Here is a 72089-nt window from a genome sequence, read left to right as displayed (position 1 = left end):
TTTAGTATACTGCCTTCATGTGAACAGAAAAACAATAAAGCTGTGTTTCATCCAGCTACCACAAACGAGACATGAAGTATTGTATAGTTCCAAACAGGAGCTGTGGTTGCAGAATGTAATGAGAACACGGCAGATGTAGGATTCATACTGAGTGAGTGGTAGGTGGTGGGGTCAAGAGCAGTCCATAGCAATTTTTTTTATTGTTATTATTATTATTACCCAGGGGCCCCTTGAGAGATTACTCCACCATGAGTCAAGTTTCTCACCCTCCCTGGCTGCAAAACCACAAAAAAGAAAAAAAAAATACTGAAAACATTAATGAAATCCAGAGTGTCACTAAATTAAATCGCTAAAACAAATGCTTAATGCTTTTAGCTCTTTTGCATCCGTGTCATCAAGAACAGTGGTGGCAGCAGCAGTGTTTCAACAAAGTTATTCAACAAAGACCTCTGACCTTTGACACGATCGCTCAGTGTGCACACACACACCAAGAAAGCAGGACTCCACGGGTCTGTAATGATTTCATCATGTAGCAGGATATCCTACCACTGCTACATAAACACTCCAAGAGGGTCCAGAGGTCTCCCCTTACTTCCCTGCGCTCACTCTTGTCCTTTTCTCCTCCATACAGCTTCTCCACATACCCTTTACCCAAGACCTGTTGGAGGCATTTAGACATGACAGCAGCAGAAGCTATGATTTCTGTCTGGCACCTCTGTTCCGTTCCCTCCGGCAACGCAAAGCTCATCAAACACGAGATGATATTTCATCTCAACCTCAGAGAAAGAGTAAAATTGGTGTGAGAGTAGCCTCACACAGCTTGACACCACTTGACTGCTATGCTTCTGTCATGTGTTTAGGATCTTTTAGGAACTGGATGACTCGATGAGCTGTGTTTTAGAAGTCACATTAAACCGTAGTCATGCATTACAATGTTGAACCATTCTAACAAGTGATTTCCAGAAAGTTTCCTGACAACTACCAGTAAATTAGCTGTTAAAGTTTTATTCCAAATGATTATTTCAGTCTATCTGGACCCAATTTGGTGCTAATTATATGGGGATGAAAATAGAATTAGTTACTTCAGTTGTAGTTATTGCTGGAAATTAGGTAAGTGGAATATTATAAACAATATTACAAACAAACTCTAACTATCTTACATTAGAGATTAACTTTGTAAATGTTAAGTGTAGTAGTTGTGCTACATGGGAGGAGCCAACCTGGACTTCCAGATGGATCACTACGTCTACGAACGGAAAAGCATGTTTGTAGCTGATTTCCATGGACCTGTGAAAGACGTCATGCTGAGTAGATAATGATGTGTTCCATTGGTGGAAACTAGTGATTAGCAGCTAAATTCCAGTTATATTCCACAATTTTGGCATCAGCCTTGGTTGGCCATGGCCCACCATGTGTCTCATACTGAAAATAAAAAATAATTCTATTCCACCATAACATTTTCTCTGCTTTCTGAACAGATACCACGTTATGAGTGTAAAGATGAAATGCAATGATGGGAGGCTTGTTTGAAAAGGGAAGTATTTTTTTTGTCAAATGACAATATGCATTGGAATTTTAAAATTCAAGGAGGAGGGATCTTACTACTTGCTGTTATGAAAAAGGCAAATGGTTAATTTGAGACAGAGTGACAGCAACACAGAATATTTTGCTGTGGTCACGTGGTATGAAAATTGCTCTGCGTGGGTTAAAGTTGGAGTCAGTTGTAATTCATATCCACTACAGGACACCCTGTGCATATATGTGCGAGGCTGGTGCTTTAAAAAAATAGCAGTATTTGACACCCTGGGAATGATCACTGGGGCTGGTCCATTTCCGCCATTTTGGTGGGCAAGTCTGCGGTTCTTATTCTTTTGGCGGAGATCTCTGCCAACTCAGTGATGGAAATGAATCAGAGGTTCCATTTAACCTTAATTTTCTAACTTATTTGAGGACATTTTACACTCTTCTGCTATATCTCATTCATTTCCACCAAAAAACAAAAAGAAAACATGGACAGTTGTTACAAAATATGAGTTTTCTCATTCATAATTGTCTGGGGTATATTGCACACGTCTTCATTCAGTCATTTTTGCACTATTTTGTGGGCTGTTTCACATGTTGGTGACAGTGAAAGCAGCATGCTCGTTACACATCTCAGGACATTTTCTTGTTGCGGTTCCCACCCTCAAGACGTTGCATGGCTGGATCAGACAGTGTAATTTACGGGGTTGGTTTGTGTTGGCCAGCGGTGTGAATAAGTTACTGAGAGGTCCCATTCCTCCCAGAGAATCACCTTCCACTCAGCCAGACGGACAGGGCCTCACACGCTTCCTGTGAATGCGTGCATGTCCCACTTGGCTTAACACCTCCAGACATAGACAGGATATTGATGTCAGTTTCATTTTCAAGGATTACAGGTTGATAGAAGTGATTTTTATCCCTTCTGTGTATAGGTTTGCAACCGTTTAGAAAGTGATTTTAAGAGTAAATGTCAAATAGCCAACGATGACAGACTGGTCTCAAGATGGCTTTTATATACAGAAGACACAATGTAACTTCATTTAAATGATTCTTCTCTAAATGTTCTTATGTGTAGTCTTATGTTCCTAGTGCACATGCGCTATATAAAATCCCTGCATCATGTTCTGTACCCATCGTCTTCAGAGGTGCTTGAATTATGTCCAGCAGGAGGCATCCTCAAAGCATCATGATGACATGCTTGCAGAAGAGCAGCTGTATGAAGTTCCTCATGCTCCTTGTTTGCTAGTTTCTATGATCTCTGAGGCTGATGACTGAAATCAGGGGTCAGAACACAAACGGCAATGCACACAGGAGCAGCACGGGTGATGGTGAAACACATCTGAGCAATGGAAAGGAAGAAGCATGGAGCAAAAACCTTTTCCTATTCTTTTTCTGTCTCTGTCTCTGCCAGAGATTCTGCTGTTTTATGCTCATAGACTTTAATGTAGCCACAAAGAGAGGCCACAGTTACAGTTTTACTATTTTTTAAGTCAATGAAATGTAAAGTAATTCTGTGTTTGGCGCTAGCATTGTATTTAGAAGTTCTCAAACATACTGTTTTGTATTTAAATCAGACTCAGCTAAGTCCCTCCGTATGAGCTGGGTTCTGCTCAAAGTTTGTCCTGTTAAAAATGTTCCTTACCACCAGTGTCTTGAGACAGTTTGGACGGAATCTGTTGCTAAATGAAATGAACTGAACTGAAGTATAATAACTTTTGCTACAATACAGGGAGCTAAATGAAAGCTCTTGTTGTGTGTTTGCTCTAAGCACTGGGTTCAGATTGTCTTTATCTCTCTCCAGTGGAATCAACAACATCTCCTCTAACTCTCCATCCCGAGGGCAACCAGCCATAACACTAAGATGTCCCACATGAAGAGCGAGATAACGCTCACAGAGTGTTCTCGTGCACACTCACACGCATACGCACACACACATGCAAAAACAAAATGCTTGTTTGAGCGATAGCCATATGACAAATGTGGTACCACACATATACACACAGAGCCCTTATTTACCTATCAAAAGTAGCAGTTTGCCATCTGTCTGAGCCTGTAGATTGCGATCATTGCAGCAGGCTGGGTAACTGTCTGAACTTGCCTCAGAGCATTTACTAGATTGATATAAAATCTTAAAATGGCCCTTAAAACCCTCTCTGCATGTCCCATTTAGGAAAAAACACCAAGGAAGCAAAAAATGTGCCAGTTGTAAAAAAAAATATATAAAAAAAAATTAATAAAATGTGAAAAGAGTCATATTGGTGAAACTGGTTATGCCTTCAACCTTTCTATGTTGGTTAAGTTTGATTATACCTGAGGTCATACATTAATGTTTGCATTGATGATCTTGTTTTACCTTAAATAATTTTTCTCAGTGCAGATTGATACATTGCATGTTACCTTACCTACGCTTTGTTAATCTGACAGAGACACCAAACAAATTAGACAGCACAGTAATAACTAATCAGAGTTGAATGCTCATAGTTTTTGTCTAGGCTCAAATGTAGGATCGACAAATTAGGAATCATTTTACTCTGACAAGTTTCTAAACAAATTACTTTTTGACTTTTAGAGCTTCCATTGACTTTTGGCACAAACATGACCACAGCACTGTTTTCTGACATCTTCCGGCTTCCCAGAGGTGTTGTTGTCAAAACCCAAACCTGTGACAACAAGCACCTATGAACCGTTCATCAATGAACAACAGTATCGTCTCCGCTTATCTAGGTCCTGGTCGCAGGGGGAGCAGCTTCAGCAGGGAGGTCCAGACGGCCCTCTCCGGCCCTTCCACGAGCTCCTCTGGAGGAATCCCCAGGCACTCAAAGACCTGATGGGAGATATAATCCCTCCGTCGTGTCCTGGGCCGGCCCAAGGCCTCCTACCAGTGGGACATGCCTGAAACACCTCTAACGTGTTAGGGCGTCAGGGAGGCATCCTCACCAGATATTTGAACCACCTCAACTGACACCTCTCGACGTGGAGGAGCAGCGGTTCTACTCTGAGATCCTCCCGAGTGTCCGAAATCCTAACCCTCTTTCTAAGGCTGAGCCTGGCCACCCTGCAAAGGAAACTCATTTCGTCTGCTTGTATTTGCGATCTTATTCTTTCGGTCAATGAATACCATGGAGAGAGTGTATATATCTGTTGTGCCATGTTTTATATTTAAATAATACTGACACGAACAGCTTTGGGTATAAGTACTCATGAATGTTCTCAAGCACTGGCTATCCAAACAACAACCTGAAAGAAATGTAACTGGACTTGTAGAGTGGATATTTGTCCACTCATCCAAGCGGTTACTTCAGCTCTAAAGGACTGGTGGGGAGCCCACTTGAAAATTGCATGACTAGGTGTCTATTAACAAACACATACTCACCTGCGATTGTTGTAACTAGTTTTGATCCTATTTTCCTTCTCCAATGAAAGGTCTAGTGACTCCAGCATTGCAAGGTGAATGAGGAGAAAGCTCTTTGGGGACAGAAGTTGATCATCTTTCAGTATCTCTTCAGACATGGGTTTGCCAGTTTGCCATAGATGGCTGTTGGTATGATGTTCTGAATAAAATGTTTAACCTAACATCAGAGGTCAAATCAATCTAAAGGAAATCAGTTTTGTCTTAAAGGAATGGATTGAAGTGTTGCATAAAATAAGATGTAGTAGTTATTTGAGCAATGAGAGACACTTTTTTTCTGCTCTTTACTGTGACTATCCAGCCAGAACGTACTGGCCCCATTGTTTGTGTACCACCCAGCCAAGTGACCGGACGTTTACCTCCATTACCTCGCTATGTTTACCTCCTCGGTCGGCCCAGAATAACCTGTCACTCAGCATCCACTATTCACCCGCTTCCTCCAATAGCGTGACTCTGCCGTACCAGGGGGCGGGAGCTGGATTAAAACAGGATAGAATGAGGAAAACAAGATGTGACAGAGAGGAGGGTTTCACAAAGGACAGGAAACACAGAGACATGTCAAAGAGAGCAGGAGGGAAAGATGGAGAGGCTGATAGAGGAGGGCCGAGGGGCAGAAGTAAGTGGAGTGAAGTGGTGAATGGGGTTAAGGAGAGAAGTGAATGAGCCAGAAAAAGAAAGAGAGGCCGAAATACGAGCGGGGAGGAAGGAAACTGGATGGACAGCACAAGAAAAACATAGGAGGAAAGTGCAGATGGTGTAGTGAAGAAAGTAATAAAGAAACAGTAAGGAAGAATGCCAAAAATATTCCCACTTCAGCTTTGAAGTCCACTTTTAGATCCAAAGTGGTTTGTTGTGATTATGATATGATTTGATAAACAGCAGCGGTTTGCTGTGCGTGGCCCAGCAGATGACGTGATGAAAGTTTTCTACTAACAAAAGTGACTCAAAGCCTTTGGTTTTTAGCGGCGTTAGTCAGCAGGCTGACAGACACAGCTTTGATCTCCCCCTCATGTTCTATAGCTTCCACGGCAGACTGAGGACAAACAGCAGAATATGACATCCATCCAACTATTACAACATAACTGTAAATACACAAACATAGAAATCACATCACAGTACTTCAGGAGTGTATTTCTTTTATGCTAAATAACGTATAAATGAACGGGTATCACAATGAATCTGGTGGTTGAAATATGATTTAAGTTCCACACGTTTAAATATTTTGAAAATCAGAAACTAGTTTTGTACTGTAGGTTTCCTCAGTGTTCTGGGAAAATGCAAATGATTTGTTGATTAGTTTGTCATTGTGTTAGCCTCACAGTAAAATGTTTCCTGTCGTATATTATATAGGGCATCTAGTAATGAATCTACAAACAATTACAACCATCTAAGGTTTGTTCTGCAGCTCCCCAGCAACTTTATAGGAAGTTTTAGTGTTTTTTAACCAATTGTTTTGGTTTTGTTCACGAAGCCTTAATTAAAGGTCATTACCATTTTAACCATATAGAGCAGATGAGTGAGACAATGCAGTGAGATGAGAGGACTTTCCACTGATTTCCTTTCCAATCCAGTACTGAGTAAAATTCAAATAATTTCAAATCATAGCTTCATACAAAATACAGAACATCAGACTAATTTATTTATTTATTTTTAAACTCCAGTACACCACACCACTACAGTATTTCAATCACTAAAAAAGTAGTAAAGCAAGTAAAATAATATGACCATTGAAATAAATTATTGTTTAATTATTAAGAACCACTATAAAAATGAAAACTTGCATCTTAATTCTGTCACTGTGCTCTCCTCTTCTGTCTACCTCATCATAAATGAATGCTGTGGTTTAACCTGAGGTGTTTCACAAGGTTTGTTGTGTTGCCACAACTCAATAGTTTTGTTACTTTCCACAGTGTTCCAGTTAATGACATACAGTACCTATAATGACTGAAGTATCAAAAGTATCATTTTTTTTTATATGAGAATCAATTTTAGCATAAAGACCTGGTATCAATATTTCAGAATCGATCCACACATCACTACCTCCAGGACCATGGAGCTACATGAAGACACAGGACTAAGTATGAAGCATGAATCAAGGGATTGTTTAACACTATGTGAGACCATGTGCCTAATAAGCAGACTAACAGAACAGAGTATAAGTGCAAATGATGCAGTTGTGTGCAAAGGCCTGATGATCATGATATTATTGTGGCTGTGGATAAGTGTGTCTATTTGTGTTCAGTCCAGTTTCAGTGAGTTAATATATATAATTATGTGGTAATAATATAGTATTTACCCCATTTGACAGAAGAACAAACAGATTTTTAGCCAATGATTTTACTGTTTTTTAGCTGATTATTTTGTTTTTTCAGCTTTTTTTTGGTTCAAGCTCACTGACATCATGAACCTTATTTTCTACTGTAGTCATTTAGTTGTTCAAAATACACACCATACAGCCACCTGCAGACTTCGACAGCTGACAGACAAAGATTGCAACCAGCTGGTGAACATTTAGAGCCTTCGGCAGCAACAAAACTAGAATGTAGGCAAAAACCTGCTTTAGGCACAGTTGAGGGAGTAGGTTCGATTTTGACATTGGTCGGGACACAAAAGTTCTCCAAGGCACCATTCCTGAAAGTTGATGTTTTTTGCATTTGCAAACATTACTTCATGTTATGTAGAGCAGAACAATCAAGCAAATGATCATTGTCAGAAAAATGTATCCTGTAATTTTCTAGGTTAAACAGCAACATTTTGAACCTTTGAACGACCAGATTGGTTTCCACTGGTTCTTATTCAGATCATCATCACACTAACATTTGTCACAGTGATGAATCTCAAGACTCACATATCCATCATTATTTGACCTCACCTGTGAATTTCCAGCCTCTCCTTCAGATTCTACTCCTCCACCTCCTCCTGCCCTACCTCCTCCAGCCTCTCCTTCTTAACCTCCTCTGCCCTCTCCTCCTTCACCTCCTCTCCTGCCTCTCCCCCTCTACCTCATCTGGCCTCTCCTCCATCTCCTCCTGCCTCTCTACCGTCTGTCTAGTCTGGAACAGATCGAGTTTGGTGGTACAGTTATTGCATCAGCAACAAAGTCTATTACTTTCACACAATTATTATGTGTAATTTATTCCCCAATAATTTGTGGGAAAAATGCAATAAAACCTCAGATTCTAGATGCTCATTTAAACAGTTGCTCTGTGCCACACAAATACATATAAGTTTATATCTCTTTAGCCCCTTTCACATCAATCGGAAAACCTTTCGACCCTGCAACCGAGCTTAGATTTTTTGCTGCAATGCTGGAATGCTGCATCGACTGTGTCATTATAGAAGCTCCAGGGCTGCGAGCAACTCAAAAACAGAGCAAAGTTTCGGTCTACTCCCCCTGAAGGACAGAGATTTTTGTCCACTTCTTTAATCAAACAAATCAAATGTGTTGTTACACGATTGTTAATGGAAGCGCATAGGTGAATTAGCCTCATGGCATGTTCAGAAAACCACACCAGGGAATCTTGATGTGAACTGGTGGCTGTGTTTATGTAGCGCTTGTATAACTTTTCTATCAATCATCAGCATATTGGCAAGACCGCAAGATCCACAAGCTCCTCTGCATCCGAGGAGTAGAGGAGATTTGGCAGCAGTGTGTAATGATGACGTTGTCAATGCGTTGACGAATGACAGGGAGGAAAAAACAGGCACACAGCTCTCACAGCAGGAGGTCAGACCCAGGACTGTTGGCAATGTGTAAGCACACCAAAGGCAAGTCGGGTCTGAAAATCCTGTGTCAACCCAGTATTTTCGATGTGAAAGCAGTATAACACATTAAATGTTGTCTTCTATTCAATACAGTATCTGTATCATAGCCTGTACAGTAATATACACTAGAAGTAACTTTGACTCCAAAAGAAGTGTCTTTTGTCGAGTTTTCTTTTCCTTGACATACTTTAAAAAAGGACACACACAAATGCAAACAGAGCTTATATTGTTGAACTTGAACAAAGTTCAAGAATGTAAATTTCAAATTTTATTAGTTTTCAGATGTGTCTTATTTAAAACTCCAATGAAGTAATGTGAGAAAAAGACACTTGCTTTAAAGTTACAAAAGCCAAATGCTAGAGGTCCATGTTTAACTATGGCTTCGATCAGAACAATGCCAAAACAAAGTTGATCTTAAATGGCATCCAAAACCCTTCCAAATTATTCCACATTACTTGACGCCAACAAGAAAAATGTCTGAACCAGAAATCACTGTATATTGCAAGCTATAAAAGTTCACAAAATAAAATGGCAGTGGTGGGAAGTGTCTGTTGTGCATCAACGAGCACAGCTTAAAGGGTATCCAGCACGTCAGCCTACACATACAAACATTAAGCGGAATTTTCCCCTCTGCTCTTTATTGTAACATATCTGTGTGTAACAGTAGAGGAATACAGAAATGGGATGAAAGCGTTCTGTCAGCACCAACACCAGGCGTTCACTGAGTCAGGAGTTTGTTTGCTGGCTGTGCTAGCCAATCAGCTGACAGACAGAGCTTTGAAGCCGAGGTTTCAGCACTCAGCACCACAGAAAGGCCTCAAGACGGGTCTGGCAGGAGAGCTGAGAAACCCCCGTCAAAAAAAAAAAGAAAAGAAAAGAAAAAAATGATGTCTTGAAACATAAGTAACAAAAACATATTGTTACAGTATTTTCACATTTTTCTGTCATGTAATATCATTATATTCCCTGACATGGGAGTCAAGAGATTAATATGGAAAAATAAATGATGGTATCAAATTATAGGTAAAATCCTGAGGCTATAATATGTCTACACAGGGAGCCATATATAGGCTCTGTAGTGACTTGTAAGAGCAGATTGTTTTCAGCTAAACTCTACTGGCTGCGCTGAGAGATGCAAACTCAGCTAACCTATATGAGTGTAATACAGTAAAGAGCAACGCTGTGGTAACTGGATAATCCAAAGACTGAAGCAGTGTGTGGAAGAATAGACAACACTATTTAGATGAAAAGAAATGACCAATAAACACGAGGCATGGTTTGTCAACCATTTAAAAGGTGCTATTTGTCTCTTGCTAACTTTCCACCAATGAGAACTGTGCAACCTCACCTGACTGCTTGTTCATTGCAACACAGCTCTGTTTTAATTCAATTCAAGTTCTTTAAACATGACCTTTTTAAATAGTGACAGCCCTATAGCAATTGCTCCCATTTAAACTCAGAAAAGATGATATAATAATGTTGACACAAATAATACAAATATCAGCTGACATTCCGATTTGTGGTTGCTTGTGTTTGATGCAACTGTATTTGATATTTGTATAATGTAAACAGTTCTAGTGCACCCTGGTTTTAACAAGCAGCCCTAGTCACCATTCAGACGTTGAATTAACAGCCATCCTGTGGTGGAAGTGCGGGTGTGAACATACCCAGGACACAGTGAGGACAAATTTGAGCGATCCGATCTCATACCATATTTGGGGGTGGTCAGGGATGTATTTCTTTTGTAGTGTGAACACACAATGGACCTGTTTATAACGCACATTAAGATCCGAACCGGGAGATTCAATCACGTAAAAGACAGGTGTGAACACCCCCAGGATGCGCTGAGATCGCATCTCTGACCACATTTAGAGGTGGTCTGGGTCACATGTGTCCACTTCCTTTGGTGGTGTGAACGCACATCAAAGACCGCCAACGGAAACTTCCAGGGTTGGAGTTCTAATCTGAGTTTTGTTCAGGTCTAACTAAGCTCAGGGTGGAGATCCGTAAATACAACTCCTAGCATGTGTTACAAAGTCATGATGCACACACATAAAACAGAGCTGTTCTCGATTCTGGAGCAGCTGCAGAGATCCATTAGAGACCTCAGCTGTCAAACAATAAGAAGAGCCAGTTTGGAAATATTGGCACACAGATGTACATGCCACCTTAATTCAGATTGAGATTCAGAAAACCTATTTGTCCCTACGGGGCAATGTAAGAGGAACTTGACGTAAAAGCAAAAGGGATTTTTATATTACAAATAACAAAAATAGAACACAAGAAAGCATTTACCTGCTTTAAAGCCCTGCTTTTAATAGAAATATGGCTTTAGGCCTCATTTGTCCCTGTGTTGTTGTCCCATCCCGGTGAAATGCACACTGCTACCACACATTGCGTTACACTGATCTCTGCAGCATTGTTCGGTCTGTGCTGGTGATGATGGTAGTGCAGGTTACAGAGACAGGGTGAACTGCAGACCAGCTTACAGTGGCACAAAACACCAAAGGAAAGCAGGATGAAAAATAGAAGTAGGTAAAAAAATAAAACAAATAAATAAGTAAAAATACACAGCATAATATTTTTGCGTCGTTTGTTTGATTCGTTTGTCTTTGTCAGCTTTAAGGGTTTGTGTGAAAATGCTTTAATAATTTTCATGCAGAAATATAAAAAATTAGGAAGAAACTGCACTGTGATAGCGCATCATGAGATGATTAAAGAGAACTGGAAGACACAAAGGGAAAGTTCTGCCACCTAAATTCATTTTATGTTTTTCAACCTGAGATTGATCTGAGCTATTTTTATGACTGATTTTACCTATTTGGACCTCAGGCTGACATCTGAAACCTCACATAGTTTTTCTGTAAAAAGAACCAAATCAAATAGACTGTGAAATTATTTAAGCTTATCTTATCTGAAAAGTAACAGATAAGTTTAACGAATAAAAACAAACAAACAAAATAGTTTTTCTAGTATCTTTGTATTTTGACAGAATTCCTTGCCCTGTCTGCATTACACATGTTGTAACTTTTCACTGCGGATCGTCAAGCTGCTAAAAAACCTCAGCTTGCAAGTACTCACAGAAGGATATTGTAAATACAGCATTTTTTCAGTCCATTTAACCCCTCCAGACATATTGCAGAAATGAGTATTGGAATCAAAACATCAAAGAGACTGCGAAGAACGTTTGTGTTGCAATAAAACCGCTGAAATCCAGAGGCCTGGACGGGACTGACCACATTAATCTCAGTAGAGCACTAGCACGCAAACCAAAGACTCCGATGAGAAATCGTTGTTTCCTTTGGAGCAGGGGAGCTTTGAAAACTGCACTCGCTGAAATGGAGATCCAGTGAGTCCTGACGTGGGTGACAGTTAAGAAAAACACCCTCAATGTGATAAAATCTCAGCTACATTTCCATGGTCCCTTCACACTGCAGAGGACGTTAGTTGGCTTCCATAACTCAGCTCTAACACTTAATCACTCATCATCTTATAGCGACTGAAGGTTGGTTTCCACTAGTGACCTGATGACCCTTCTATGAGGCTGGGTCAAAGAGCAACTACCTTGTTTAGTCTCTTATCGTCCTCCGTTCACTCTTTCCTTCCATCTGTTCTGCAGCACTTGAGAACATCAGTCAGAATTACACTAATGAACGACATGAGAATGAAAGATGTGAGAAGAGTCTTGCCAAGAACAATTCCATACCACTTTCAGTACAACATCACTCTTTTGTTTGTAGCAGCACAAAGTGAAATATGCACAAAAAGATTAAATGACTTCCTAGGAACATTCAATAAATAGCTGTTGTTCATCACGAGCAAAAAAAAAAAAAAAAAAAAAAAAAATGCACATAGTTGGTTCACTGAACTGAAAAATAAAGAGAATGTGGCATATTAAGCCACGCAGATTCTTCTTGTGTCATGTTAAATGTCTTTAGAACCACTTCAATAATACTGATGGAATGTATTACATTCCTTAAATCTTAAATCTAGATTCTGCAAATGGAGTCTATGCAACATGATCAAATATTAGGTGAACAAAAGTGCAACAAATCAAAAATGTCCTGTTACTCCACTGGAAAGGATGTTGTGAGGTCTATGAATGTTGTGGAAAGGTATTATTATTTATTCTTCTCTGACCAGAGAAAGCAGCAAAATGCTGGTCCCTGTCACTTGAAAGGAGACAATCCCACAACAGGTGGATTCTTCTGCTACCCGTTCTTTCTAACGCTGCTCTGAAAGCCACTAATATCGGTGAGACATTAATCGGGCTTCTGCTGATTCAAACCTATGGAGGGTATAGACACATTTGAATGTGATGAAAAAAAAAAGCATGTGTCTTTTACAAAATGGGCCATGAAAATGGGCTACAGAGAGATAGTCACTATCACTTAATGGAAATACTACTAAAACTAAACTAAATGAATTCCCTCTAGCTCCAGAAATGACTCCCTGAGGCCCAGGAAATGTCACATTGAGCACATGATGTCATTTCCCTGTCTGTCAGAATACATCTTCAACCAGCCTCCCGCTGTGTCACTGGCTAGTGAGTCCAGCAGTGTTAATGTGGCCCAGATGTGGTGTTCCTCTTGTCCTTCCCGTCGTCTGTCACCATCCTTTGTTGTCCTGGTAGTACAGTACCCAGAATCCTACTGTTTATTGAGGTTGTCTTGGCGATGGGGTTCTGTAGCTGAGATGAAAGAGGAGCTAGTGATGATATGGGAGAACAGGGTGCAGACAAACAAATTCACAAACATACACACACATGCACTAATGAGCTCATCGGCTGCTTGGTTGGCTGTCAGCTACAGTAGCAGTCTTCTGCTCTGATTTCATTTCAGGTTTGCTATGATCTTCTGCAGCTCATTGGAAACAGTAAAGTGGGCCAATTTGTCAAAGGCTCACAGTAGCATACTCTGCTATCTTGTTTGCTGCATTCTAAGAATTTTGGAAATTAAGGAGAAGGTGAAGTAAATATCATTGACCTACTTGTGACATTTCAGTGTTCTGCTGGAAACCTTTGAACCTGACATTCATTCATGTGGATGTTAATTAGACATGTAGCACCCACCTAGACCAGACCAGACACCCTCACCCCATAGCAATGACACTCCTTGATGGCAGCAGACATCCCCAGCAGGATGCAGCCTCACAGAGACACACATACAAAAATGGTGCAGCACAAGGTGTTGACCTGGCCTCTAAATTCACTAGATCCCAAACTGATCAAGTATCTGTGGGATGATCCACAGAGGCCCCTCCCCTCAACCCGTAGGACCCAAAGGCCCCACTCTCTGATGAGTCACAACCATTTTGGAATCACACGGGTGACCTACACAATATTAGACAGCAAGATCCCACCAGTTGGAAGATGGTCGCCTCCTCTCTCTGTCCCTCAAACACACACTCACCCTGCAGACACTGGACACACAGTCGCAACCAATCTTTCACCAGCAGCTCTCCTTGACATCAAGCCAAGAAATCTCATGATGCACTTGCACACAAACACACACACACACACAGCATGTGAATGAGGACACACCCGTACTGTGACACTCTCAAAGCAGCAAGATAAGCCACGGCATGTCATGGCCAAACCAAAACCAACTGCGGCTTTTGAGCGAAAACAACCGAGTGTTTGTGGGATGCTGGGATGTTTTTGGCTGAGGGGGGAAACCAAACCCATTGACAAACACTGCCACTGCTCACGAACCCTGACGTCATCGTGATATATTTACCCCTGGTACATACGGAGGGTTTAAAAGGTCACCAATTGAATTTTTTTGAACATAAATTTGATTTACAGCGCATTGCTTTTACATAAAAACTCACATCAGAGCATCAGTACAGTGCAGGTATAGTGCTGATAACTGTCTGTATGCATATGATGTATCTCATGTAACATGCAACAGCTATGTTGTGTACTCTTGTTTGTATCATGTTTACATTCTGCATGTGTGCTGTAATCAGATGTGTGAATGACATGTATGCATCAACTTGTTCCTCTGCTGCTATTTCCTCCTCTCCTCTCAGAGTCTGGGTTATGTGAAAAAAAGTCTTGAGACAGTCTGGATTGTTATTGAAACTGATATACAAACAAAATTTAAATGAGTAAATGGGAGTGCTTGGGAACTAGATGTTTTTCATTATCAAAGTAATGCAGTGATCGCCCACTTCCTCTGGTAGTATTTAGCATAAGGAAGCCATTGATATCTAATTTGATGTGTTCATTTTCCTGAGAGTTGCTTCCTACATTATATCTTTCTTGGAAAAGTTTGCATCAGTTTGTATAAAAATGACATCAGCAGACTAGCACAGAAGTCCTCACGGTATACAAGGAGAACCCAATCAAACAAATGAAACTGAAATAGTGTGTAATGGTAATTGTTGATTCAATAAAATGACCCAATATTACATATCAATGAGGTGCAAAAGTCAGTGCACTTCTAGGACTACTAGTTAATTTAATACCAAATTTGTCCATCTTCTCAGAAGTGCTTACAGTCATTGTACAGAGACACCGAACTGTGTTGTTCAGTGCCCTGTTATGTTTAAAAAAAAAATAAAAAATCCAGAAACTTGTCAGAGTATCACAATGAATGTTGAGAGAGTGGTGTAGTGGTGCATGAGAAGACCTGGCACAGTCAAAAGTCTCAGAGATCACTGTACTGCAGAGTGACTGAAATGCTCAACATACTGATATGGGATCTACTTCGCAACTGTTGGAAAAACTCCAGATGGCTACGTCAAGTACCCGACTGAGACAATGAAGTGGTCAAAGCTGTTAACAAAGCATAAGAGGCCACATTAAAATAAATTAATAAAAAAAAAAAAAAAAAAAAAAACACCTATATTGTCTTTAGACGGTTTGGATTCCATGCATAAGCCCCATTATGGTTATTATTACTTTTGAAGTACAACCAGTGTTCACTTTCTGTTATGTATGATCACACTAATTCCATGTGTTCCATGTGATATTGTACATCCAAAAAGATTTGATACCGTGATGTATGATATATTTAACCCTATGCCCTTCATATTTCCTGTCATGGTGTGACATTATATGTAGATGCTGGTTAAAGTGAATAAAATCCTCATTGTGAATGCACAGCGCTGGTTGACAGCTAAATTGTGAGCCATTTAAACGAAGCAGCAGGTGTCCACAGTGTGAGTGTTGTTCAGAGCTCTTAGACCCTCTTAACTCTTAATTCACATTGTTGAACAAATAGTTATTAAAACAGCTGTGTAAGCTCTTAATCTTTGTAATTGTGCCAGGAAAGCTATAAGGAGTCCAGCCTATACCAAGAGGCTTACTCATAATTTAAGCGCTTGTGTTTCTTTAATGTACTGTAACTTCTAGCAGCAGTGACAGATTTATGAACCCAAGTGGTTTTAACAAAAGAATCCACTTAACATTACATCGTGCTGCCATGACGGTAAGAAGGTAATACTGCAGCCCACCACAACTCCCCTCTGCTTTATTGACTCAACAGATGCTGTCTGCGCTAAATCCTCCATCCCTGGTTAGAGGACTGGATTAGTAAACAGTGGAGAGGTCCTCCACAGGTGAAAGACAACAGAAAACAGCTCTATTTCTGATCTAAATGGAGGCAGCTGGGCATCTTTATTTCTTCTTCTTTTCCTCTTCTATACTTTCAAATAATACCTATTTCCACTCCTTGGGAAACAGTACTTAATATGTCCATATAAATTGATCTTCGAATCAAGATTAATATAAAACTTTCCGTACAACGGAACAACAACAATCTGGACTCTTTCTTTAGATATTTGTCACACAGTGTTTGTAGTCTTTAAGAGAGAAGCATAATAGAACATTTGCATAGGAGTTAGTTTGTTGGGTCATAATTGCTTCCTAACATTTTCTGGAGCGACTGAAAATGTTGTTTGCAAGTTAATGCAACATTTGCTTTAGACCATTAAAGAAAAGAGCACAAAATGGTTTGTTTCAACTGAAGATACTGGAGTTTGTGGTGGTTTCATGTATTAAGGTGAAATATTACATGCTGGACAAAAGACACATTTCTTTCTGAATTGTTGGGCTTATGAGAAAAATGTACTGCATATGAAGGAAATGGGAGTATTCTTACACATTGACCTGATTAAGATAAGGTAGAAAAAGACTGATTTTAATTAGAGCTGCACTGGTATACATTCTCTAGTTGTGGGTCAAAAAAAGACGAGTGTTCAAACTAAGGAAACTGACTACAGATACTCATACATTCTAATTATATCCTTGACAGTATTAACGACATATGCTATTGGTTTAGCTATTGCCAGAATTTCCTACAGTGGCTATTGTTGCCAGAATAATGTTTTGTTTTAATGTTGTTGACAAAAAAAAAAAAAAATAGAAAGACAGTCAGATTTTTCTTACGAGATCAGAATTGGCATCATGATCCAATTCATAAATATGACATTTTTATTAGTTTTAAAAAGCTTGTTTTGCATTTTTCTGCTGGAGGTCATACCCACTCTGCACCACACATCCTAGCCATTAAAATTTCCAAAAGACACAGTTTTAGAAGGCCGGGGGGAACTGACGTATTTGGTTACATATGCGCAGATAAGACCCTGAGGGATTCTTGAACCAGCCTTTTGCCTCTCCATTCACAAAGTGCCCTCTCAGAATGTTTTCATTCATGCCTTTTTGACCTCAGTCTTTGGTTTGCCATCATCTTCACTTAGTCTGACAAGGTTATCGTCAAAGAGGAGGTCCACTGTAAGCTAACACTTTATAGATAAGGGTATTCAAAAGGTTTTAAATCACAGGTGATATGGACCTCATTCAAAACAAAAAAGTGCATGTTTATTTATAGAAACGAAGGCACAGATTGTGCTTCAGTGCTGCAGGATGAAAAATTGAATTTAACTCAGTGTCAGGTAATTTAATTCTTTAAACTGTTGTTGCAGTGTACGCTAAGCAGATTTGAATGATTAAATCACCAGTCTTTGCTGCTGGTCAGACTGCTGTAGATGCCTAAATAAATACAAGTCAGTCCCCAAACAGAACCTGTGCTATTTTCACAGTGCCCATGAGGGCAAGAAGGAAAAGATGAAGAACACCGATACAGGGTTAGACTGGGATAACTGAACCTAAATGTCTCTCACAGGAAATATACATAAAAGACCTTCCAAAGCTGACTTTTCAGGAGGGTTTTCTGAAAACACCCGTTTCACTGGGTTGTGGAGAATACACCAAATAAGGCAAAAATAAATCCTGTTAAAGTGTTTTAATTCTTGTTGGCTGACTTTTTGTCAGCCTTTTCACTTTGACAATGAAGAGGTTTCACCTTTTTGAAGGGATATTCTCTGGGGCCTCTGGGGAAATAGATAGTTAATGCCCCCCTATACTGAACCCCACTATAAATCTAATTATTACTCCAGACACCCAGAAAACATACGAATATACAGTATACACTTTGAACCTTGTATTCATGTTGATGTTACTTAGAAATATACATAGCCATGACACTTGTTGATGGCGGCAGCCATCCCCAGGATGCAACCTGACACAGACACACACACACAAAAGCGGTTTAGGAACAACTAAAAAAAAAAAAAAAAAAAAAAAAAAACATGAAGAACAGCACAAGGTGTTGACCAGGCCTCCAAATTCACTATTTGAAAGTGATCATATATCTGTGGGATGATCCACAGAGATCCCATAGGGTCCAAAGGCCCCCCCTGACAACATTCTATGAATATGGATGTCTCTACAGGACATCCATATCCATCACAACTCTTTTGGAATCACAAAGGAGAGCGACACAATACCAATATTAGGAAGGTGGTCATAATGTTATGCCTGGTCTTTTTAAATGTAAATATTTACAAGGTTATGAGATACATCTACCACAGTCTGATATTTTAGACGTTTTCAGTGCTTCAATAACAGGACTTTGCGTATTCATTTGATGATAACACAACGAAATATAAGTTATCAGTAACAAATGCAAATAATGGAAATTTAATCAGAATCAGGTCCTAGAATTAACATGCATATTAGAATAAATCTGGATTTTTTGGGGGGGTCCCTGGAGATCTGGACATCGTGCATTGTTTGTACTCTGCTATAATACTCAGTTCTTCAACATCCGTCATTGTACAAGAAGGAGAAAATACAATTAAAAAGTTTTCATTGAGCGGCAGCGGGCGGACCTAAGCCAGGCCACCCCGGTGGGAGGTGCGCTGGGCTTTTTAAAATGACAAGAAACAACCGCTTGGCTCTTACAACAAGTGGCTTGGGCAAAGTCTGTGAGGACTAGAAAAACGTGTAGTCGAGGAGAGTGCAGAGGACTGACATTAGGCTGAAGGGTAGGAGCTTCCATCCGGCTGCTGTGGGATTACAACATCTGTCTGAAGGGGGATGCTCCGAGAAAATGTTTAACTGTGTCTCCAACAGCGTGGTGAGTAGCCTAATTGGACATTTATCGATAAATTGGTCCAGTGGAAGGACCGAATATTCATTATATTTTTTATTGAGTTTTATATATGAGTGTTACTTGGCGACTTTTTATGCCATATAATTAACTTATTATTATTAGAGTTGCCTTACACCCTCTGATAACAAATTAGGCCGTTTATATAGGCTGGAAGTTTGTTTGGTCGATTTATTTTAGAGCTTATATCTTTTTTATGTGTAGCCAACTTTGGTACTTTTCTTTTCAGTAGGCCATTATCTAGCTCTAATTGTGTACAACGGAAATGTGTAGGTCTTTACAACCTATCCAATGTTAATTATACCCTATCCCATAGCCAAAATATTAAGCAAATGTGGCCACGGCCTTAAAGTGAGTAACGGGGAGGCTGTTTGAATTTATTACTCACTCGTGTCATATTCGGTGCTGTACCTGCACTGTTTGCACACAGTTATAGCACCTGTTATTTCTGAAAGCTGTCTGGATATATAGTCTCTTTCACCTGAAATACAAACTAAAAATTATTTGTAAGTTAGTCACTTAAAAGGTGTTAATTTTATTGAATCTCTGTGGGTCCGTTTAAAATGGTACTTAGCTTAGGCTCACGATGTGTGACAGGTCAGAATAGGCAACAATAAACTGTCATACACTCACTTGTCAGTTCATTAGGTACACTAGTGACAACTAATGTGTTTTAAAACACTTTGTTAAATCACTGATTTTACTAAATCACGTGTTTTAAAACTAAATCTGAGCTCCGCGGAAATTAGTAGCGTATTATGTATTTGTTTCAAATGACTGATGAGCTGTTTGTTTTCGTTTTGCCCGGTTTGTGGTATTCCAGAATAGTATAGTGATAGTGATAGTGAATAATAAACACCTTCTAATTTAACCCACTTCAACTGAACCACAAACTACATCAAACGGTTTAATTACCACCGTCATGACGCTGCCTCCAAAAACTAAACATTATAACAGTCGTGACTCGAGATTTAATGCAGTTAAAATGCATTTCACCAGTGTACCTAATGAACTGGCAAGTGAGTGGAAGTAATGTATTGACACGCGCCTGACTGGCTCGTTGTCATGTGCACGTGTGTGGCTGAGCTCAATCAGTCAGAATGAGATTCAGCTGAGCGCGAGGCCGCTCTCCCTGATGTCCCCAGGTGGGTTTTACTAATTAGGACACAGGAAGTCATTGGATTTTTCCCTCAGCTAATAAAATATATTAAACTGTCTAAGTTATTTACTAACCAAGTAAACATATAAATAAGACTGAACCCGCGCGGACGTGTATACAACAAAGACTCTATTATATATATATATATATATATATATATTAAAAAGTTTGAGCAAACATTTCGTTTTCCAGGTGTGACAATTATTAGTGTGAGGTCTAACCTCTGTGGTTGTCATGGAAATATGAGGGGGGGCATTAGCTGAGCCTCCTCGGTGGTCACTCAGGCCGATGCGTCGCTCCCGGACTTGTCGCTGATTATACAGTGTCATGTCGGAGGGGGAAACGGGACAGAACGAGGCTGTTTTCACTCAGCTACAGCAGGGACACATTTTTATCGACACAGTAGGTGTTTTCCATTTGTTATCAAATTAACGACACTTTGTCTGGGGTATCACAGGTAAAGGGCCGACAGTGAAAAAGTGGGGTAGATGTAGCTAGCGTGACGGACGGCGCACTAATGAGCGCAGCCAAATAAACAACAACAAAAATCTTATTTACGTGTCTACACAAACTAATTTTGTGTCACTTTAACGGCGTAATATTCATATGCTTTTAATAGGCTACTGTTTTGTAATATCTTTTATACTTTCCCCCAAAAGTTTTTATTTATTTTTATATAGACGTTTTTGTGTTATTTTTGACTGTTTCTGACAGGGCTCTTATGGGCCTGATGATATTTTCGAGGACGACTCCTACTCTCCGTCTTCCCTGTCGTCGTCCTCCTCGTCCTCCCTCCACACGGTCACCTCCCTGCAGGGAAGAACTCTTTGCACCTCTTGCGGCCAGGAGATAGTGGACAGATACCTCCTCAAGGTCAGACTGAAGGCGTCGGTGGCAGCGCCAGAAAATTAGGCCCACTGTAATTATTTTGGGAAAACAAACGCCCTAAAGGCAGTCGAGATTCTGACAACTTTCTGTGGCTTTAAACCAGTTGGATCCACTGACAGTATTTCTTTATTTTTTTCTTTCTTTATTTATTTTTTGTTTAAGTTAAAGCTCTTGCTACGTTTCTTGAATGCTCAACAAGTCAAATTAATTAGATGGGTTTGAACTTTGACAATTTGAGTTGTGCCTTCTATTTTAAAAAAGACTAAGATGCTGTCTGTAATTGAGGACTCTGCACAATGATTTTTCCAGAGTGCTTTTGATGTAAAACCATTTATTTCTTTGAGTGTCTGGGGGAATAATAACTAGACTGATAGTGGGGTTCAGAGTGTGGCAACAACTATTGCTCCAGAGACCCATAGGACATGAATTCAGCTTTAACAGGAGAAACTAATTCATTGTCAGGGTAAGTCAAGTCAGTTCAGGATGGCACATTAAAGGTTAATTAGCAGAATTGAAAGACAAAACCAGGAATTATATTCATATTATTTCCACAACCCAGAAAAAAATAGACCTGCTTTCAGACAACCTTTCTAAAAAGTCAAACTTCAAATCTCTTTTCCTGTAAGAAACATTTAGGTGCAGTTAGATGGTTGCGGGCATTATGTCATTAGTAGGCTAACTCTGAAGAATAATGAGGTTGGTTTGTATTATTAACTTATTTAACATTAGTCATTTGACTTTAATGAACGCATTAAGTAATGTTTTGAACATCCTCTAAGGCCCTTAGTTATAAGAATGGAAATAAGCATACTTTTAAAAAATGTGATGATGCTTCAGTTGGTTTAAACCTCATATTCTCCCCATTAAAGGTGAACAACCTGTGTTGGCACGTGCGCTGCCTCTCATGCAGTGTGTGTAAAACATCTCTGGGCCGGCACGTCAGTTGTTACATCAAAGATAAAGAAGTTTTCTGCAAACTCGACTACTTCAGGTATGTCCAACCAAATCATCTTGTGTTTAGTAACCACCTTTTATCAATTATGTATGAGTTTTCTTATTATGTAGTCTCAAGTATTTTTGTGTGTAAACTTCTCGACTTCTCGAGCAGCATTATATCTGACTGTACAACTATGGAGTAATTGTAATAAAAATAAAATAAAAATACAAACAGTGACAGAACATTCAACACAAACAACACATCAGAGACTCATTTAGAATGAGGTAGATGGAAAATAGATAGTAGTAATGTAACGTGAGGATTATGTCTTAGGTATGTAGTTAATGATATCATCAAGTACATGTACACCAAGTCAGAGCCAGGAAATTGTATAATGTCCTTCAAAACGCGGGACCTTAAAGGAAATAACAAAAGGACGACAAGAGTCAGTCTGTCTTCTGTTGTTGTTTTAAGGGAAAGGCAAATTGGTCAACCAAGAGCTCAAATCAAATACCCTCTGGTTAAAAAATTGAGATGTACACACACACACACACACACACACACACACACACACACAAAATCAAAATTCTATACCAGAGCTGTGGAAGAATATGCACATTTAATATATTCTGATCCTTTTCAGTTTTAGAAACACAGTCAACAACAGAGCCCTTCTTTCACCATCTTAACTGTTTTGAAATATTCTTCCATATAAGTTCTGTTTTTATTTTGATGAACTGAACTAGTGAGTCAATGAGTATTCATGCTAATGACTCAGGAAAGCCCAAGGTAGAGAACAGACTGTCCTAATAGACTAAGCTCTGAGGTGAGATTTTATAACACATAGCAAACACAAATAGCCTCTGTGTAGATGATAGTAGTAGTGGAGAGTAAGTAGCAGGAATTGGTAGATATTTTCCCAATTCATGTCATTGATTCAAAATGTGAAATTTGTTCACAAAGGATTATTATTATTATTATTATTCATAAACAAATCCAGATCCTGATAGAACCCAATTACACATGCTTTGATTTGAGACTCATATCAAATGAGTGTGGTCCATATCAGAAGGACACACGCAGCCCTCACACAAGCTGAGCTGCCACATGCAGCACATACTGGTGCATGGAGACATATGTCACTAATCTCAAAACAAGTGGTTATAACTTTTAATAAATTATACGTTGGAGACCAGTGTAATTTGTGTCCTCTCACAAACTAAGGAATCCCGTTATATCTAAACTAAACAACCCTTGATCAATCACAGCTCATCTCTTCTACACGTCAGTGACTGTTCTTCCTCACTCTCAACCTCCCTTCCGGTTTTTCATATTTCTTCAGAAAGTATGGAACTCGCTGTGCTCGTTGTGGCCGTAACATCCATTCTAGTGACTGGGTGCGTCGGGCAAGAGGCAGCACCTTCCACCTGGCCTGTTTTTCCTGCACCTCTTGTAAGCGCCAGCTGTCTACTGGGGAGGAATGTGGCCTACTAGAAAACAGGGTTTTCTGCCGGCCACACTATGACATTATGATGGAGAATCTCAAACGGGCACAGGAAAATGGTGAGTTTATAGACAGATTTAATGATGGAAAGCAAAAGTCTGACCCCTGATTGTAAAACTGATGTCACACAGCCAAGTAGTAACAATCTGGTGTCAAGACGATATTATACCCTGATGATCACACTTGGATATTTACTCAAGTATCGTCTGCAGGAAGGAGTGTTGTACAAGAGCATTGCTCCTCATTCACAGAAATGATTGTCCTCCAGATCAGTCATGACGATTTCATATTACAGTAAATCTCAGTGAGGTGCAAGTAAATATGGAATTTAGTTTTTCAATGCCATGTTGGCACAGAGATAGAGATAGTGGAGCTTCAGAAACTATTTCCCATTGAATTTAAATAATTCATGTTCCCCGCACTTTTTTGATACTGCCAAACTTTTCGCTGCTTTTCAGAGGCCCGTATATTGCAGAACCAACCCCCTGCAAATCGTCTGCCCACTACAACTCTTGCTGCCTCTCACAGTGTATTGTACTGTAAATGCAACAGCCTCCTGTCTAGTACTGAGCCAGTCCAGACCTTTATTACAAAATAATTGCCAATAAATGTTTGTATACGTTTGTTGTGTCTTGTCTTAAAGAGCAATCCAAACCTGAGGAGGAGGGAACCGACAAAGAAGACTCCAGCACTCTGCCCAGACCTGCAAAGAGGGCCAGGACCAGCTTCACTGTCGACCAGTTACAGGTACTGTCAGCCCGTGTTTGTGTGTGTGCTAACTGCTGCTGGACATACTATGTCAATTTGATTGACTTTGACTAGGCCAAGTATAACCTTCCCCTCCATGAAGGATGAAGTAAATGAACTTGTTTCTAATAGTTATGTCTACACTTCTGGTAGTGTGAGTGGACACTCAGCAACATGATTCATTAAAGGAAATTTATAAAAAGCTGTATTAGATGTAAACACATTTAGTCAAATTTCACCCATACACATGCACTTTCTTCTGTCTCTTCCACATTTGTAGGTGATGCAAACGCAGTTTACCAAAGATAACAACCCGGATGCACAGACTCTTCAGAAGCTGGCAGAGAGGACGGGTCTCAGCCGCAGGGTTATTCAGGTAAACCACTTTAAGAAACTTAGGAATCCTCACAGCACAAAACAATATATAGCTTTCCCCAATTACCTGCTGCAATATAGCTTTTATAAGTCTTTTTTTTAATGTGTATCTATTGAAGTTTTGTTGTTTAAACGAACAACAACAATACAACAAGGCACATTACATAAAATCAGAAGGAACTGAGGATCAAAGTAGAGTCTGTAGCATCCAAACACATAATTCTAAACGAGTGTACGTTCACACTTATCACGTACAGCAGTAAATTATCACATAACTGTACAATAAATACAACACCATCAATATACATATATATTACATGTGTTTCTAGTTATCAGTACAACCATTCACATCCATATTGTTATTTTCAAGGAAATTGTAGAAAATATTCCATATTTTCCAAAACTTGTCAAGCTTATTTTTTGTTATGTAACTTATCTGTTCCAAAGCTAAGTAAAACACAGTGTGCGTCTGAATTCCATAAAGAAGTGATACATCGTTTGGCTTCTAAAAAACAAATATTTAATAAAGACCTAATTTTGTTTCGAGGTTATAAAGCCATCTGGGTAGAGATTTAATAAACATAATTTAGGACTAAGGGGAACTTCCTCACCAGTGATCTGGCTCACCAGATGCAACACTTGCCTCCAGAATGACAGTATCAGTGGACATTCCCACATACAATGAAATAAAGTCCCTTTTTGATCTTTACATTTAACACAGGTATCTGGTATGTTAGGATTAAAGTGGTACAACTTAGCTGGGGTTATGTATTGTCTGGTTATCCATTTATATTGCAATAGTTTAGAGTTTGTATTTCTGGAATGGGTTTGAGCTAGAAGACGGGATTTAGACCAATCCTCCTCTGTTAAATGTTCCTGCAAATCTGTTCTCCATGCTTGTAATAAGTTTTGTGATGACTCTTTAGACTTGCTAACAAATAGTTTATACAGTAATGAGATCTGCCCCCTGGAGTGTAAGAGCTTCAAAGTGTAGTCTTCCAGAGTGGAACGGGAAGGAAGTTCCAAACTATTGTTCTGTTTGGGCAGGATGAAACTTCTGGTTTGTAAGTATTTAAAAAAGTGTTTTAAGGGGATTGAGCTCTTCAAATGACATAAGAACCATATTTTCATAATAGAGGTCGGCCACCTTAGCTATTCCCCGTGATGCCCATATTTTAAATCCTGGGTCTGCTTTACCAGTAAGGAAGTCATCATTACCAAAAATCTGTGAAAATTTTGATTATTTAGTCATTTCTCCCAGATAGGCAAGAGAGTTGTGCCAGACCATCAGAGTATTTTTAAGAAAATGGTTTTTAGTCTTTTTGATTAGGCTTATAAGTCTTACTTCAGTCATACATAATTTGACACAGCATAGGGTTTTTTGCAAAAACAATACTCCTGTCTAAATGAAGAACTACCTCGGCGACTGAAAGAGAGAATCTAACTTTCAAGACCACTCATAAATCCATCTCCCTCTATCAAGGTTTGGTTCCAAAACTGTCGAGCTCGTCAAAAGAAACACATCAGCCCAAGTCCTGCCTCTTCAGCCATGATGCCATCACTAGCTCCTGGTCAGCTGATGCCACCTTTGGTCGATGACCTTCAGTACACAACCTACATTTCCCCAGATGCACCGCTCCTCACTACACTCACTTATATGGATGGTAAGAAATACGCTCATCCCTGTGTTAACCAAGAAGATATATATATATAAAAAAATATACAGCTCACCACTAACTTGACGCCAACAACATGAATCATGTGTATGACTATGTGCACAGGAACTAGCTTTTCAGGAAATTAATAGTTTATTCAATTGCAAATCTGAGTCTTTCTAAATTCTTAAATGAGTAACTTGCTTGTTTTAATAAATTGTCTGTGGTTCTATAATATTTTTTCTTTTTTTACTTCCTCAGCCCAGTCTCCAGACTCACTTTTGCTTCAGCCGCTAATATCCCATTCATTGACACAACTGCCAGTCAGCCACGCCTGAGTCACAGTCTGCCATCAGACACTGATGAAACAACAATGGGAGGAAGATGATGAAGATGATGAAGAACATCGAACAAAAGCAGCAGCAGCAAACATCTGTTAGCAAAATAATAACACAGAATTAGTCACTGAATTAATTTCATTCCATTACACAGGGGTTCACAGATGAGTTGAAATGGCAAGTAAAATATGTAAACTTTAACTTTCAGGTTAATGTGTGTTATGAATTTATTTGTATTTAATTTATTTGGAGGATTGGTGAGATGAAGCACTTTGTCAGAAAATAATGTCAATTTTCTTTGATTTTGAGTAAAATGTTTATTTTAGGATGTAACAGAAAATGTAGTTTTGGCATTGACGAGTGACAATCAGATGGATATTGTTTTTGTTTCATGACCACTAGAAAATTCAGAATTGGGCTATATCACAAATTAAAAGCACCAAAGGTACATTCATGGAGTAGGTCTCCTGTTTCTTCTTAGTTGTAGGACCAACATATACAGGCATGTAAGGCATAGCCAGTTGTGGACTGCCCTCTTGCAGATCCAAACAATTCTGTATTCCACTTCCACACATCCACATATTGAATTGGTATGAACGATAGGTCTCAACAGTGTGTTCAGTAGAGAAGCACAGACAAAAAAACAATACAATGTGTACATGATTTCCTTGCCTGAAAATGTTCCACCAGATGCCATGTGTGGAACGGGAGCTGAGATACAGGAGATTAAAGTTCACGGCTGCACCACAAGTCTTTGTCTTTGCCTTGGTAAAATTGACTGTTTGTGTAAACTGTAATTCCTCCTGGAGGAATCTCACGTTGTTTTCCATCACATAGTACTGTCAGGGAGGTGTATGATTGTTATAGATATATTCTGCTGCAGGACAGCAAGCCCAAATACCCAGTAAGAATCACGAGGAACTTACTTCAGACACAGAGATGATAAAACATGTAATATGTGGCCTGGCTGTCACAGAGCTGTGAACTTAGCATCATGGAGTCATGGTGTGTGATTGTAAAGACAGAAGGTGCCAAGATAACCTGAATCCACAGAGGAAAGAACAATGGCAAGTATCCCAAGATAATCAGCCTTCCTGCAAGTTTAATAAATGGACTTTGTGCACAAGGATTTATTTAAATTATTAAAATTCATCTGAACACTGCTTCAGTGAAAAAATATTACAACGTCTTCACTGAACAGGTCAATACTTTCAGGTTTCAGATTGTGAAATTTACATAAAAATATGACAGATCCAGTCTAAAGCTAAGCACACATGACAGAAGCAGTCCTGTGGCTTCCACGATGGGTACAATAATTTAAGTCTCTATAAAAACATATAGCCTTTGCGATGCTCTATGGCATTTCTGTACTTAGTAAAATTGTTATTGATCTGTACTTCATCTTAGCTATTTGAGTAAAATTAAAGTATTAGGGCGCCCTCTGGTGGATAAACTGAACAAATGAATGAGAACGAGTTTCCAAAGGAAACACGAGTGCGTTACGGATGGATTTGTAAATTGTTAAAATGTCGATAGTATAAGTACTTCATAAACTGGACACATAATTTAATATATTTGTTAAGTAATTTCTCTATTTGTCCATATCACAGTGTCTTGTGTCATGACGTAATCTCTTAAATTTATTTTGAAAATGCACAATCCGGAAGTGGCACTTGGCATTTGGCATGCGCAGAAGACATAGGAAGAAGAGCAGCAGCGTTCACCGACGGCTAAATATTGTAAACATTAGCACCCTGCGCGACGTATCCCCGCCGGTGGCATGGAAATATAAGGTAAACCCCGCAGCCAACATGTCTACTTCTTTGTCGCAGGGCTGTCGCTGTTATTACTTCCAACGCATACCACTTCGTTAACGCACGGCTTATAATATCTGCTCCGTGGTGTCAGACCTGATCCTGGGACAGAATTTCAAACTGCCAGAGAAGCAGCCACAGAAACCCTGGACGTGTCGAATGGCTCGTGAAACCATTCGCTTGTTGTTATGATTAATTGTATTTAGGCGTATGAAGTCACTGCAGTGTTTGTGGTGTGGTAGGAATCGCCTCTGGACTCCTAACTACGGTGCTAGCTGTAGCACTTAGCCTTCCAGATATGCTCAAATTAACAAACGTCGGTTAGCTAATGTTACATATTTGCAGGTCTCTGCTTACAACATTTAGCTCGTTAGTTTGAGCCAGAACTTTATCTAAATGTAAAAACAACCCATTTCTCATTATACCACTGGACGTTGGGATTATTAGCTATGCAACTAACTGCGTCCGGATCTGAGCAGCTAACAGCCGACAGTTGCTCTGTCCTAGCCAAGCAACGTGTTAGTCAGTCATGCAAAGAATGTAGCCGGAAACAAATAACTCTGAGAAAGCTGCCTTGTATGAACATAATCTGACCTGGCAGTGCTGACGTAGGGACATTTTGATAAACGAATGTGATCGTAATGTGAACCCACCAAGTCGCTGACTAGCCGGTCCCGTGCAACAGTTTTTGCCTTTAGGTCCTTTCTAATTCATCCTGATTTATTGTTATTCTAATGCACAGGTGTAAAACATGCGGTCCGTGGGCCAAAAACGTCCCTCCTAAAGTGTCAAATCTACCCGCAGCATGATTTTGCAAAGTGTGAAAATGACATAGAAGATTGCGATTTTTCAATGAAAATAACTTATATCCCCAATCTGTCCACTGTTTTATTCAGAGATGTGGACAGAACGTAAAACCGAGAGCCAGGACTAAACAGCAGACAAACAGCAAGGAGCCCAAGTTACACTTATTTTTATTAATTTTCTTTGAACGATGGTTTACTTGTTCTTCTCTGCACTAAAACAAATGGAAAAAATGTGGAGTTGTGGTTACATATGGGTTATTGTTCTGTTATATTTATGATCAAATTGGGGTGAATGTGGCCCCCGAACTAAAACGAGTTTGACACGTCTGCTCTGATGCTGTCTGAATACTGTGCTCTAGCTGCTGCTGCTCTCAGTGACACCCTGTTTCTCTAAACCACAACCTGTTTTCAGTATAAAAATAGTTGTTTCAGATCAAATGAAAATGTTAAAATGTATTGTATCGACACTGACAAAATCACTCACACAACAGGAGTTCTACTGTATAAACCACTCCTTGCTGCCTTATACTGCATTTGTAAAGCTTATAGTTATTGTTGTACCTTGTGTCAGAGAAGTGTAGATTTTTCTTTGGTCATTGTGAGGCTGCACTTAGTGTTACACATGACTGAGAACATAACTTTAGAATTGTCTTTCGGTTCAGTGAAGTGCAAAATATAACCACCGGCCATTACGTCCTCCAAATGAATTAAGTGAACATCTGTTTGACAGAGTGCTATTAAAACATACTTCATAAACTTTAAGACACATTTTCTGTCAAGGAGATCTGTTTGATTGCAGTAGTAAAGACCTGATTAGTCTCAGTCTTGGTAAAAGAAATGGCTGTGGATTTGGTAGGCAGTGAGTCACGGGTGTGCCACAAGCCGCAGTGAACTAAAGATAAAGCAGTCTGGACTCACAAAAGGTTTCCAGACAGAAAGAATGTCTGGTTTACACTTCTGCGAGGTGTGAAACACAGTCTTCTTAGAAGAGTAAGAAAAATGTTCTTTGCTGTTGTCTTCACAGGTTAACTTGAAGGTGTTGGACCAAACATTGTTCTTCAGTGCATGGACGCAAAGCCAATGCGCAGGTAGGTGTGGCATCAACATTTGTAGTGATGTTTATGATCCTTTCACAGAATGGCAGACATCTCTGATTTCCATTTCCTCTTTCTAGTTTGTTGTAGATGTTGCATGTCTGTGCCCAGGACTTTTGTCTTCCCTGAATCGAACTAACTGAACTCCAAATATCCACTGTAGAATTAAAAAGGCTCTAAATGAGTTTTTAATAGTTAGGAGAGACTCCCCGTGACTCATTGACACCTGCCCTGTTACATCACCATATAAGCTTGTCTACAAGGAAGACAGATCCCTGCTATAGAGTTTCCCAGGATCAAAGACTAGTCATTGGGGGTTCTCCTCAAATTCTCACCCTCCTCACAACCCCCCGGGGCCTGACTGGATCTGACCGTAGTTCTGCTGCTTTGCTGGACTTTTGAATGCAATCCTGTCGGATGTGCCTCTCAGGGTTATTGTGCTGTTGGAGAATGGGATGGATGCCAGATTTATGACATGGATGTAGATGATAAACATGCACCTGCTAAAAATAAACAGTATTCAGTATTTAGTCTCCTAGATTTGACATGAAAACCTAGAACTTAGGGGTTGTTGTGTGAAACAGATCAAACAGAAGAAGTCACAGTGTAAGATTTATATCTCATGGAGTAAAGGGCCAACTCAATAGTTGCAGCTGATGACTGTTATCAGTCCTCTGTTGTTTTGTTGATCAGAAATTGATTTATAAAATATAAAAATATGGTGGAAACTCATAAGATTCTATCACATGTGTCAATCTGACACAGCAGCTCAAACGTGATTGCATCGGTCGACTCCATCTGATGGTCGGCTATACAGGCATTTTAGTAATACACTTCCACTCACAACTCACACTCACAACATAAATAATACAAGCAGCTGAGGCCAGTGTGATGCGACTTTATTTCCACAGTAAGAATCAAGCTCCCATTTCTGCAACACAGATCACATTTTTGATTCTGTCAGTCACTTTTCTCAAACCTTAAACCTCTAGAATGTAACATTGTATTTTAAAACGCACCCCTTTAATTACACATCAGATTTGTTGTACAGCCTTTGCCAGGCATTAACATACAGCAGGTATACTTAAGTTTTCTTTTTATTACATTACACATTTTCTAATTATTCCGTAACTGCATATAGGTAATGCTGAAGAACTTTCTAAAAATGGCAAGTGTGGTGTGATTCCATTCGGCCCTCCCATAATGATAAGGACACATGTTGTTGAAATGGCAAAGAGTTTTGGCTGTCACGGGGAACATGATCTGAAGTGAATCTTGTCCCAGGACCAAAGGGATCCTTTGCCCACGGCTCTAAAAAGACGTCGGGGCCATACTGAGTGAAGTAACTGGTGTGGATCCATTTACACTGTCTCCTAAATCCACAGGCCAGTGACCTAACTATATTTGGTTCAGCTGGTGTGATGGGGACAGACCCAGACTAGTTTAGATGTGTGCAGTAGCAGTTGTCTCTTTTCATATATCTGTGTAACATATATTTTTTGATCATTTTAAGAGTCTTTTTTAGAACCAAAAATTTCTGAAAATCCAGTTTGTTTTTTCCAGTCCTGACGTGTACCCGTATTATTTTGGTCCACTTTAGCAGCTCCATACCACACGAAGTGTCACATGTGTTTTCACTTCACAGTTGATAGATTCACTGCTGTTGATACCAAATCTGTTTGCCAAGTCTTTGTGTTCTCAGCTCTCAGTAGTTTCTATCTGTATGTGGAGTCTCGTTTGTATCCTGCTCCTCTGTCGACTGATCAATTTCAGCCACATCAGAACTGTGTTAAGTTACTGCTGACATAATCATTCCTTGTAGTTTCTGCTTCCCACTTTCAGCTGGCACCATCTTGCACAAATGTTTGCTAACACTGCGCGAAGTATTATAGGATGAAAAAAGATTATCCTTCAGTATTTGGGCAACATGTTGTAAAACTAGGCCCTCTGTGTCGTGAAAAGGTGCAGTTAAATTGGTTGTTTATGAGCAGAGACAAAGGCAGTGTTCATCCTAGTCTCTCGAAGAGGAAAATCCTCCAACGGCCACAATGATTTGCCATATTTTTCTGTGCAAGGCTCCCCTGTGGGCCACTGCTGTTAGGTAGGCTTTTGTGGATCTCTGAAAACAAGGAATCATAGTCTGAAGTAGAGAGCACTCACAATTCCCACTTTTACTTCCAAATTCATGATGATAGAAGGCTTGTTGACGATCTCTGAACGAAGCAAAGACCAGGAATATATTTATCCTTTATAATGTGTTAGAAAGCTGCCCACATCTTTTGTGTTGGCGGATCAAAATTAACCGATGACTTAATCAAGCCCAAAATCGTCAAAAAACAGTGTTTATCATCCAGTTTTGTTTTTCACCTCATGTCTAACTTGTTATGTATCCATATCCATGTAAACACTGTATTAAATGTTATTTTTTGTCCCAGTAGACCTTTTATCTTTGTATACACCACACATTTCATCTAAAAAGAGTTTAAATTGAACCAAATTTGGTCCACAGAGCTACCTGAAACATCTTCTATGATCCATGGGTGCATGCAGCAGCCAGTATTCTTGCTGTGTCATACTTTGTTGTTAAAATTGCCGTTCTTGAGGATATCATGAAGCCTTGTCCCCATAAAAACAAGGAAAATGTACTTTTGATACATTTTAACTTGCAAACAGAACAAAATTTGACTCTAACACAATGTAAGGGCTAACGGTGTCATTTCCCATTTCATGTCAAGGGTCACCAGCGCACGCCAAGACGCCACTGGAATGGACATCACCAGCCGCTGTACTCTGGGGGACCCCAACAAGCTTCCTGAAGGGGTCCCCCAGCCTGCACGCATGCCCTATGTCTCAGACAAACACCCACGGCAGACCCTGGAGGTCATCAACCTGTTGAGGAAGCACAGGGAGCTCTGCGATGTGGTGCTAGTGGTGGGTGCTAAGAAGATTTACGCTCATCGTGTGATCCTGTCGGCCTGCAGCCCCTACTTCAGGTACGAAGGCCATTTAACTTCCACCAGCATTCATCAGTCGCATGGATCTGTGTCTAAATACATCTGCATTTCCATGGTCTCTTCAGGGCCATGTTTACTGGAGAGTTGGCAGAGAGTAGGCAGACTGAAGTGGTCATTCGAGACATTGATGAGAGAGCCATGGAGCTGCTCATTGACTTCGCCTACACCTCACAGGTAGGAATAATTACTTCTGTGTTCGCTTCTGCATAACACACTCAACAAGACTTTGGAAAAGCAAATACTTCACCTTATTTTGACTTTATATCAAACCAGTTAGGTGAACAATACAACTTTTCTAAGAGAATATACACAGATATTCTTCAGAAGGCATTGGAATCTATCATAAAAATGTGAAGAATGTAGATCAGCTGTGACTAGAGCGAGAAGCAAACTTTTCAAAAACTGCATGGACATCTGGAGCCACACGGTTTCTGAGCATCAGAACGGAGACATTTTGCAGACTTCAGCTCAAACACTTCCCCAGTCGTAGTTTCATCTCAGGAGTATAAAAAAAGTCTGTGTATGTCTCTAATTTCCTGATCTCCGTCCTCCCAGGTGACTGTAGAGGAGGGAAATGTCCAGACACTGCTCCCTGCAGCCTGCCTCCTCCAGCTGGCTGAGATTCAAGAGGCCTGCTGCGAGTTCCTCAAGAGGCAGCTGGATCCGTCCAACTGTCTGGGCATCAGGGCCTTCGCTGACACGCACTCCTGCCGCGAGCTGCTTCGCATCGCAGACAAGTTCACCCAGCACAATTTCCAGGAGGTGAGAGCACATATTTAATCTGTCTTTTAAATATGTCCTAGTAGACAGACGTACATACTTGAGTATTAGACATTGAGTTAAGTTATTTAGCATATAAAAACAAGCAGAACAACAATGAGGTAATAGAGTCCTTGGATCCTGCACACTGCAGGGAGACGCAGAGCTGTGCTTTCCATTTCTTGTTTGCTCTTGTTTGCTCCCACGTGAACATGGAAAGAAAAGATTTGGTTACTGCAGGAAAATCCGCATCAACACCCGTCCTGTGAATATACATTCTACTTCTCCTTATTGAAAGCATGTGGAATTCAACATGTCTATTTTCTAACAGTAATCTCTTGTCGACCGTTGGTTTGTCCTTTTTCCGAGCCTCAGGACGTGGGCACACAGTTACTAATGCCATTGATGGTGAAAACTGTGTCAGGTGTTGCTTGTTTATGTGGGACATGTGAGTTTCATGCTGAAACGGCACAGAAATAGATTAGAAAACTAAAATATTTAATGGATGCAGTGATTGTATTTTATCGCCCAGGAATTTAGCTTTTCACAGAAAGAAATGCAGATAACTTCTGTGTATGCACCAAAACTCAACAAACACAATGAATTAACATCTGTAGACTACTGGCTATTCACAAGCAGTTTGATCTAAAACTACAACTTTGATTTGATTAAGTTATTAATGTACATTGCCTTCTGGAAATATTGCCTCAGTGAATGTAGTTTTACAAAAGTCCCCTTTTGAAAGAAAAAGATTAGATGTCAAAGGAGTATTTTTCTCCAAAGCACGTATCTCATAATTATCCCACTGTTCAAAAATCTGCTGATTAAAAAAAAATCTTATAAAATCAGATCTTTCTCGGCATATTTTGCATTTTATTTTTAATCAGTTTGATTCTCTGATGTGATGCATGACCTCAAAACTACCATCAGATGCCCCTAAGCTTTTTGGCAGCAAAGATGGTTAGTGGGAGCAGTTTTTCATGAAAAAGCACAAACAGAATCCTGGAAATATTCAGAAGAAATTAATTAGATGGTTAATCTCACAGTTGGACTGTTCAGCTTTTTTTTTTTTTTTTTTTTTTCAACTTTCCAGGTGCTTTGTTTTGCTAACATCTCTTGTCCAGTCTTGTTTGTGGTATCCATTATGCACAGCTTGCTATCTTCCACATCTCCAGCAGTGTTCTAACTCCAGCTTATTGCTTTCATTACTAGCCAGGCTCCTAACAGGCTTACTAATTATTAATGTGAAGAGTTGGATCAGTGAGAACGGCAGTGCAAAAAAACAAACGGACTACCTTATCAAAGATCACCCCAATGTGTCAGTTTTGGACACTCTGCTATAGAACGATTGTTCGGGAAAGTGACTACGGGGGCCGGCTCTTTTTCAGAATTCTGGCAGCTGTCTACACTGCTTGGAAACACACATAACAAGACTTCCACCCACATATGATATATATACATTAGAGGTTTGATCATGGTGTTACCAAGTGGACCAGCCTCTGCTTTTCCACATGCTGTTGTTACTATGCAAGCTTTTTGTAGTTGTGTGTCAACATTTTTTGCTAAGTATTTGGGGTTGTCTGTGTGCAGCGTGTTAACTGGAACAAGAAGGCCTGAAGATTCCTGACAACTAATGTCAACAGGTTAAAAAGCTACATTTAGTGGCAACTAAATGCAAAGTTATGGTGAAACTGAATTAAAATAGATTATAAAGTGTGTTTGCAAGCACAGATTAGATACGTTTTAGTTTACAGGTGTCCCTTGAAGTCATTATAGTGAGCTACAATGTACAGCTCAGGGAAGTTCAAGTGCGAAAGTGGATGGAGCCCGCGGTCGCTTTACTCCGCCCATACTCCAAATATGGACATGGAGGTCATGTTGGGGTGGAGCTAAAGCAGCCTGGACGTTGAGACCCGCCCACCCAACTCTCCGTTACCAGTTAGCTCAAAGTGTCACTCAAAGTGAGAAGTATGCAGATTTTTAAACCTTAATAAAAACTAAACAAATGAGTTAGAAAAAAAAAATCATCCCCCGTACACTTAATGTCACCCATGAATAGTGAAATAAACTATTAGACCAGCTTCATTTTTTGTACCAGGTTGTAAACATGTTTAATGAGGCTATAACCTCAGGCTTTGTAACATGGGGGTCTATAAGAATTTACTCCCCTTTGGAGCCAGATTCTAGTGGCCATTTTTTTTGCACTTCAGCATGGGCTTCTTCGCTCAGACCCGGAGGTTGCCGCCTGGTTATACTTGTCCTTTTTTTGCTGCCACAATCCAAAATGTCTGCTATGAGGTCTGTTAACGTCGGTACCAAATAACTGACAACTTTGTGTTTCCTGCCATAGCTGGTCATAGAAATCTTCTGTTACAAAGCATCAGCTGGTTCTTTTCAGCATTGTTACTGCTCCTAACAGTATGATAAGTCTGAGGTAGCAGTAATCAACAAAACAAAAGAAAAGATAATTCACTGACATAAGTTTTGTTTTGTCACTGTTGAATGTTGTTTTTAAGTGTAGAGGGCGAGCTGAATAACTTAAAGAAACATCAACGAAGCCTGTTTGACGACCAAAAGGCAGCATAAAATCGATCTGCAGATTTACTGGAACCTTGAACGCACTGTTCACTCTTTGACTGGCCGTGAAATCTAATTGTCATAGGTAATGGAAAGCGAGGAGTTCATGCTGTTGCCTGCCAACCAGCTGATTGACATCATCTCCAGTGACGAGCTGAACGTGCGCAGCGAGGAGCAGGTTTTCAACGCAGTGATGGCCTGGGTGAAATACAGCATCCAAGAACGCAGGCCTCAGCTGCCACAGGTTTGGGGGAGAAAAACACATTTAAGACCTGCTTAAACCCTTAACTGGGATCAGAGCGGTTTCCTGTGAAATCATATTCCTCCAGAGCTCATCACTTTTCTTCATCTTACAATATTTAATTAATTGAAAACATCTAGTTAGGGTTAACACCTCTGTTTGTTATCATCTGTTTGCTGCTTTGATGCAGTTATTGTCATGTGCGAATGCATCTTGTGTTGACTGAAATGTTGTGTCCTTCAGGTCCTGCAGCATGTCCGTCTGCCCCTGCTCAGCCCTAAATTCCTGGTGGGCACGGTGGGTTCTGATCCTCTCATCAAGAGTGACGAGGAATGCAGGTGGGTGCTGCTTTCCCGCTGTTTTGGCTTTGATCTTTAAGGGATGCTGAAGGAGAAGATGATAATGTGATAATATGATTGATTCATGCACGTATTTCTGTTGTTTCAGAGACCTGGTTGATGAGGCAAAGAATTACCTGCTGCTGCCACAGGAAAGGCCACTGATGCAGGGCCCCAGAACCCGGCCGAGGAAACCCATCAGATGTGGAGAAGTCCTTTTTGCAGGTCAGCACCAGTAGACACTGAAGTTATACAGTTGTATAGTTTAACTCACATTCAAATTCTCAGCGTTATAAAATGTCGTGTACATCTTCTGCACATCTCCTTGTCTTGTAGTGGGTGGTTGGTGCAGCGGAGATGCCATATCCAGCGTGGAACGCTACGATCCACAGACCAACGAGTGGCGGATGGTGGCCTCGATGAGCAAACGGCGATGTGGAGTCGGTGTCAGTGTCCTGGATGACTTGCTGTACGCTGTTGGAGGCCACGACGGCTCATCGTACCTCAACTCTGTGGAGAGGTCTGCCATGATCACTCAGGCTTTCTCTCTTTTCTCTTTAGCTGTTCACTATGGTTCTCTGCTTGTCTGTTATTGTTCTGCTAGTGAGATGGAATCACACCCAACATTTCTGAGACTTAAAGGGTTTTTTCTCCTCTCCAGGTATGATCCGAAGACCAATCAGTGGAGCAGCGATGTGGCCCCCACCAGCACTTGTCGCACCAGCGTGGGCGTCGCTGTGCTTGGTGGTTATCTGTATGCTGTGGGAGGACAGGATGGAGTTTCCTGTCTCAATATTGTTGAAAGGTATCGCTCAGAACTCCTGTGTGTTTAGTGAGCCACCCATCTATTCATTCCATGAAGCTAAAGCCTTCCTCTTTTTTAACTGAAAGCTACTCCATGCTGCTTTCTGACTTAAAGTAGCTCAGGGGAGAGCGTGGCGTGCCTTCAGATACCTTCACGTCTTCATGATTAACATCTTCATGATTATCCCGTGCTCCAGGTATGATCCTAAGGAGAACAAATGGACTCGTGTAGCCTCCATGAGCACCAGGCGGCTTGGTGTAGCCGTGGCCGTGCTGGGAGGATTCCTTTATGCAGTAGGAGGGTCCGATGGGACGTCCCCATTAAATACAGGTATGGTACTGGATCATGGTAAACTCCAAGTCACTTCTTCTGCCATCTCAGCACATGATGCACATACTTTACTTTAAAATGTCTTCTTCTTTTGGGCTGTGATCTGAAACACAAACTTTCCTGTTTTTCAACTTTCGATCTTCTTCTGTTCTTCTTCTCTTCTGCTCAGTTGAACGCTACAACCCTCAAGAAAACCGCTGGCACACTGTGTCCCCCATGGGAACCAGGAGAAAGCACCTGGGCTGCGCGGTCTACCAGGACATGATTTATTCTGTCGGAGGGAGAGATGACACCACGGAGCTGAGCAGTGCTGAGCGATACAACCCCAGAACCAACCAGTGGTCTCCTGTAGTGGCTATGACGTCCAGGCGGAGCGGGGTGTGTGTGTGTTTGTTGGATAAGAGCTTACGTTGCATTTAACCTGGTATATTTTAATAAATGTGCCATAGTTAAGGAATTGTACCTAGAGCTGCAACAAACGATTTTTTTCAATCTGTGAATCTACCAAATATTTTCTTATGAGTTGTTTAAATCTTTAGTTAACTTACCACTAAATGAAACCCATTAAACTTTCAAACTTTTATTCAGATTCTCCTAATATCACATTTTTAACAGGAAATCTCTGAATCAAGCTTTATCTAATGATGCTATTCATCACCAAAGTTGAGATTTATGCAGCGGAGACCTAATTAGGAAAGATGTTGTTTACTACAGTATATTGTCCCATAAATTAGCATACATAGTGTTTAGTATGATTTAACTTTAATGACTTGTGCTGATGGTAATTGGAAATGCAGCTTTATTATTTATCAACATAACACTACTTAGACCCTCTTGGTGTGTAGCGTTAATGGAAACTGGCGTTTAGTTTTATAGGTCTATAAATGCGCATAAACGGCTCACAACTGGCAAAACCTCCGAAAAAGCAGCATTGCTGTACTAGATGATGTCTCCCTGGAGTTTCTTCTCCATGGAGCAGCGATTGCCAGATACTGACCACCATCCAAGAATCAGAACGATCTGTAGCATTCCAGACTCTCATCCTGCTGTGTGTTTTTTCTGAGCTCTGAAAACAGGAGGATCTTTTTTTGTTAACATTGTTACAAAGGCATCTGTTTTTTTTAAAAAAGTTCCACACTACTTACAATCACGCTCAGGCAGATGAAGTCTCTTTTTCAGTTGTCATTATTGGCTGTTAGTGTAAACATTGTGATGTGTTCCCCGCAAATTGGCACCCAGTGTTTATGTAAAGGGTGACGTTGCGGGTGTAATTGTAAGGCCTGATGATTCACAGTGTTGGGTGAGGTGTTAATGTAATTGTGTGTCTGTAGGTGGGCTTGGCGGTGGTGAATGGTCAGCTGATGGCAGTAGGAGGCTTTGACGGGACAACGTACCTCAAAACTATAGAAGTCTACGACCCAGACGCCAACACATGGAGGTAAATATCATTCTGGTGTAACACGATGGAACATTACAGTACAGTTATCAAGTGTACTGATGCGTGCAATTACCACACTTTTGAATAATTATGTTGCTGTCACATTATACAGACATGATAAGGTTACTTTTAGCTAGAGTTAGCTGGATATTTATTGAAACTACAGAAACACTGAGACTACGGTGTGGATGGATGTGTAGAAGTGCTTATTAACATCCTCTCTATAGTGACACAGAGAGAGTGAGTGGTACCTTTATCCTCTTTGTCCAGTTTGTCTCAATATCTTCATGATATTAACCTTGAAATGGAAGCATCTACAATAACTGTAACGTACACACAGTTGTTCTTAGTTTGACTTTGTGTGTAGGAATGCAACTTGCGTGTCTATGGCTGTTTCCCCCACATCACTGGTTCTATTCAGACTCCCGTCACCAGCATTTGACTTGGCAGCAGAAGGAGTCAGTCAGAGATGTCCCTCCCATTGGTTCTCTAACGCTGGAGACACACTACACAACTTTCACAGTCTTTAGACATTTTAAAAAGACTAGGAGTGCTCAGTAGCAGACTGGTTTCAGCAGGTTTGGATGGATGTCTGAAAGACTGCTGATCACAACTGATGAGTCAAGTCAAGTCTGACATGTGTAACACAATACAGGATTGAAATTACCATCCTTAAAGGCCTACAGTCCAGCAACAAGACACAAAATGTAAACAAGAAATGTGCAAATGTTGAGAATATGTAAAAATATAAAACAAAAAGTAACTAGTTCACACTACCCGAGTGTGTTCTGATCCGAACATGTTTGATGGACTGGGGCTGATCCTTTCACACAATAACAGATTTTTGTGCCAACTACCCACAACTAGTACCAACTGTCCCCAACTACTACACACTGGAACAGACTTTTCCCAACTGGGATTCAGGAGTAAAATCTGTCAAAAAAAAAAGTCTTGTAGTGTGTCCTCAGCTCAAGCAGAACAGCCAGTTTCAAGAGCCTATGAAATGACTAAGTTCAAAAGACAGAAGGCTCTTCTAGTTTTACATCTTCATCTAGTCTGATACAGATATAAATAACAGGATCATCCAGAGGAATAAACTGTAGACGAACTGATGAGCATGACTCAGGATAGGACGGCTCTGTAGATGTTCCTAGTTCTTCTATTTGCAGGTTGTCTGGCTGTCTGTCTTTGTGGTGTGTTCAGGGGCAACTTTTTAGTTTGTCACCTCCCAGTGTCACAGAATCTCTTCTAAATAAAAGACTTTTTTGAGGTTCATTAATATGTCAGGTCTGTAAATAAACCGCTAGAAGCAAATAAAATTGACTTCCTTAGTCTTTTATTTCTTCCTCTCGCTGCAATGTTCACATCATTAAACCAGGTGAACTTTAAATCTGATTAATCATTTTTCATCATTTTCTTGTCGCCTCTCTGTAGGTTATATGGAGGAATGAACTACCGCCGGTTAGGAGGAGGGGTGGGCGTCATTAAAATGACTCACTGTGAATCCCACATTTGGTAAAGCCTCCGCCCTGCCCCCTCCCTCCTCCCCTCCTCCCCTCCCTTCCCTCCCTTCCTCTGCTCACACACTTTCCTTCTCATCACGCTGCAGTGGATGCTTTTTTTTCTCCCCACCGACTCTCGTGCCTCCAGAAGAGACGTTGCGATTCAAGCGAGGGTGAGAGAACTGTGGGAGGATGTGAGATGGAAAAGAGGGACAAACTTTTGAACTCTGGTTCTCCCCCAGTCCTCACTCCAAGGCCATTAACTTTAAATACATTGGTGGTCTTCACACCAAGTGCACTGAGAGCAGAAGTCTACCAACTACCATTAAACTTCCAGTTTGGAGAGGACGGTCCTTCTCCTGCGACCTCTCCAAGTTTTCATCCTCCGGCTGTTGGGTTCTGGATTTAAAACGCTTTCGGCAGGTGGAGCCCCCTCCCCCCAACCCAACCCAACACAACCTCGACCACGATTCCTGCCAAGGGAGATTATCTGATCTTCAGAGGAACTAAAAAGTTTAAAGTCCCCAAAATAATTCTGGCTGTTGCCCACCACCCACCGAGTTTGCCCCAGCAAACCGCCTCTCTGCTGAGACACTGGTTATTTGGAGACAGAACATCGCAAAATAACACTCACTGTGTTCTCTGTTGGCTTTAGGCTTTGAATCATACATCTCAGCTGTGACTGTTACATCTCTGGGCCATGCTTGTAGCATTAAACACTAAAGAAAGAAAAAGAATCTGTGGTGCAGTTTCCTTCTAAAGGCATCTGCATGTTAAGCTGGAAATCCAGAGGATAAAAATCTGGTTTATTTCACCAAAAAATGGTGACGACGGTTAGCGAGGAGAACGATGTTACTGAACGGGACTCTTTGTCGGGTTGTTAACTCGTTTCAGTTCGGATAGAGTAGTCGGAGGAATATATTTCACCCCTCAGTGGAAAGCAACACAAAAGTCATCCGGCTGAGACGCTGTTTTATTGCCGACTCCAGAAAACGGCAGCATTTAAAAGCCTGGCTGCATTGCGCCGCCTGCCCCAGCATGGCTTAGTGTACGCATTTTCAGAAAGGCTCTCTTTAATTCATTCACGCCGTTGCTCTCTGTGTAAAGAAAGAACAGGGTTTCAAAGTGGTTCACACACACCTGGGTGCAATTGTGAGATGACTGTTTTGGAAAACCACGCAAATTGTTCCCCGTTCCAGAGGTGCACCCTGTCGGATGATCCAGTCGGGCTTTGCTGGATGCGCTCCGAGGCCTTAGCAGCAGAGGGGAACTTTACAGGCGCTTTGAAAGATAAATCTGGGCGCACTCTGTGTTTTTGTTGCTGTCAACAAACTCTGCGAAAAGAGCAGAACAAAGAAATGTTTTTCCAACGAGGGGAAATGGTTCAATTGTGCTTAGGTTGTTGAACTGCATTCAGCAGCATGGTCACACATTTTTTGGTGCTTTTAGTGCATAGATCCGACAGCAGAACAGCTTAGTCGAAAGATGGAGTCAAAATCAACCACTGTGTGTCCGTGTCTTCGTGGTAATGAAGTCACTCGGTGCAACTTTGTGGCTCATTCGTGTGTTTTTGGTCAGAAGTAGCACAGAGGAAGAAAGACATTTCACACTTTCAATACACACACAATCCAGTTCACTGGTTCTTTGGATGGAACTTGTTAATCACACTAAAAATACACATTATTATCAGACTCACCGTGTAATTGGAGTTTCCATAAGTTGTAAATATAAGGTGTTATAATTCAAACGCGCGGTTAAACCCCTGCTTATTAGCTAAACACACATCCCGGTGTGTTGCGCCTGATTTTAGCGTCTCGTCACGAGAGCTCAGAGGAGATATCGGAATATTCTGCTCAGATGCTCAGTATGATGGAACAGAAGGAAAGTCAAAGTGTAGCCCACGGTGCAATAAATAGTTCAGCCTTGCATTAGACAAAAAGTCCTATCGACTTGACTCACTTAAGCATCTGAAAGATAGATTTACCACTGTGTAGGCAGCGTCAAGGCTCACACACGGCCATGAGTTATTTATAAATATCTGAGAAAGGACAGCGCTCTCTAGCCAAAGGATGTTATAATTCAGGAGGGTTGGCGTTGAAGCCTGAAGCACCACGCTGTCAAAAAGTCACGCAGCTGTTTCTTTGTCAGACTGTAGGGGGATCAAGTTTTTACACTTACAGCTGCAATCCATGAGGTCCCTGTGTAGTAGTTGGTGGTGGTTGCTCACACAGCCACTGGCTTTAGAGGGGTGGCTGTTTAGTTCTGTTGTTTCATGCTCTGCTGTAACGCAGCATAACAGCACCACCTGCTGGAGGGCGTCCACAGTGCGGCGCTAATTGACAATGGGTGGTAAACCGTTAATGAAGCTTAAGGCAACACGCATGGTGAAATTAGGTCGGATGAATCTTATCAGAATTTATTGCACTGTGATTGGAAATCTGTTTTAGATTTTATATATATTTTTTGTTTCTTAAATATATTTTATAAAGTTTTTTGGGGGGGGGACTCAAATCATCAGCAGTGAGCTAGAGAGTCAGACATTTCAGGCGTCAGGGTGCAGGGCAGAGGTGGATTTATTCCCTCAGTGCGACACTACAATTTGAGCCCGCACTTTAAACTGTCCGCAAGCAACGCGCTACCACAGCAGAAGCTGTGCAGGTGCAGGTGTGACGCGTTATTTTGACTACATTTTCAAGATCAAGCTGGTCTGGACCAGGAAGACGGTTTTCACGTTCAGCAGAATGGCAGTTTTTAGATTCGGTTTAGTCCTTTGTGCTATTAAGGGGGCTGAAGTAGCAGGGTCACGGTTACTCCAGATCTCGTAGTTACCGTATGCAGAACTTAAAAATGAATGTTTGTGCTTTGGGAAGCTCACTTGACATGTTAAATATGACCATTTCATGCATTTTTTTAATCTTATTATTTGTATTTGTTGATACTGACGAAAGGCTGTGCAGCATGTCTTACATGTGTATTTGGTTGTGGCCCGGTTGCCACTTTCTGAACAAAACGTTAATGCTGTCTGACCAGTGGTATTTACCTGCCTCTTGAAATCTCTCCTAAGAATGTGTTTTTCACTGCCACTGGATTACAGGGAGATCCCACTCAGTTTAAGATCCGTATGTGCAGTTACTTTGGTCCCGGGACAGACACTTATTGGCCTGTAGAAGCATATTTATATTCTAATGAACCCGTCATTTCCATTTAGTACATTGTGTTTTAAACCCTTTATTTAGCAAAAGGATGTTCTAAATCTATAGAGGAGCTGTTTGTCCTTAATGATGATTCTGAGAGCATAACATCCCCTGCTGATGAGTCTGGTTCACTGGGTCCCAAACTGAGTGGAATTTCCCTTTAATCATGTAAGTTACTAATGATGCATTGTGATTGTCAGCCAGCCTCCAGTCAGTGGCCTGTATCCAGATATCTCATTTTGAGTAGCCTCCGTGCAGTCTGTCCAGAATTTTTCTTTTCATGGATCATGGAGCCAGCTCTTTGCTGTGATCACTGCAGCAGCTTTGGACTCTAATGCTCACTATGACAAGGATTAAACCTTCTCCCTGGAAGAAAATTAAAAAAAAAACAAGGTCTCATTCTTTGTGAAATCTACTGGAATTCAGGAAAAAGAATAATAAATGTATGTATGAGGAGCCAAGGGTAAGGCAGTAGCTAAGCTAAGCATGAATGGGAAAAATTCTAACCAACACAGTTCCTCAAATAGTAATTTATTATGCATAAGTGCAAAAAAACAAAACCCCCGTTCATGCATCATTTAGAGCGGGGCTGCTTTGAGTGACAGGTAGGGCGGGCTAGCTTCAGTCTCCTCGTGCTTTACTCGTGTGCCCATTTTTTGACTTAGCCAGGATTTAGGAGGAGTATCTGCCAAGATGGCACGATCAGAGAGCTGCTAAACCTCTCTTCAGGGGTCCTATGGGAGATGCCACAGAGGGGTTTTCCATCTCACGGTCTCTCATTGGAGCAGGAACAAGGATTACTTGCACCGTTTAGTCAGTTGCTTTAATGCAAAATTAACCGTACGGGAGAATTCACACCTCTTGTCCGCTCAGTCTGCTCAGCAGAGGCACATTTCTGCATCCGTCAGAAGAACATCACTACAACCACGGTAACTGATTCACTGAGTCACTTACTGAACTTGAGCAATACTTGTAAATTCTCTTATGGGCAGAATTAGCCGAAGGTCTTTTATTGAATTAAAATGTAATTAAAAATACAAAAGTAAAAAGCATGATCACTCTTGGTTTACCAGAGGTATAAAAAGAATTTAAAAAAAGTAAAACCCATAGGACCCAAAGACCCCCACTAACAACATTGTGTTACCAGACACCACAGGATACCCTCAGAAGACACATGTCCATTCTCTCATGAGTCACAATTGTTTTAACACAAGGAAGAACTAACCAACATTAGGAAGGTGATCCCATTTGTTTTCACTCTCCACATGTTTCTTGTTTAATAGAGGAAAATTCAAGTTTATGTCACATCTGTTCTCAAATCTATTTATAATCTAATATATTAGGTTCATTGCTTTCAGACTTCTAGGTGCTAGGAAATAGATGAGAAACCCAAATTCTTAACAGCTGACCAGAAAATGTTTTCACATGTCCAGTTACATCAGTTTCAGTCATGTGATGCTAAGTCCTGGAATTCAATTTTAATTCAAATCAATTCAATTTTATTTATATAGCGCCAATAACAATACAAATTGTCTCAAGACGCTTCACAAAAACCAGCCTGCAACCTCCAGAGCAAGCCTGAGGGTGACGGTGGCAAAGAAAAACTCCCTTTTAACAGGAAGAAACCTTGAGCAGAACCCAGCTCATATGGAGGGACCCATCTGCTGAAGGCCAGCCGGGTAGAAACAGAGAAGATAAAGAGAAAAGAAGAGCAGGAGAAACAAGATAAACAAACTTCTGTCATAGATACATACATCAAGTGGAAGGAAACATGTAGGGTCTAGTAATATAGCACATAGCTGATGATCTGTGACAGTTTGTGAGTATAACAGGAATTATGGGCAGGTTGGTGAATTGTTCATCTAGGTAGGAGTGGACAACTGGAGGAGGCCATGATGACTGGGCAGATGTAGTTTATGGAGCTCCACAGGTCTGATACACAGCACTCCAGACCATGAAGACTGGGCTGGTTGATGAGGCCACGGCAGCAGATGTAGCTTAGAACTCCACAGGTCAGATATTCAGCACTCCAGACCAGAGACCCTCACAAGAAGCTGTGATGCACGTGGTTAAGAGGAACAAGATATATCTACATGTCTGTGTTTAATCAAACATGGACCAGTAGAAATACACAAATGTCCCTTTAATTAAACCACCCCATGGATTTCACACTTGCACACAGCCTTCACTAAGATTTCCCATAATTTTCTGTCCGCTCTTTTACAATGGCTTGTGTTTTGTTGAGCACAACAGAGCGACGCCGTGAGACTTTGGTCTGGTTTCAGATCACAGCTCATGCTTTGTCTCCAATCTGGTGAGAGGAGTTCTGTCCCAACGGCAGTAGAGAAGAAAGATGGATGTTCGGTCACAGCCAGATAGCACACAGCTAAACAGGAGGAAGTTCTCAGCACCATGACGGGAGGAAAAATGAAACGCTGCAGCGACCTGTCTTGTTATGAATCACAGACGGAAGTTTGTGTCTGAAATTATTCATACTGTGTTGGAGGTTTACTTTTCTTTCTCTGTTACACACACACTCATCTACGTGCACAATTGTTCATCTTGTTTTGCTTTGCATGAGTTCATCATGGTGTTTTTTTAGTTCCTTTACCATCAGATTATTGACAGATAGTGGAGAACACAGCAAACACACTGTTAGACACAATTTAAAAGCAGTCACGTATAATCTGCGCATGCTTCTTCACACAAGTTTAAAGGGGAAATGAAGCACTCAATCAAGTAAACCACATTTTGTAGATTAAGTTTTGCCCTTATTAACAATATATAACACTATTGACAAAAGTTAGCATGCAAGATGAAAATACACCAGCCTTTCGTAGCGTGGGTGGTAGCATCTTGCCGTATGTGGCCCGTGATGACATGGTGTTGGTCAAGTGGAATCATATTGTGCTGTGAAGTCATTTTGCATAAAACCAATTTCTTCACCAGTAGACTACCACTATGTAAGTAATAAAAAAAAAACTAATGACAGGAACAGTCACTGTTGGCTAACAACCTCTGTAACAACTGTTACACAAAAACTATATCTAAGAAAGTTAACACGGGTATATTGTTCGAACTATTTATAATAATTTTCCTGTATCTATCCAACAACACGTAGTGTGTACTTGCTTTATATTGCATGTTAACGTGTGGTTCCAGCTAGCTTGGCTTACTTGCTACAAACGGGGCATTGTAGTGTTCTTGCTCAGACATTTTTCTGTGAAAGTATTGCCACTTCCAACATGTCTGCATATAATGTGGAAAGTATGCACCGTGGTGATACAGGACAGACCGTGAATTAAATGGTCCAGCAGATGGATATCAGTGTACAATAGCCACACTGACACCAGGCAGTGTTGTTAATGCATTCTTCTCTCCAAACTACTGCTTTCACAGTTTTTTTTGTTTTTGTTTTTGTTTTGTTTTTCGGTTTCCTTGCCATCTCAGTTGAAAAGCATATGCAATAGGATTTATACCTGACTCAAGATCTCTTTTCATTTTATCCTCATCCATTACCAGCAGCGTTCAGAGGGTTCCAACCAACCCCGTGATGATTTCAATTACATCCCTTCAAAATAGCAACTTCCTAGCAGGCAAGTCAGGTGGAAATGACCAAAAAATAAACTTCTTAAATCTTTGATTTTAGCAACTTTTTAATATTTGACTTTAGCAAAGATGTTATTTCTAGAAGATGTTATTTTAAGCTTGAGTTTACATCAATATGGTAGAAATCAGCTCCAGATGGCCATTCTCTCTCCATCTTATGTCTCAGGAGTCTGTTTTAAAGTTCAGTTTCAACATTAAATTGCTTCGGTTTTTCTGTCAATTCATTTATTGAGACACAACATAGTGTAATAGTCCAGACCAGTGTTTCTCAATTCCGGTCCTCGGGACCCACTACCCTGCATGATTTCGATGTTTCCTTCCTCCAACACACCTGATTCAAATGAATGGCTTCTTATCAGGCCACTGCAGAGCTTGATGATGAGCTGATCATTTGAATCAGGTGTGTTGGAGGTGGGAAACATCGAAATCACGCAGGGCAGTGGGTCTCGAGGACTGGAATTGAGAAACACTGGTCTAGAAGGCATGTACATGGTAAAGCTGACATGAAACACATTTGCATAAGACTTTCTGTTGTTTTCAGAGCAACTGAAAATAAAAAGGAGAATTTACTGTTAGAAAAGAGGTCGCTGAAACAGTATCAGTAAACTGAATATCTGATTCAACTTTATGTATTTATTAGTGATATGGATTTTCTCCTCTGACACAAACACTGATTAGGTCATGAACCCTGACAGAGAAGGACACGGCTCTGAATGAGATGCAGCTTGGATCATCTCACTAGTTAAGACTATACTTTCAGGGATCATTTCTATAGTTTTAGGCTTGAGAAATGTGCTTCTAAAGTGTATGGTCTCGCTAACCATGATGATGAGTTATTATATTTCTTTCTGAGCATGAAGTGGACAGAGATTAATGATTCATTTCATATGTTCTCTGTCATTGATGACTTTGTTTCTATAGAAGCAGATATGAAGGGAATATGTTCAGAGTGGTTACTGTCAGTTGTACCAATAAGGACCTTTGACTTTGAAAGGTCTTGTTTGTGAAGTACTTATTTTATTTGTGTCAAACTACTACAGTTAAGTTTAACATTAACCTGGAAAAAATGAACATGCCACCTGTCTTTTTCAAGTTAAAATGTGATTTTTCTGTGTCAGTCTAGTCATGGTTTTGCTGTGGGATACATTAGGCAGAACATAAACATTATGTTCTCCAAGGTAGAAGCAGAAAAATGGGAAAGTTGAAGGATCTGATCAGTCTTGAGAAGGGACAAATTCTACCATTGTGGTCCAAGGAAGGAAAAGCACTGAAGGGGCCAGAGGTGGCCAAGCTTCATTGATGCATGTGGAGAATGAAGCGACAGCGACAATCTTCATGATTTGGGCTCTACATGTCACCACATTTAATTTCAAACGAAAATGCTGAGATGCAATAGAAGAGCAGACTTTGAGTTTTAACTGAAGAGGTATACAAAAATTGCACCATCCAATAAACTTTGCTGCATTTATTTAATTTTTACATGCTGAAATGATCAGGATTTTTTTAGGGAATAACCCATGCAGCCCATCAAATGGTTTTTGAGTCCATTGTCTGATTACCTTTTGTCCTTTGAAAAAGAGGCGGCTACATATTAAAGAGCTGTAATTCCTAAAGCCTACTCTAATACTCTAAAATTACAGCTGAGAGTCTGCACTTTAAGCCCACATTGATTATATAACTGGATCTATACAAAGTTATATTAAATACCTATTCTTCAAAGAAATATTCAAATGAACACCACTAAATATTCTATCTCACATGACAAACCGAACCAATCAGTTGATTCATCACTCAAGCACTTCCAACATTACTCATAACGTGACCAAACCACGCCTCGGCACAGTGGATCCATACAACTGCTTCTTGAGCTACGGTGCATGTGTCGGAGGACCATCACTAGTTATAGTCTATAGAATAAAACAGGGTTCCACAAGCTTGAACTGCACCATGGAGCTTTGGCAGAAGATGGCCTGTTCTGATGAATCACGTCTTTGATACTACGAGGCTGCTCAGGTGCCTGTGTGTTATTTACCTACATTGTAAAACATTTCAAGTTGGTAAAACTTAGAAACGAAAGTTCACCTGCTGCCTTACAAACGAGATTGAACACAAACTGAAGAAAACCCTGTTTCAACTTGTTTCAGCATTTTCCTTTGAGTTAAAACAACTTGTAAAGTTACATGATAAGAAAACTCATTTTATCTTTTATCTGTTGTCAAATGAACTCACATTTCCAAGTTGAAATCAATTTATCTGTATTCATATCAACCGCCAATTTAAGTTGAGGGCATTAATGTGTCAGATTTCTCATCTTGATGACTAACGTCAAGTTTTAAAGTTGACCTAAACTAAGACAGATTCAATTCACATTTATTTCATAAGATGTTTGAGAGGAGATCATGCAAAGTTGGCCTTTAAATCCACCCATCCATTATGCTTATGGGGACAGTATTTATGCTGCTGTTGTAATACGTAATGTTTAATCCTCTTTTGTAGAGCCTTGTTTCAAAGGTATCACCATTTTATAGTAACAGTACTGTCTAATTAAAAAAAAAAATGAATATGGGGGCAGTCTCTATATTTCCCAATATTCATATCGCCCTTCCTCCTCCTCCTCCTCCTCTCACATTGCTTTGTCAACTCGAAACTGACTGTTGGAGAGAAGAAATATCTTCACATAACTTAGAGTTGCAATGTTTTACACTGTAAGACCCAAAAGCCCCCACTAACAATATTCTGTTGCCAGACACCACCAGATAAGAAGAGAGTATTATTAACTCACCAATGTGGTGAGGTACAACAAAAGTTCTCCAAGGAAGCCAAACCTAGACTCAGAAAAAAAATAGATTAGACAAGCAAGTTTACCAATCCCATGAGCTGGCTTAATGTTCAGGGTTCCTCCCCCATCTGATAAAATTTACTTTGCTCTCTAAGAGCCAGTAACCACTCTGAACATATTCCCTTCATCTGTGCTTCCATAGAAACACAGAACAGTCATCAATGACAGAGAACATATGAAATGAATCATTAATGTCTGTCCTCTTCATGCTCTGAAAGAAATATCATAACTCATCATCATGGTTAGCAAGACCATACACTTTAGAAGCACATTTCTCTAGTCAGAAACTATAGAAATGATCCCTGAAAGTATAGTCTTAACTAGACAGAAGAGTCAAACTGCATCTCATTCACAGCCGTGTCCTTCTCTCTCAGGGTTCAGAGCGAGCTAATGAGTGTTTGTGTCAGAGGAGAAAGTCAAAACAACAAAACAAAGACAAATATATAAAGTTGAATCAGATTTTCAGTCTACTAATTCTGTTTCAGATAACCTGTTTTCCTGTTTTCATTTTATGCTAACTTAGGCTCATTAAATCTACATAGACGTATAAGATAAACACTAAATCACATTTAATTCCCAGAATAGAAAAACTGACAGAAGATATACAGCTGATTTAAATCTTGGTTAAAACATTTGTTTTGCATTTTAAAAAATTTAAAAATTCTTATCGAAACTATGCCACAGAGAATGCTGCTGTAATCAAAGTTGAACATTGTCCAACCAACTCAAGTTCTAGCCTGTAGACCACTTTGTCTTGTCCAAAAATAATTATAGTCACCAACTTATTTTCATTTTTGTTCAAGAGAGATTTTTATTTTTTTTTTAAATGTGATTTGCTCAGAACTTCTGCTGACTCAGATTGTCTTTAATTGCTCTCATTAAAGCCAAGTCTGATATTTGGCAGCTTGTTTAAATCTTATACAGAGGTATAATATACATTTTTCATAATAACATTCACAAATGTTCATTGTAGTCATTATTTTCACATACACAAGCAGACATCTAACAGTAGCAATATCAGTATATTAGCCCTGATATGACTTGGTACCAGATCAAAAGGAAAAATAGTAGTATCACACATGCCTGATAGAACCTTTAGTTGATCTTACTAAATTCCTCATCTGTACGTAACAGATAGCACTCTGGACATTATTTCTTTTCCTTCCTTTTATTTACTTATTTCCATAATCTTATAAATATTGTGCAAATAGTAGATTGCATTTTTTTCCCTTTACGATGTATGGGGTGAGTCCCTGTACAGTGCTGCTGCAACTGTTAAATTTCCCAGTTTGGGATGAATAAAGCATCTATCTAAACCACTTACCCTCAAAATTCTTACAGCATCATTTATTGATGAACGATAATAAAGCTCATTCTTAATTTTGAGCAACCCCTGAAATGAACAACACCCTTCTTTATTACCCCATGAAGAAGCAAAGAACAATCGTCAATGATATAGAACATATGAAATGAAGCATTAATCTCTGTCCACTTCACACTCTGAAGGAAACATCATAACTCATCATCATGGTTAGCTAGAAATAATCCACATTTTGAGCTCTCAAAAAAAAAGAAATAATAATAATTAGGCTATATTGTAATTTTTATCATTTACTAAAGCACACTTTAGAAGAGCCAGTAACCACTCTGAACATATTCCCTTCATCTGTGCTTCCACAGAAACACAGAACAGTCATCAATGACAAAGAACATATGAAATGGACTGTTAATCTCTGTCCACTTCATGCTCAGAAGGAAATATCATAACTCATCATCGTGGTTAGCGAGACCATACACTTTAGAAGCACATTTCTCAAGTCAGAAACTATAGAAATGATCCCTGAAAGTATAGTCTTAACTAGATATCAGAGTCAAACTGCATCTCATTCCTAGCAGTGTTATTCTCTCTCAGGGTTCAGAGGGAGCTAATCAGTGTTTGTGTCAGAGGAGAAACACTCTAATTCTAGTAGGGCTAATACGTCTGATGTTCAGTTAGTATATGTCTGCATATTTTCCACAATAAATTATCCTTTCGTTTATTTACAGTCAGCCTCACAAGATACAGCCTCACACTGATTTGTCTCTGCAAACATTTTACTTTGAGCCTGACAGTTAAAAAGTTTGTTTAAACACTGTCACACGATTCAACAAACTTTAATTGGTGATCCTCAATATTCAGCATGTGCTTCAGTTAGAACAACTCGAACTACTTAACATGTTTACATGCATAAATAAACATAATCTCGTGCTAAAACCCTCCCCTACTGGCTCCCTTGGGACCAAGAGTACAAGAAAGAAGGAAAAAAAGGATCCAATTCTGCATGAGTGTAACATCAATGGGCTAATCATGTCAGTTGACAAGAAGAAATACTTAGATAACATAACTGATTAGAGATTTAACTCCTTTACTCAGTCAATAAATTGACACCACACTCTAATGTATGTGTCACAAGAGTCCTTCAGTGTATGTCTTAAGAGTCCATCTCCTAAATCATGTGTTAGGTTTCCAGACTGCAGAATGCATGTTGGTGCATATTTCTGAGGGTATGACTCCAAATATAGCAGTGAGTGGATTGGGTTTAAGAGATGTGTTGCATAGAACTGATAGACAGTCAAAAATGGACCAGAAATCAACTAGGCAGGGACAGGACCAGGACATGTGGCCCAGAGACACTTGGTTGCCACACCTGGGACAGGTAGGGATAATAGATGGGTACATTTTAGCTAGCCTATCATTGGAGTAATGTAACCTATGGGATATTTTGAACTGTATCAGTCAATGCCTTTACATTTATACATTTAGATACATTTAGCCCCGACATCCATTTCCAGATCCTGTTCCCAGGCCTCACACATTTTAGTGTGTGATGGAGAATCCATATTGTGTTTTATATCATGTACTTTGGAAAACAGAGCCCTGTTCCATGGATTCAGAAATTATACACAGAAACTTTGTTTTGTGGCTTGGGGTATCTAGGGGAATGTTTGGAGGTGAAACTGCATGCTTGGAAATATCTGATAATAAGAAGTGAGATCTTGGGATATTATGGTCTTTTACTAGGGCTTCCAAGGGTAGGAAAGAGCTCCCATCAAAGAAATATCAACCTGTCCTGATAATGATGCAAAGAGATGATTGAAAGAAAGAGGGGAAAGGCTATTCATCTGATCAAGGTTAGAATGTTTACGAAATTGTATCAAGATTCTAATGGAATTAGGCACAACAGGATTAGAAAAAGTCTTAATATTTGTCAATGGAGCTGAGATAGGGGATATCAATTGATTAGAGCTCCATCATCACCCAGGTAAGCCTGTTTTTGTCAGAGAACCACATCACCCAATATGCCAATTTGGAAATATTTGATGCCGAATAATAACAGAGGAAGTCTGGGAGTCCTCCTTCAGATTTCGATCTCTCCAGATGGATATTCCTTATACGAGGCGTAGCTTGGTTCCATATATTCATCCATTGTAATAAAGACATGTTTTGGGAGCCAGATAGGGATTGTTATACAGGAATCTAGGCAATACTGTCGTCTGGAGGGTGTTAATGCGGACCGCCAGCGAGACGGGGAGGCAGGACCACCTCTCTAAATCTTTTTTGGTTTATTCTACAAGACAGTTAATGTTATTCACTTCTCCTGTCAGTGGCTTTAATGTTGTGGCTGATAGATTGTTGATAATTGTTAATTCTATCGACTTGACTATTAATTTTTACAGCGGTTAACTTTTCTTTGTTTAAACTGTTCAGTTTAATATTGTAGAAAACCAAGAAATATACAAATGGTGAATTTTCATGGCGCTGTCTTCTTCATGTAACCTGGGGAAAATAACTAATGCACAACATAAAGAGAGGCTCAGCAACAAAACTTAATAACTGTGGGTTCCCAGCTCAAACTGACACTCGCCACAGAAACCACCGCACTGCTTCACTTTCATGTAGCTTACCTCCGATGAGAAAACGCCATGGTTTATTATTTTTATTGTGAACTTATTGTGTCCTTTGTCTCTTCTGTGCTCTCCCCCTTCATGTTTTGATTCATCAGCCTTGAGTTCAACATGATGTGATTCCCAGAGCTTGATAGTCCTTTTAACTGCAAAATGTTGGCAGTCAAAAATATCAATATACCCAGTCCCAAGGAAAGGAAGCATTATTTACAAACTGTGATCCGACCTCAGGTAGAGTTGGTGTTACTGTTAACTTTTATCTATATGGGTTGAGGGGAGGAGTCTCTTTGGGTTATCCCACAGATACAAGATGAGTTTGGGATCTAGTGAATTTAGAGGCCAGGTCAACACTTGTGTTTTTAGAGTTGTTACCAAAGAATGTGTGTCTGTGTCAGGCTGCATCCTGCTGGGGTTGACTGCTGCCATCAATGAGTGTCATTACTATGGGTTGGGGATTCTGGTCTGGTGTAGGTGGGTGCTACATATCAAGTAACATCAACATGAATCCAAAAGATCCAAAAGTCCCCCAGCAGAATAGGTATATTACTTGAAGTCTCCACAAAATACAGTTTGACAACTAAAATACTCTGTGGAAGTAAAACCTAGACAAACATAAATGCATCCCTTATGGTCCCAAAAACTTAGGTGAGAAAACTTCCTGTTGCCTGGATTTTCATCATTAAACTAAATGTACTTAAAACTCAAAGAGCCAATAACCACTCTGAACATATTCCCTTCATCTGTGCTTCCATAGAAACACAGAACAGTCATCAATGACAGAGAACATATAAAATGAATCATTAATCTCTGTCCACTTCATGCTCAGAAGAAAATATCATAACTCATCATCATGGTTAGCGAGACCATACACTTTAGAAGCACATTTCTCAAGTCAGAAACTATAGAAATGATCCCTGAAAGTATAGTCTTAACTCAACAGAAGAGTCAAACTGCATCTCATTCAGAGCCGTGTCCTTCTCTCTCAGGGTTCAGAGGGAGCTATTGAGTGTTTGTGTCAGAGGAGAAAATTCATATCACTTTTGAAGAAGACAAATATATGAAGTTGAATTGAATTTTAAGTCTACTAACTCTATTTCAGACGACCTCTTTTCCACCAATAAATGGTTAGGTTCATTAAATCTACATTAGACGCGCTTGATTTCCTTTTCAACTATTTCTGCCACTCTGATCATCTTCCCTCACTCATTACTCAACGAGAAGCAGAGAACAGTCATCAGCGACAGAAAATACACAACGTGGCCAAAAAAAGTTTTCTTTTATTTTTTTTATTTAACCTAGCGACTTGGTCCAAGCCTCCTATTAAATAATTACTGCATGCATGATTATCATTCAGCTGGCAACAAGTTATTTAATCCCAACTGATGCAATGAGTAGCTTCTCATTTCTTAAACGACCACGACACATCCCGTGGTGGTAGACAAGATAGTAGTCTGTTTGAGATGGAGAAGGGTCAAATCACTGGCATGTATCATATTCACACATGGACTGGCCACCACGGAGTCGAGTCCTGCACCCCACTGAGAATCTTTGAGGTGTGCTGGAGAAGGCTTTGTTCAGGATTCAATACAAGATCTTGATGAAAAATGAATGCAACACTGGATGGAAAGAAATCTTGTGATCTTTGTAGAAGCTTCTTATCGAAACTATGCCACAGTGAATTCCGCTGTAATCAAAGTTAAAGGAGGTCTGATCAAATATCAGAGTGTATGACCTCTTTTATTGTCAGGCAGTGTAAATGAAATAAATAATATCATAATAAATCATAATAAAAAAAACTACAATATTCAGAGAAAGATGGACTGAAATCACTATGCTCACATATATAAATCTAAAACTGTAATTAGTGAATGAGCAGAGCAAGGGAAGGATTAGTCGCGCACTGAGAAGGGATTATTACAGCTCACAAATTTGGTTAGCCACAACACTAAACCTACTTGTTTGACAAAGTATAAAGAAAAGAATTACTACATTGAAGCAAATCCCAGACAAAGCTAAATAACCAACTATTTGAGCTCTCTGAAAAAAAAATTATTGAGACAAGTACCTCATTCTCAGCAACTGATGTAATGTTGTGAGTTTTATCATAAAACATAATGCACTTCACTGAAGAGCCAGTGACCTTCATCTTTGCTTCCACAGAAACAGAGAACAGTCATCAATGACTTTTGAAGAAGACAAATATATAAAGTTGAATCTGATAGTCAGTTTAGTATTTCTGTTTCAGATGACCTATTTTCCACCAATAAATGCTCCATTTTATGCAAATTTTGGGTTCAGTGGGAGCTAATCAGTGTTTGTGTCAGAGGAGAAAATCCATATCAACTGACAGAATATATACAACTGCTTTAAATCTTGGTTAAAACATTTGTTTTGCATTTTAAAAAATTAAAACGCTTCTTATCGAAACTCTGCCGCAGAGAATGCTGCTGTAATCAAAGTTAAACGTGGTCCAACCAAGTCAAGTTCTAGCCTGTAGACCACTCTGTCTCGTCCAAAAAGAATTACATCAGTTAGAGCGACTGTTCTTATTTTCATGTCTTTAATTGCTCTCATTAAAGAGAAGGAAGCTTTGGTTCTACCTCTTCAATTAAAACTGAAAGTCTGCTCTTCTATTGCATCTCAACATTTTCATTTGAAATCAAATGTGGTGACATGTAGAGCCCAAATCATGAAGATTGTCACTGTCGCTTCATTCTCCACATGCATCAATGAAGCTTGGCCACCTCTGGCCCCTACAGTGCTTTTCCTTCCTTGGACCACAATGGTAGAATTTGTCCCTTCTCACATACCACATGCTTCTAACATACCACCTTTGAGAACATAATGTTTATGTGCTGCCTAATGTATCCCACAGCAAAACCATGACTAGACTGATACAGAAAAATCACATTTTAACTTGAAAAAGGCAGGCAGTATGATTATTTTTTCCAGGTTAATGTTAAACTTAATTATAATAGTTTTACTCAAATAAAAATATTTACTTCATGAAGTAACAAGACCTTTCAAAGGCCCTTATTTACACAATTGTCAGTAACCACTCTGAACATATTCCCTTTTTCATTACACCATGAAGAAGCAAAGAACAATCATCAATGACAGAGAACATATGAAATTAATCTCTGTCCACTTCATGCTCAGAAGGAAATATCATAACTCATCATCATGGTTAGCGAGATCATACACTTTAGAAGCACATTTGTCAAGTCAGAAACTACAGAAATGATCCCTGAAAGTATAGTCTTAACTAGAGAGAAGAGTCAAACTGCATCTCATTCCTAGCAGTGTTATTCTCAGTCAGGGTTCACAGGTACAGACACTACAATGTTCAGGCACCATCAATTTCATTCATGTATTTTCAGAGGACATCACGACAGGATAGAGCTGCATGTTGCTGCGTTCCATTGTCACGTCACCTTTGTCATCAACAAGTTCACTGCACCAGTATAATACTGTGAGTCTCCATAAAATAAAATAAAAAGTCAAATTATGATAGAATTCAGCACAGACTATGCTCACGTTGATCCACGTGGAAGCTAAAAACAGTCTTTGTGACAACAAGTGTTATTCACACAATGAGAAGAGAATGTTACAACTCATGAATGTGGTCAGGTACAAACACCACATCTGTTCGTTTAACAACAAAAACACTACATGAAAGCAAAACCTAGGCAAAGAGAAATAATCCACATTTTGAGCTCAGAAAAAAAAAGACAAACTGGGTTATGTTGTAATTTTTAATCATTTAACAACGCACACTTTAGAAGAGCCAGTAACCACTCTGAACGTATTCCCTTCATCTGTGCTTACATAGAAACACTGAACAGTCATCAATGACAGAGAACATATGAAATGGACTGTTAATCTCTGTCCACTTCATGCTCAGAAGGAAACATCATAACTCATCATCATGGTTAGCGAGACCATACACTTTAGAAGCACATTTCTCAAGTCAGAAACTACAGAAATGATCCCTGAAAGTATAGTCTTAACTAGACATCAGAGTCAAACTGCATCTCATTCCTAGCAGTGTTATTCTCAGTCAGGGTTCACAGGTACAGACACTACAATGTTCAGGCACCATCGATTTCATTCATGTATTTTCAGTAGACTTCACGACAGGATAGAGCTGCATGTTGCTGCGTTCCATTGTCACGTCACCTTTGTCATCAGCAAGTTCAGTGCGCCAGTATATTACTGTGAGTCTCCATAAAATAAAATAAAAAGTCAAATTATGATAGAATTCCGCATATGCTCACTCTGATCCACATGGAAGCTAAAAACAGTCTTCATTATGACGAGAAGTGTTATTCAAGTGCTGAGATGAGCATGTAACCGCTAATGAATGTGTCCAGGTACAACAAACACCATATCTGATAGTTTGACAACAAAAACACTACATGGAAGCAAAACCTAGACAAAGAGAAATAATCCACCATTTAAGCTCTCAGAAACACAGAACAGTCATCAATGACAGAGAACATATGAAATGAATCATTAATCTCTGTCCACTTCATGCTCTGAAAGAAACATCATAACTCATCATTGTGGTTAGTGAAACCATACACTTTAGAAGCACATTTCTCAAGTTAGAAACTATAGAAATGATCCCTGAAAGTATAGTCTTAACTAGAGAGAAGAGTCAAACTGCATCTCATTCACAGCCGTGTCCTTCTCTCAGGGTTCAGAGGGAGCTAATCAGTGTTTGTGTTGTGTTTTTGCCAGAGAACCACATCACCCAATATGCTAATTTGGAAATATTTGATGGCAAATAATAATGGAGGAAGTCTGGGAGTCCTCCTTCAGATTTAATCTTTCCAGATAGCTATTCTTTATACGAGGCGTTGCATGGTTCCATATATTTATCCAGTGTATTAATAAAATGATAGTCTTTTCAGCACTGCAAACCTGCCATCAAGTATTAGTAGTTAAAAATATCTAAGTCAAGAGTTATAGTCTTTAGTATGTCACACGTTCGTCTTCAATGAGAAAACACGGCATTCATATTACCTAGAGTCCATCTCCAGTGCTGGCAGATGAACCAGGCTCCAGCCCCTGGCTTCAAGCAGAGATCGAGAGTGTGGTGAGCTTCATTTCTCAGAGTGACTATAGAAGGAAGGTGGAGCAGGTGCTCTAAATCCATCAACTTTTTGTTTTTAATAACAGAACAATGGACATTACAATGGCCCTAGGGAATCAGGAAGTCTCTCAACCAGACCAGTGCAGCACAGCAACAGGGGTGCGACAGCCACACAGGCAACCAACCTCCATCAGATTTAATAATCTGATTTGGTCAAATGCTTTTGAACCTCTTCAATTGTAGTTTTGGCAGCATCAGTTTGAGTGTGAGAGATTACGTCACAAAATAGCACTTTCTTCATCAGTCGACACATTTGTTCATCCTTTCTTCTTTTCTTAACATACCATAATTTCAAATATAAATGCTGGTAAAACTTTTTTCTTTTTTAAATGTAAAGAACAGGAACTTCTTTCATCCTTTCATTCTCATTTTTCCTATTCCTTAATCTTTTCTACTCCTTACTCTTCTTTTACTTCTCTGCCTTCTCTTCCTCCTACCCTTCTTCTCCCTTTGTTCCCATTTTTATCTTCCGTCTTCCTCCGTTTTGCCTTCCTCCTTCTCCTTCTTCTTCTCCTCCTTCCCCATACTTCTCCGCATCCTCTTTCAACTTTTTCATCTTCTCTTCCTCATTTTCTTCCTTCTCTCTCTTCCCCATCATCCTCCTCCTTTCTTCTTATTCTTCCATTTTCTTCTCCTCTTCCTTTGCCATTTCATCCCACAGGCCAGAAATATATATTAAGCTGACATTTTTTAGTCCTTTGATTGCTGTTAGTTCTAGGCAGAAGTGAGACGCTAAAAACATCAAAGTATTTTCAGTTATTCTAATCAGTCATTTGAAACATTTTTCCGTCTTTGAGGGATTTTGACAGGTTGACAGATGACTACAGTGACATGGTTACAGATCTATCATCCTGTCTGAGATTTTCTTGTTCAAGTTCAACGACAGGTGAAATAAACACACCAATAGTTCCCTTGGCTAAAAAATCTAAAGGAAGACTGAAATAGTCAAGCAGTGACAGTTTATCACAGTTAGATCCTGGATGGACATAAATCATTGTCTGAGTACATAATTAAGCAGAACAGACTAACAAGTGATTGTGGATATATACGTGTAAGTACTGTATATACTATGGACAAACTCATCATGATGTTATCCATTGGATTCTGGACCACCATGTTGGTAGAGTGCTCACACGTGGATACTCCAAATATGGACATGGGGGTTGTATTGGGGCAGAGCTGAGACCTGCACACCCAGCTCTCTGCTACCTGTTAGCTCAGGCTATAGCCTGTCACTCAAAGCAGGAACGTCATTAATTATGCAGAATTTTAAGCCTTAATAAATCTGTGGGGATTTTCTCCCTTTTTCAGCTAGCCTCAAGCGGCCACTCGATGAACTGCAATGTTTTGCACTTCCACATGGGCTTTGTCGCTCAGCCCGGAGGTTGCTGCTTGGTTTCTCCTTGTAACTTTTGAACTCCTTATTTCATGCAGCACACTGCTGGCTGTGCTTCGTTGGAGAACAACCAGCGAACGGTGAAATAGCAACAGTGTTTCTTCTATATGCTCTGGTGTTCCCTCAAGACACCTAAGGGTGGACAGACACCTGGCACATCTACAAGCGTGCGCGCACTCATCAGACGAGAGAGAAACCTACTGCACACACATCACTGCCTCTTCTTCTGTTTCAGTATTGCCCCCCACCCCCCTCCCCTTTCTGCCATATCTCTCTTTTTACTGTCTCATAAATGTAGACTGAACCGGAGGCTGTTCTTCACTGAACAATCCCTGTCCCAAAAGACACACCCTCACTCTACAATATACACTGAACCAAGATAACTTTGCTCTGGGCACAACTCCAAACAATCTGGAATGCAGTTATATTGTTTTGTGGCTCAGTTGGATCTGGCTTCTGCTCCAGTGTGGGTACTGTATATACGTGGGTGTCATAGGGGTTTCTACAGCATCTCGTTATTATAACTCAAACACTGCCAGAATTACAACCCACTGGCCACTCTGTCCTGTTGCTGACCAGCTCCTCCACAGAGAATAATGGAGCAGAAGACAAACTAAGGAGAGATCCTGTGTTGAATCATAAAGCTGGTTATTTAGCGCACCTCTCATCTAACCCTCAGGCATTGGTTTAATTTACCGCCCTCTTGTGACGTTAGCAGACAAAAACGTCAATGCCCAGAAACTGCTTTAATAACTTAACCTGGAGAAAACCCACACAGACACAGGGAGAACATACAAATTCCACCCAGAAAGGCCTAAGCTGGACTTGAACCCAGGCCTTCTTGTTGGGAGGCAGCAGCACTAACCACCAAATCACTGTGTTAATTTAGTCAAAATTTAATGACTTGATTGCATCAAAATTTGTGTTGCAACTGACTTTGTTACAAAAAATTGTGCCATATGAACGATCGCAGCCAAAATGAAGAAGAAAATTTTGCCCAGTTGGACATAAATTTCCTTAAGTTTGCCTGAGGGTTAAGGCATGTAGCACGACTTGCTTCACAGAGGCTCTTCCTGCTTTGTTTTGACAAATGTCCTTCATAACAGCAGCGATGAGAGATGTTTCTTATAAATGCAGAATCTAATATGCTAAAACCAATTTAATCCTGTAATACAAACAACATGAACCTATTTGTATACAATACAGTTATGTTATAATATATACAACTTTGTGAGCTTTTCAATATAATAGAAAAAAAAACATGCAACTGAATTAGTTTGATCTTCATGTTGCACAAAATGTTATAATATTAACAATGAATTAAATTGCAAATGTGTAATGGGAAATGTGCCGGAGCAACAGTTTTAGCACCACATTACCAGTTTTACTTCTCGCTGCAAAGATCCGTTTTCAGCAAAATGAATAAATAATAGATATCCCAAGATATTCACAGTCAATATGTTCCTTACAGTTTGGTGAGAGGCAAATAACATGAAAACTTGAAACTTATAATGGAGATTTTATCAAATGCACTGTACTTCAAGGGGTGCATCAGTGGTTACAATGAGTCATGGCCATTTAACATTCTGATGGTGTCAGAGCTAAAAGAATCTCCCTGTGTGGACTGAACACAGGGAGTACACACCGTAAGTACCAAGGCCAGGTCTGACAATGGATTGAGAGAGCTTTTAAAATGACTCAAGCTTTTAAAACAACTCCCATGTGGAAGAGTTAATTGGTCACTAAACCAATTAGTGACCGAAAAGGTAATGGCTTGTACTACAACTGAGTTCTCCATGCGGCTGAGATTGCACTTTTATAAAGCCAGTTGTGTACAAAAAGAGACACACACATGATTGTGTCACGTTAGAGAGTTAAGTAAAGAGGCAGATGTTCATTCATTAATTTTCTGTATCTGCGTGTCCTCTGGAGGGTCACGGATGGGCTGGAGCCATTGGACCAGAGGCGCAGTACACCCTGGACAGGTTGCCAGTCTTGCACAGGGTTATCACAGAGAGACAGATAGCCATTTACAGGCAAATTGGAATCACCAGCTAACCTAACAAGCATGTCTTTGGACAGTGGGAGAAAGCAGGAACCCATGTAGGAACAGGGAGAACATGCAAACTCCACACAGAAAGGAGGTGGGTTAGAAATGGATTCTAACAGTGGCAGTGGCCAAAGGTTTTCTAGAGCCCTAAGCTGGAAAGTTGGACGACAATTATCTGTGGAACCACAATGGAGAGTGTTTACACTATATATAGAGATTCTGACAGTATACCAATATTAGTTTATGCAGCTATAAAGTTCACACATTTTTTCTTAAACTTTTACTTAATTCCATAAGTCTGTGTTTTTTCATCAAATATTTATGGACTCTCTCTCTCTTTCTCAGTATCTTTTCTCAACAAATCATGCAGCCATCAGCAAAGCCACGGTAGAATTTCTCCTTAATATGATAGTCTGTCTCTCCCTGTTAAAATTGTTCTTAAATGAGAACTACAATTCATTTTGGGGATGAATACATTAGCATTTTGTGCCACCTACCAAAACCGCATTAAGGTAAAAGTTAGTAAAAGTCAAATGAGGTCTTTTTTAACTTCATATGATGCCAACTTTTTTGTAGACAAGATCCCGTGATTTGGTCTCAGCTTCTCTTCAAATGCATGGTGAAGGTCACTGAGTGATGAGTGCAGATAATCACGAGATGCTGATTATGGAGTGGGCTCTCCTCGGGGTTTGGAGACAGCCTGCTGCAAATTGGTCTGGGTCAGGACTGATGATAAGAGAGAAAGGAACTCCCTCTGAGGTCTCTGATTACAGAAAGCACATTTACATGGACTTGCTAAAAACTAGAAAGCCAGTGGACAAGGTTTACAAAGCTTTGAACCTTTCTTTGTTGAGGTAAAAGCTCCAAAAGTTGATTTTTAAAATATCATCTGTAGCTAAAATAAGCAATCACTGGACACATGCAAGACCACAGCAAGAAGGGTCAGGGTTTGAACCTGCTTGTGTGGGTTTACCCACAATCCCCAGATACGCTTGTTAGGTTTGTCTTTCTCTGTAGCTTTATGATAGACCAGTGGCCTGTCCAATATAGCTGGGATAGGCTCTAACCCACGCATAACCCTCTGGAGGCGTGGAGTGGTAATAAGAAAAATGAATGAACATCAGATATTACACTAGGAGCGTTTCCATTACAGTTTTTGGCAAAATAAAAGTGATATTTCTTAAATTACAGAAAAAAAGTACAATTTGTACGTGTTTCCAGTGAAAGGTGTTTTGTGAATGAGCTGTAACTCTCGTCTCACAACATCCATAATTCCCTTAGATTATTGACACGCGAGAAGTCGCTTTGAGGAAGATGAACTTCAGATGAACTGGTCACATGAGCCTCTGCACTTTTGCACTTTTGCAATACACTTTTATGTCGATACATCTGAAACACCACCTCATGAGAGCGAAAAAGTGTTTTAGCGATATTTGATTGGTTTTTCAAAATGTAGGCATTTCCATTATCGTTAAAGTTTTTTTATTGCGATATTTCTAGGGGTAATGGAAAGGCAGCAAATGAGACTTCATTACAGAAGCCATATATACTAAGATCTTTTATTTTATTATTGGAGGTCTGAAAGAAACAATATGCAACACTTCTCCTGGAGGCACTCCCAGCACTGTCATCTGAATGAGCCTTGAACTGGTATCTAGCCTGAGGTAACCAGCAGAAATCAGGCCAGCGCAGGTGTTAAAGGAGACATACAGCAAATGTAGACAATCTGTTGTGTCAGAAAAATGAGCCATGTAGATACTGCTGCAGAAACATTCAGTACATTCTGCTTCTCATTTTGGTAGATCTCTGAAAAGCAAAAGGTATGGAGACATCCACCAAAGACCAAAAGCACATGAGGGTAAGTATGTCTTATATAGCAGGTGCCATGTTTCTGATGTATGTGTGTTTAACCTGAAAGGGGAATAATAGCCACTTTGGGGGTTTGGTTTCTGTGTATCCTTACATGATGATTCTATTAATGCCATGTAGGTGATGGTTAGGGTTTCATCAGCTGATACCCTTGCATGAATATTCAATTTACTTAGTCCCTCAGTGCTAACGTTAGCATGCTTATTTGCTAAACCAAGACAGTAAGACAGTGAACACCCAGGACAGACATCAATAAATAATAATGCACACACATAAAATATCATTGTTCTCAGTTCTGGACCAGCAGTAGTGATCCATTAGAAACAAACAGCCTCGGTCTGGATGAACAGCTCCTTAAAAGTGAAGCCATATCCAGTAGAGCTCCCCCTGGTGACTGGTTGCAATACACTGTAGGTCATAAGCTCCACCTCCTCCATGTTAGTGGATGGGACTTGGGCCAATTTGAAACACAAAGTACATGTCAAGTAAAGTTTTTCATGGATGGTTTCAGTCATGTTAGGTAGTTAATGTAATACTGATGCATAGTGTCCATTTTTTCTTTTAGTTGGTTATTTGATGCTATGGGAACAGGACGTGATGACTACAAGTTACCATGCCAACCGCTCCATGGACTTAGAAAAAAAAGAGGAATAGTGCGTAATCCAACATTTCTTTGTAAGTGGTCGAGCTAGACTCTGTTGTCACTCAAACTTTCCTTCAACCCATGGCTGCAAACTTTTGATTGAATTTTCCCGGTGAGACCATTTCTATGAATAGTAGATGACATTTGTGACACGGCTCTGTGTGAATCAGGTTTTAACCTCTGTCATAGAGTGTGATTTCTCAGCCATGAGACAACTTGCTTTAGAGCACTGCTATTCAAAAACCAGAGGAGAGTACATAAAACATGCCTCAGCTTTGGGTTCGGTCTGATTCCAAGCTTTAATAGAAATGTTTTGCCAGTGCTGTGCATACAGAGTCATCCCAATACGCTCGGAATCCCAGAACAAAGTTTAATCGTGTCTTTCTCAAAAGAATTGACTCTTCATTCCCAACCACTTATTTTCCATTATAGTGGAAGATGTGGGAACACATTCTCTGTAAGTACTGCAATCATAAAGTCTGTCCCTAGTAAACTGATGATAAGGATCCTCATTCCATGAGATCTCCACACACTCAGCAAATGTAGATCTTTAATCTTTTACAGCAAGACTTCTGCTTTGTGCTAAATAAATACACTGAGATCAGTATCTTCAGTATTTGGTATGTAACTAAATGACAGAACTGCCAATTACAACACAAAAACTAATTCAAACAGAAAAATGAACTCATTTGTCTTTGGCAGTTTTGTAGTCGCGAGTTAACCTGTGCCCTCTGCTCACTTCATGCCACTCCATCCTCAGAGGAAGACGTGGATATAGAAATGACCTCAGGCCTTTTCACATAAATCCTTCAACAGCAGAACTTAAAAGCACCACATTGTCAATCAAACAGCACAGTGGAGCTTGTAATTTACTGTTATGCACTTGGTGATGTGATTCAGAAGAGCTGCGGCAGGAGAAAGCCTCATACATCGGCTATATTTCAGGATGTGCTGTGCATTTTCTCCATTTACTGCTGTTGAATTCTGTTCCTTATGCTTCATTAATTGCAGTCTGAACTCTGTGCCACTTTTTTTTTGTTTTATGGCACATCAATATCTATGGCAGACTCGACGTGTGAATATATATCGAGAGAGGAGTGACACGTCAGTCAGCATTCTGTCTCTTTGAGCTGCCACTGACTGAAAGACGGGACTATAAATACCAGAATACACGTGATCCATATAAATGTTTATGTAACAGCATATGCCAACATAGATCTATAGTTAATTCTGTCCAAAGAAGAGAGCAGCTTGGCTTCCATAATACCGATAATCTCATAATGTGCTCCTATAACTATGTTAACCATTACGCCGCTGCATTATGAACTGCAGGGGAGTCATGTAGCTAGATACTACACTTCATTGCCTGCCAATTTAGAAGCTTAAGCTTTCCAGAGATCCCTGCAATAAAAGGCACAGCAATTGGCTCAACAAATTTGCAGTAATACCACACTTACAAAGTCAACACTTGCCAAATGATATGCATTAGGTTCAAACCAACCAAGCGATAAAGCGCCATACAGAGGTATGAGAACGGTAGAAATATGCTTTCGGTATACCTTTTTCGCTCTTTGTGTCCTCTATTTTAAGAAGTGAGGAATTTTATCAGGTGTTTGCAGAGTCGACGAGGACTTGCTGTCTGCTGGCGTTTACTTCTTACTTGAAAAACATGTTGAAAATAACCCTCACCTGGGTCCTGCACAGAATGCTGCTGAGCATTCATCGTGTGAGGAAGAAAGCATGCTCTTGAATCTTACATGAGTCGTGGCGATGTTATTCAGATTCGAAAGTTTACCAAGGCCTGACATCTACATACATTCTTCAAAAGCACTGCTTAGAGTTTACCTTTAAATTGTGATTTTAAATCTATTAACTAGAACTCTGAGTATAATGTGGAAGCTGAAATAAAGGGAACGGGGCTTGTAGAGTTTCTAAAAGATGCTTCACAACTCATCTAAGTAGCTTATCAGTTCTGAAGGACTGGTGGGAAGCTGTGGTTTAAATAGCAACATCTGTTGGTGTTGCCCATCAGAAACATGCATGACATGATCATGAGTACATACTTACCTGTAAGCAGAGGAATTGGTTTGATCCCGTTACAGTCTCCAGGTTGACCAGTCTGTTGGTTGGATGATATGCTTTCGTCCAATCAAACTATTCAGATTATCAGCAGATCTATGACTACTTGGAGATGGCTCAGTCAACACCAATTCGAAGACATTGCTGGTGTGGATATAGTGCAGTAAAACAATGAATAAAAAAGTTCAACGTAAATAGCTCAACAACCCTACACAGCATATTGTCTAAAAATGGTACGCTCACTTGTCCATATTACAATAGTCCATCAACATTAGGTGGAAATATGAGATAGTATACACTAGTCAGATTCCAGTCTTTTATCATTTTAGTTAATAAATTAGATTAAAATGATTTAGCATGTAGTGAATACTAACCAACAAAATTTTCTGTGCTGATTCCAGCCCGTATGTCACATAGTCCAGCACATGCCTGTGTCTGTTCTAAATGCATTTCCAGTTCACCATTAGTCAGATGCAGAACTTCAAAGTAGAGTCTCCTTTAATGATCTTCTGAGCTGTGGAATGCAGGCACTGGCTCTTTTGAGCCCTCTCCCACTTTCTTGTAGAAGTCATCAAATGCATAAATTGACCCCTTTTGTTGAATATGTGAGTAAAAGTCACAACTTTCTGCGCATCATGTAATGATATGTTTACACTCGGGTAGAGTCCTGGACAGCTGGAGGGAGGGCGAAAACACATCAATGGGAGGTGGAGGCCAAAGAATGTCCTACATTTGTCAAGGACTGCCAACATTTTTCCAGCTTTCCTACTGACACCGCTGCATGATTCTTCATTAATATCTGTCATCAGGGGGAAATAATGTGTACTTGCGCCTGTGTGCATCGTCCATCTCACTCAAAGGGTAAAAGATGTAGAGTATAAGAACTTTCCAGTTCATTGCTTGCTCCAACTCTTCAAATAGTAGGATAAATGCTGACCAGACATATCATTATGACCACCTTCCTAACATTGTGTAGATCTCCCTTGTGCCAAAACAGTTGTGACTCATCAGATAATGAGAGGGTCCTCTGTGGATCATCCCACAGATATGTGATCATTTTGGGATCTAGTGAATTTGGAGGCCAGGTCAACACTTTGTGCTGTTCTTCATGTTTTCATGTTGTTGTTTTTTTGAGTTCTTCCTGAAGCATTTTTGTATGTGTGTCTCTGTGAGGCTGCATCCTCCTGGGGATGTCTGCTGCCATCAAGTCATTGCTATGGGGTGGGGGTCCTGGTCTGGTCTAGGTGGGTGCTACATGTGTAAATAACATCCACATGAGTGCCAGGTCCAAATGTTTCACATAGGAACATTGAATTGTCACAAGATGGTCAATGTTATTCAGTTCAGCTGTCAGTGGTTTTAATGTTGCGGGTGTTCAGTGTAAGTATAATTATTGTTTGCTTGTCCATGACACATTTTTGGCCCAAAGGTTGCAGCATCCTTTAGCACAGTATGACTATTCAAACAAGCTGAATGAACCTAAACAGAAAGTCAAGCTATTCTTTCTTCAAAATGCCTCTGATCCCATCCGCTTATATTGCATAGGACCGGAAATTAAATTAATCAGTTTATGGATCATGTAATGGTTCATTTAGTTTCAGTCAGCATACCATTAGTAAATCTAAGAACAGTCCGAAGACTGTAAATCCTTGCATGTATGCTTTCTATAGGATGTCAAGTTGGAATGCAATGGATTTCTGAGATGAGCAAACATTTTCATGAGGCACAACTTGAATTTCTGTGATATTTACACCTTTTATATTTCTGAAAATCAGAAACTTGCTTAACTTGTTTCTGTAAGAACCAGAACCTGAAACTTCTTGGCCCGAAATTAAGACTATATTGTAAAATACACAGTCTTCTGTCCCCACTATCATGAAGGGCGAAGCAGGAGGCGAGTGCATGGTTCTGTTCAGGGACCCTGCTCTCCACACCCCTGCATAAGAGGTCAAAGCAGGAAGCATCACCTTCCTGTCCTTTCACAAGCCATCGTGAAAGGCTACAGCAGGGTCTGCAGCCTCGAAGAGCAACCAATAATCCTGTGACTTATCTCTCATAATCAGCATACTAGTTGCTTTTTCTTACATTTTCATTCTTAATGCAACAGCTTGATTCGGAAAGTTTGTGGGGTCAAATCCACATTTGTGTTGCCTTTTGTGTAAGCTTTGATGGGTGTGCAATAATGTCTAGTTCTTTCAGAGCTGTTATTAAAAACAAGCTCTCTGCGGCGCCACAGACCAGTTGAGGAAACGTCCTTCAAACGTCACTGTGCATTTGTATCAGGGCAGAGCATGAGGAGACAGAACGGAGCCTGACTTCATTCCGATTCACCGTTTACATGACTTTCGATCGGTTCGAGAAAAGAAGTATTTGACCTCTATGAAACTGAATGAAATTTCATTAAGTTTGGGCCAGTTTATTCCAATTGAGGTGTTTATATTGAGCATTTCCATTCGTCATTCGTCATTTATTTTCATTCGTTTGAGCTTCTAAACCAACTGTAATTGTCTCCTTGTAAACCCAGCTACTGTCAGCACGGAGAATGCCTCAAATCTCTCTGTCTGAACAGACCAGCTCATCTGCATTACTTTAGCTGACAGAATAGTTGCGTTGTCTGCTCAGTGAGACCTCACTCTGAAGATTCGGCTGTTGCCTTTCCAACTCACTGGTATTTCCAAGAAAAAAAAAATAAGAGCAGCATTGGTGTTTGAAAATTAAAGTCACACTTGATGACACATTTACAAAGTATTCTTTATCTTCAAATAACAGATGAATTGCCTTCTGATACACTGGGGGCAAACAGCTACTTTTGTGATATACACCGATCAGCCCAATCAGCTTAACCAGCTCTAACAGAGGTCCACACTCTCATTCTAGAATCAGAACAAGAAGGAGCTTTGTCTAAGTGACCTGATTCGACTTCAGGGTTTGCAGAGAGAGCTAGAGAGCTTGACTATGGCTTGGAGGCAGGAATGAACACCTCCTTTCAAAGTCATTGATCTTGATGCTGGCTGTAACTGAGAGTCAATACAGACTGGACAAAGAGATTTGTGGGAAAAAATAGAGGAGAGCAAATAATAGAATGGTTCGAGAGAGGACTGTGCTCTGTACTCTGTAATGATGGATGAAGTTTAGAAACATCTGCATTTTGGTTAGTATTGTGCTAAAAATGCACTGCCACAGCACAGAAGTCAAAGGGCAAACTTTGTCCAACACAGTTGGCCTTCACACAGTTTTAAAGATAGGAATTACATTCCATTTCCATTCACTGAACCGCTTACTTCTGCTTGGCAGATATTACAGACATAATTCAGCAGAAACATTTTATGTCTGTTTCCATAATTGTAACTTAAGTTCCACTGATGTGTGTCAGAATGGCTTCCCTCGTCTCACTGTCATCTTCATCAATTTACGTCAAACAAGTTTTATTACACTCATCTAGAGAAAAAGGCAGGTTAGATCTAAAAAAAAAATAATAATAATTACCAGATGATTTAGCTTGTTTCAGCACAGTTGGATCACTTGGAGCTTCAGAGCCTCAGATAGGGTTCATACTTTTCTTATTACAACAACTTCCTACAACATTTTTTTTTCATGTACTGTATGTCTTGTATGTTTTTTCCTTCAAAGGAGATGGAATAATAATGCATCTGCACAGCAGTGCCAGTCCATCTTCCACTGTCTGATGGTTCAGAGTCAGTCAGATAACGTGGCGACGCTGTGTCCCTCTCTGCAACCATCATTCAAACTTGTGTTGATTGGTTAAGGAATACGGTCCTTAAAATAAGGCTTTACTACGTCACCAAACTCACCTCTCCTACACTGGTAGTA

General features: G+C 40.0%; 2 protein-coding genes, 6 non-coding genes and 2 pseudogenes across 9 annotated transcripts; 3 read left to right on the top strand and 7 right to left on the bottom strand.

Annotated features, from left to right (window-relative positions):
- Nucleotides 1-18966: 18966 nt before the first annotated feature.
- Nucleotides 18967-27206, top strand: LOC125010838 (LIM/homeobox protein Lhx8-like). 2 transcript variants are annotated; one of them, XM_047589695.1, is made up of 8 exons: nt 18967-19122; nt 21029-21187; nt 22072-22193; nt 23482-23702; nt 24287-24390; nt 24671-24766; nt 26249-26429; nt 26682-27206. In XM_047589695.1, exons 1-8 carry the CDS (start codon nt 19096-19098, stop codon nt 26756-26758), a joined length of 987 nt encoding a protein of 328 aa, XP_047445651.1. In that variant the 5' UTR covers nt 18967-19095; the 3' UTR covers nt 26759-27206. The 2 variants fall into 2 exon arrangements, with proteins under 2 accessions (XP_047445651.1, XP_047445650.1); XM_047589694.1 differs by lacking the exon at nt 18967-19122 and adding an exon at nt 20570-20716.
- A 1230-nt stretch (nt 27207-28436) lies between these two features.
- Nucleotides 28437-45149, top strand: klhl20 (kelch-like family member 20). Its single transcript, XM_047589440.1, has 14 exons — nt 28437-28551; nt 30403-30466; nt 33208-33465; nt 33552-33660; nt 34042-34248; nt 36908-37066; nt 37307-37401; nt 37511-37626; nt 37738-37921; nt 38063-38206; nt 38403-38536; nt 38706-38914; nt 39868-39974; nt 41409-45149. Exons 2-14 carry the CDS (start codon nt 30444-30446, stop codon nt 41491-41493), a joined length of 1830 nt encoding a protein of 609 aa, XP_047445396.1. The 5' UTR covers nt 28437-28551; nt 30403-30443; the 3' UTR covers nt 41494-45149.
- Nucleotides 45150-49023: 3874 nt separating this feature from the next.
- LOC125011500 lies at nt 49024-49233 on the top strand. Its single transcript, XR_007113192.1, has one exon. It is a non-coding gene; the product is annotated as a small nucleolar RNA U3 (small nucleolar RNA).
- A 1988-nt stretch (nt 49234-51221) lies between these two features.
- LOC125011515 lies at nt 51222-51436 on the bottom strand. Its single transcript, XR_007113205.1, has one exon. It is a non-coding gene; the product is annotated as a small nucleolar RNA U3 (small nucleolar RNA).
- Nucleotides 51437-52507: 1071 nt separating this feature from the next.
- Nucleotides 52508-52681, bottom strand: LOC125011502 (annotated as a pseudogene).
- A 78-nt stretch (nt 52682-52759) lies between these two features.
- On the bottom strand, nt 52760-52974 carry LOC125011514. The gene has a single exon (XR_007113204.1). It is a non-coding gene; the product is annotated as a small nucleolar RNA U3 (small nucleolar RNA).
- A 2804-nt stretch (nt 52975-55778) lies between these two features.
- Nucleotides 55779-55993, bottom strand: LOC125011513. The gene has a single exon (XR_007113203.1). It is a non-coding gene; the product is annotated as a small nucleolar RNA U3 (small nucleolar RNA).
- Nucleotides 55994-58117: 2124 nt separating this feature from the next.
- Nucleotides 58118-58326, bottom strand: LOC125011499. The gene has a single exon (XR_007113191.1). It is a non-coding gene; the product is annotated as a small nucleolar RNA U3 (small nucleolar RNA).
- A 530-nt stretch (nt 58327-58856) lies between these two features.
- On the bottom strand, nt 58857-59071 carry LOC125011498. The gene has a single exon (XR_007113190.1). It is a non-coding gene; the product is annotated as a small nucleolar RNA U3 (small nucleolar RNA).
- A 441-nt stretch (nt 59072-59512) lies between these two features.
- Nucleotides 59513-59708, bottom strand: LOC125011501 (annotated as a pseudogene).
- Nucleotides 59709-72089: the final 12381 nt, after the last annotated feature.

Source organism: Mugil cephalus, chromosome 7 (assembly GCF_022458985.1).
Source record: "Mugil cephalus isolate CIBA_MC_2020 chromosome 7, CIBA_Mcephalus_1.1, whole genome shotgun sequence".
NCBI lineage: Eukaryota > Metazoa > Chordata > Actinopteri > Mugiliformes > Mugilidae > Mugil > Mugil cephalus.
The sequence above is the reverse complement of the archived record's forward strand: the minus strand, read 5'-3'. Positions and strand labels throughout refer to the sequence as shown.

What these genes read in the sequence shown, in the direction of transcription:
- LOC125010838 (XM_047589694.1), top strand. Translation starts at nt 20,642, where the DNA reads ATGTCGGAGGGGGAAACGGGACAGAACGAGGCTGTTTTCACTCAGCTA. An exon ending in TGCAAACTCGACTACTTCAG is followed by an intron (nt 22,194 to 23,481) that starts GTATGTCCAACC and finishes ATATTTCTTCAG; the next exon opens with AAAGTATGGAACTCGCTGTG. An exon ending in CAAACGGGCACAGGAAAATG is followed by an intron (nt 23,703 to 24,286) that starts GTGAGTTTATAG and finishes CTTGTCTTAAAG; the next exon opens with AGCAATCCAAACCTGAGGAG.
- klhl20 (XM_047589440.1), top strand. Translation starts at nt 30,444, where the DNA reads ATGGACGCAAAGCCAATGCGCAG. An exon ending in GCCTGCAGCCCCTACTTCAG is followed by an intron (nt 33,466 to 33,551) that starts GTACGAAGGCCA and finishes TGGTCTCTTCAG; the next exon opens with GGCCATGTTTACTGGAGAGT. An exon ending in ACTTCGCCTACACCTCACAG is followed by an intron (nt 33,661 to 34,041) that starts GTAGGAATAATT and finishes CCGTCCTCCCAG; the next exon opens with GTGACTGTAGAGGAGGGAAA.